At 37.8% G+C, this 72,089-nt stretch overlaps 2 protein-coding genes across 6 annotated transcripts; one reads left to right on the top strand and one right to left on the bottom strand.

Annotated features, from left to right (window-relative positions):
• The first annotated feature begins 17,571 nt into the window (after nt 1-17,571).
• On the top strand, nt 17,572-37,730 carry Ankrd34b (ankyrin repeat domain 34B). 5 transcript variants are annotated; one of them, XR_006848096.2, is made up of 5 exons: nt 17,572-17,858; nt 18,840-18,963; nt 20,716-20,797; nt 24,149-24,215; nt 37,638-37,730. XR_006848096.2 is itself a non-coding variant. In XM_046427840.2 (5 exons), exon 5 carries the CDS (start codon nt 31,171-31,173, stop codon nt 32,713-32,715), a length of 1,545 nt encoding a protein of 514 aa, XP_046283796.1. In that variant the 5' UTR covers nt 17,572-17,858; nt 18,840-18,957; nt 20,716-20,797; nt 24,149-24,215; nt 31,148-31,170; the 3' UTR covers nt 32,716-34,415. The 5 variants fall into 5 exon arrangements, 4 of the variants coding, with proteins under 4 accessions (XP_046283796.1, XP_046283780.1, XP_046283799.1 ...); XM_046427840.2 differs by lacking the exon at nt 37,638-37,730 and adding an exon at nt 31,148-34,415 and having other exon boundaries at nt 18,840-18,957; XM_046427824.2 differs by lacking the exon at nt 37,638-37,730 and adding an exon at nt 31,148-34,415.
• Nucleotides 37,731-39,909: 2,179 nt separating this feature from the next.
• On the bottom strand, nt 39,910-70,793 carry Fam151b (family with sequence similarity 151 member B). Its single transcript, XM_046427815.2, has 6 exons — nt 70,625-70,793; nt 64,345-64,470; nt 62,670-62,835; nt 58,963-59,180; nt 55,887-56,022; nt 39,910-44,024 (listed from the first exon to the last, which is right to left on the bottom strand). Exons 1-6 carry the CDS (start codon nt 70,647-70,649, stop codon nt 43,865-43,867), a joined length of 831 nt encoding a protein of 276 aa, XP_046283771.1. The 5' UTR covers nt 70,650-70,793; the 3' UTR covers nt 39,910-43,864.
• Nucleotides 70,794-72,089: the final 1,296 nt, after the last annotated feature.

Below are 72,089 nucleotides of genomic sequence, written 5' to 3'. Positions count from 1 at the left end.
AGGTGGAGGAGAGAAAGTCCAGAAGAGCAGTTTATTCAGAGCATGAAAGTGGAGAGCCACTTGGGAAAGGAGCAAGTAGAATGGCCTTGTGCTCCATCCCCAGAAAAACACACATGCAAGTTAAGTATCTAGTCAATTAAGGAAGTCCACAAAGACATTAAGGCTGGCCAAACACCTTCTTTGCCTTCACTCGCCAGCAGTGATTGAGTGCATGTTGTGATTCTATGACATGTTATACATCATTACTACAAATGCTACATCACAGATCAGCTGGCTTCTCCTTGAATTATTTTAGGATGCTGCCATGTTCCTGATCCTATCCACATCTACCTTCCTCTCCTGTCCTAATCTTCATAACCCTCTCCCCAACTCTAGCTTTTGTGGGGACTGTCAATCAGTCACCCAATGCTCATTGCCCATGCTGAAGATGGGTACTCCCTCAGAGAGCTGAGAATTTCACTACAATAAGGCAGATAAAGAAGATAAAGAAGTCTAAAGACATCCAAGGACTACATAAGTACTACAGGAGCTTGCATAAAGCATATGCCCTCATTCTTGGAATGGTCAGTGAATGCTGCACAGAGGAGTTAAGCTGGTCTTCTAAGGAGGTTTCAGAGTTAGAAAAATAGGGAAGAAAGGCCAGGAAAGAGAACAGGGTCAGCACAAACCAAGAGGAAAGAATGTGTCCAGTCCAATTCCAGGACTGGAAATGACTTGACCTGTGGCTCCAGTCACACTGGTTAACTCCCTAGTGAATGTTGGTCAGAATGGTAAACAGAATGGTAAACCATTAGGATGTAGTGAACATCTTCCTGTTCGTTGAGAACTAAGTTCAGCTGCTGACTTAATCTTGCATAAGATATTAAAAACTGCACAGAATATCTTTGGTGACTATAAACAATCTTCACTAGGATCAAAAGAACATTTAGATGTCAGTCAACAGAAAGGGGTTCTAATGGGAAAAAAAGGTGTTTTTCTACCCAAAGTCTTGACACATACATATTTTCCACAAAATCTACAGACACAGATTATATTATATTAGTATGAAGACCTCATAATCCATTTTAATATTTCAAGCTTAAAATGATTTTCTTTGAGTTGGAGGTAAAACTAAAATTTATGTTATTAATTTTCTATTTCTTAACTTTCCCAATCTACAAGAAATAACATCCCCAACTTAAACCCACAAATCGTCAAATTCTCCTACAGTGAACAGTTATCATCACCTAAACGTTACTTCCATGCAGATTAAAACAATTTCACCCTTTCACAGTGACTGAATGCATGTTGTGATTCTATGATGTGTTATACATCATTTACTACAAATGCTGCACCACTATGATGCAAAAACACCAAAGACTTTCAAAGTTTCAAAATTATTTTTTTAATATTGTATCTCAATCAGGTACTCACTTCTTCATTTTTTTCTCCTACCATGTTTAAGCAGGAGCGACAACCTCAATCTTATAGAAGCAGTTCCTGTTTGAACCCTTCTTTTTTTCAAAAGTGAGATCTGAACTTTCTCCATGAAGTCCTGTCTCAGTTTGGGCAGGATTTCATCTCATCTTCTCTGTCCTGTGAAACCTCCATTGCCTATATAGTCATCACCCTGTTTTGTAAACAATTTACTTTTCCCTGAAGATCCATACTCATCCAACAACATAAGTTGAAAAAAATAGAAAAAGAAGATCTCTATTGGGCATGCTATGATTTGGATAAGTGTTTCCCCCAAGACCCATTTGTTTATAAAGTCTTTTTCCTCAGAATGATGCTAGTGAGAGGTGGTATAACCTTTAAGAGATGGGACCTGGTGGGAGGTCTTCAAGTCAGTAGGGCATTCCCTTAAAGAGGATTGTGAAACCCTGGCCCCCTTCTTGCTCTCTACTATGTCCTGTCCATAAAGTGAGTGATTTTGCTCTGCCAACCACCTCCACCATGATGCACCACCTCCCCACAGGCCCAAAGTGACAGGGCCCTAGACTGTGGACCGAAACCTCTGAAACTGTGAGCCAAAATAATGTATTTATCTTTATAAGTTGATAATTTATAAGTGATCTGAGATATTTGTTGCTGTAATGGTGAGCTGACTAACAAAGGCATAAATCAAATGAAAACCCAAAATCAACTCTAAATGGCAATAGCATGCAGAAGGGATGAGTGATCCCAAGGCATATCAGTGCTTTCAATATGTCCCATCTGTCAATAATGTAACATTAACTCATGGTGATGCCCAAGAAAGCAATTTTATTTTAAAATCTCTATTTTAAAGCCTAAATGAATCAAATTTCCTCCTTCCAAATAATTTATTAGTTCTCTTGAGGAGTCCATGTAGCTACCATCTGTACAACACATAAAGTAAAAACCTCAAACTGAAGGACTGATTCTACCTGATGACCAGAGAGTGGAACTTACTGGTGGCATGTCCGTTGGCAACCTGATCCTACTTGGCATGTCAACACCCAGACCAAAAATAGAGTGAGCCTAAGTTCCAGAAGTTACAGCTGGATTCATGAGAGTTTTTGAAAGGTGAGAAGTTTCAACAAACTTCAGGGGGGATAAAAAAAACAAACCAGGAAGTAAAGAAGGATATTCAAATTCTTGGGCTCCTTACCCATACATCCCTGGGGACGAGAAGAGAAGATCAAGTTTGGCTCTGGCTTGGAGACTCTCCTGTTCTTGTCCAACTCCATTGTCCAGTAGCTTCTCAACACCTGCTCACACTTCATGTGTGGCCATTCTCTGACCTAATTCTGTGACACCCCGGTCTCTTAACTGCATACTGCATAATCTCAGCTCTTAAAACTAAGCACCTGTCTTTGCCTCTCTCCTCCCTACCCTGCCTATCTTTCCTGCCAAATGACATGGTTCCCCACCATCAAGTCCAATGGACATCCCTACTCTCAGTAATTACAAATAGCTACACAATTTAGAGTAAATCATATTTTAGCCAGTCTGAACCTCAGTTCTCCTATTTGTAAAATGAGGTGTTTGGATGAAACAGTTTGTACCGTCTCTTTGAATTCCAAAATATTACTGCCTTGTCAGACTCTTGGAGAAGGTGACCTGCCCCTGATTAGTCTTTCGTCCACAGAAAAGGTGAGTAACAATTGAATGCACTGAACAGACATGTTAAAGAACAATATTCTTTGTAAAACATATGCTTTCATGTCAGCTGGGCCCTTAAAGTAATTGTAGTTTTAAGATGAATCATTTCTGGCCTCTAATTGAACCAGGTCTAGAATAAAGTTTTCTTCTTGTATAATACCCTGTGTCTTATCCTCACAAAGAACATGAAACAGCCAAAGTTTCTGCAGATAATGAAACCAACACTGGTGAGCTGATGCAGAAAAAGAAGTTACTAAAACAATACAAGGGTGTCTCAAAACATTTCAGAAAGCCTGAAGAATTAGCCTTGGAAATAGGAAATCAGGTGTGCACAGCACAGCCAGGCTCTTACCAGAGGCTCAGTCAGCAGAGAGTGTTGGCCCCAACATCATTAGCCCTGGACACTTGTTACCATCCATGAAGTCTCAATTACATCCAGCCATCTCTGGCTTTCTTATCATTCCTGAAGATCCAGAGTCCTGGGAAAGAGTATCTGATTGACAGAGCTCCTCAGATGTCCACACACAAGATTCAGGGATCTGTAGAAGGATTATCTGCTCCTCTCCAGCTTCCAGAGCCAAAAAGTGAAGGCAGAAAGGTGTGAACCCTTCCTCACCCATCTTCAGGGTAATGGCCAATGCTACTGTATTGGCTAACAAGAGGATGAACAAGACTAAGACTAACAAGAGAAAAGCATGGCAGATTTACTTAATCAAAGTTTTGCATGACATGGGAGCCTGCAGAAATAAACACCCATGGTAAAAGGTCTGTTTTTGTGCCTAATTTTGATGAAGAATGGACCAGCCACATAAAAAATGTAATTAGATAAGAGAAAAGATCTACTAGGGATTCACTGAAGAAAAACTAAGAGGGGCTGTATGTTTAGATTCTTCCTGGCCTTTCTTTGTAGCTTTTCTGCCTCCCAGGTATGAGGAAAGACTATTCTGAAATGAGGGTCTTCAAGGGAGAAAGGAGAGAGAAGACTTTCTGGATTTTATGGCTTGATTTTTTTGGAAGAGGGTTCTAGTCTCTTTGATATTCTTTAGAGAAGAGGAATCCTGTTTTCTATGACTTTGAGGGAGAGAGAGGGCTGGAGAAGGTCAGAGAGACATTCACCACTGAGGCCTTCCAATATCCTTTAGTTCAAAGTACTCAGCACGCCAAATTGCTGTACTTTGAGGTACATTCTTCTGAGCTCCTACAGAAGAAAGATTCTGGATCGGTGAAAAACAATCTTGGATTTGCCAGAATAGAAAGGGTATTTGGATGCTGGACACACAAAAAAGCAACAACAACAAATATTCACCTCACAGTTTTCTCACTTACGATTACAAATTGCACACATCACGAAGGCATGTGTACAGGGTTTGATTATGCTATGAGCAACTTTAAATCTTATTAATTATTGCAGTATTACCTCATCTCTTCATTGATTTATATGAATCAGTAGTTGCCTCTGTTAATGAAAACATATTCATCAAAGTAGTGACTAATTTATTGGGCTGGCTTTTCATATTTGCATGGCACCTCTGCCTGGCAAAAATGAGTATCTAGAGTGAATAATGAATCACCAGAAGAAGAAGAAGAAAAAAACACATCTTGTTCTGAGTACAGACTGTCACTGATTTTTAAAGTGAATATAATACCTGGTATTTAGTCCTGGTTCAGAGTTCTTCCCAAAGCTGATATGATGTTTTTCCAAGATGTTCTGTTGCAGTTTTATAGGTCAGAGAGGTGTGTCTGAGTTACCTGGAATTCTTCTTATAAATGGTCTAAGGCTGAAAGGCTGCATCCGGTAATGGCAGAGTCTGGAGGGCAGGGCATCATGTGGCAAGAGACAGGGAGGCTGACTTACCTGGAAGTTAGAAGACATGTCTGAAGAGACACAAGAGCCAAGACTTCTCAGTCTCTCCCCAGAATCTACCTGCTACTTCTCACAAGCTGTTCTCCCACCCAGAAACAAAAGCGGCAACTTATGGCACTCAAGGCCCAGGTATTAGTAGAGTTTTGTCGAGGAGCTCAGGAGTCAAGACAGACCTTCTGAGAGAATGTTCAGCTCAGAAGGGGGATTGGCTGATGAACTGCAGGGGCATAGAAGACCCCCCCCCCCTTTTTAAGACAGCCAGGGACCAACCAAAGAAAACCTTCCCAAAGAGAAATAATCATCCTGCAACCCAGAGTCATCTGTCCTAGACCCCACATTCCTCCTCACCTCAGTGTACCCAGTGGCTTTGACTCCCAGCTCCATAGGCAGAACAAAAACAACAATAGACAATGTATAAACTAATGATGTGGCCATGTTTCAATAAAATTTTATTAATGGACACTGAGATTTGAATTTTGTATAATTTTCATGTGTTATCTTCTGATTTTTCAAATCATTTAAAAACGTAAATGCATTCTGAGTGCATGGGCCATGCAAAAGCAGACCAGAGCTGAACTTGGCCCATGGACTATGTTTGTCCATCTCTGCCAAAGAGCACAATTCTGGCAGAGAAGAATTGAATTTGGTGCATTTTTTTAAAAAAAATTTCCTGTACATAGTCAGTGTATTTTGCATTCATAAGCACCTACTGTGTGCCCAGTGCTGGGCCAGATGGCAAAGACAAATATGACCTGGTTTTGGGGATGTGGATCCACATGACTATAATACTGGACTGGCAGTGATAAGTACCCTAGGAAAGCTACAAACTGCAATTGCAGCTCCTGGTTGAGGGGATGGGGAATGCTTCATGACAAGGTGGCATCTGGAAAGTGAGAAATGGGTCAATTGCCTTATGCACCTAGAAATTATGAGCATCCAATCTGGCTGTGGTCCAGGATGAATTCCCCAGGGAGTCATGGACAGGCTGGGATGTCCTGGTCAGGCTGTGCAAGGGCCTTCCGGAGCTAGCATGGCTGGGTGACCAAGAACTAATAAGGATAATTCAAATGGATACTATCAAAAATATATCAGTTTTTTAAGATTCTAAATTTCAAGCCAGTAAAAAGCAATTTTTGAAGTTATTTGAATCTTTTTATGTTTCTAATTTACCAAAGAATCCACCTGGCTAACTGTTCTGGAAATGAATTGAGTTCAAGGAATCCTAGGAGGGGAAAGTGCCACCGTGTACTCCAGCAAACAGTGTGTCCCCAGGGGCCCTAGTTTACAAACGGAGCCATTGTATGAAAGCAAGCATAAAACAATCATTTCAAACATGCACTAGAACTCTGAGCTTCTATCAATCACACTATGCCCTTCCTGAATCCTTATTAAACAAGAAACCCCCATTTTGTGCTTCAGGAGAAAATTACTAAACATTACACTGCCCTTTCCCTTTGGCTTTGAAATGGAAGTCTTTTTGGAAATCATGAATAGGAAAATAATAAATTACTCATCCCAACATAAAATAGGCAGAAAAAAAAATGAACTCGTATTGCAAGGATGAGAACTGAATTCTCCTTCAGTTGGTTAGAAAAATGCCACGTTGCTCACCCAACAAAAAATACAGAATGAATCTCTCTGAGTGCCTCATATGAAAAAGATACCATCCTGGGACCTAGGATGCTCAGAAATGGAAGTGACATTAATCTGCATGCAGTGATCACCTCCCTCAAGTTGATGCACACGCTGTCTGATGGGAGATGAGCAGTCCAGTTGCTGGCACCCAGATGAGCTGCACTGGGAGGAGGCTCAGGCAGAGCGCTGCAGTCCTGCCTTCCTACTCAGGCATTCACCGGCTGCTCCTCTCTCTGCCAGCTTCATCCATCACCTTTCTCCTTTGCCTGGTCATTGGATTAGTAGATAAGAAACCCAAATGCAGGCTGAGTGCTAATCAGTAATGAACGTGTACAAACTACAGTGCACAAAATCAACTAAATTTATCATTATTTTTTTCTTTCTTTCTTTTTTATCTATCTATTTATTTGTGTGTGTGTGTGTGTGTGTGTGTGTGTGTGGTGCTGGGGATTGAACCAGCACCACACAAACACACACAAATAGGCAAGCACTCTACCAACTGAGCTGTATTCCCAGCCCTTATCATTAGTTTTTGAAAAGTATTACATTTATATGGTTCAAATTTCAACTATTCTAAGTAGATATCAATTAAAAACAAAATAAGACTCCCTCCTGTCCCCCAGCCTCTCAGTTCCCCTCTTTCAACATAGCCAATGTTACTAAAATTTCCAGATCTTTTTTCAGAAATATTCCATGCATATTATAGATTTCTAAAGATACTATTTTAAATTATGAAAATAGTTACATTAGTGGAAGTAAAGAGCTAGAAAGAAGAGATCCAAAATGCAAAAAGCTCAAATAAAAATAGAAGTTTCTTCTAGCATGCATAAGGTCTTGTGTTTATCCCTAACACCATAAACAAAAGAAAATAAATAGGAATTTCTTTCTCATTTAACAATCCAGAGTAGGTGTTCCAGGTCATTGGGTGGCTCTGTACTACAAAGTCAGTCAGGAATCTAATATTCCTGACAGCTGTGCCATCGTCATCTACCAGGTAGTTCCCATCACTGCCACTCCTGCGGGGGAAGAGCAAGTAGTCAGGGACCTTCTCTTGTGCACTTCACTTCCACTCTCTGTTGACAAAAGCTTAGTCACCTGGCCACAGCAGTTTCAAGGGAAGCTGGGAAATACAGCCATATCCCAGCTACAACTCTGCTACCACTCTTGTGGGTGTGCCTTGTCACTCTAAGGAGCTGGGTTGCTTAGTCCCTGGCCCCTTTTCTACAGGTCACCCACAATACTTTTCCACGCTGCTGTCATGTGTCTCTGCCAAATGAAGGCATCTGACCTTCCCTAAATCCTCTAAGTACAGCTAATATCAGATTGCAATGCTTTACTGTAATGTTTACCTCAAAGGAGGATTACCATGCAGAATAACCATGCGTAATGGTAGGCCATACTAAATGCCTATCCAGTGAATATTCTGCCCTTTATTGATTTATCTAAAAATACTTTCATAGTGCTATGTTCTGTGTGTTTTATAAACATGAGCTCATTACATTCATGATAACCCTCTGATGTAGGCACTATTATGGTCCAATGTTCATATTGCAAATGAGGAAAACAGAGCCAAGAGAGGTTAAATTGTCCAGGGCCACTGGTAGAAACATGCAGTCCTGACTTTTTGTACTCACAGAATCCTGATTTCACTGAGCTCAGTAAATGACTCTTGCTTCCTTTAAAGGCAGAGATAGTCACATGACCCAGTTCAGGCCAATGACTGTGAATAGAAGTCAGAGGTCAGGAAGGAACCAAAGAAATCTATTTTTTTTTCCTGATCAAATAAGAGAAATATGGGGCTGAGGTTGTGGCTCAGTGGTAGAGTACTCGCCTAGAATGCATGAGGCACTGGGTTCGATCCTCAGCACCATGTAAATATAAAATAAAGATATTATGTCCACCTAAAACTAAAAAATAAATATTTTTTTAAAAATAAGAGAAATACAGTTGTTACACATTGTTTGCCTTTTGACCCTTACCCTTCATGCCTATAATATGGATATGATGTCTAGAAGATAGACAGCTATTTTGTGATCATGAGAACAAAACTATGAACTAACAATGACTGAAAGGGAGAGAAAGAGAAAGAGTTAGCCTTAGATTCTTTCTTATGTAGTGTGTGTGTGTGTGTGTGTGTGTGTGTGTAGTCCCATTTGGTTAAAACACTGAAATATGTCCAAAGCTACCTTAACTGATATTTAAATATGGACTCTGGTCCTTATCATCCTGAAGTCCATAGGTCAATTGTCCTTTTTTAGGAGTACCCATACTGGCCTCTCCTTCATTAGGCCTGCCTTGTCCTCTTGTCCAAGACTTATTCTTTCTGCATCAGGCCCAATGCCAACTTTTCCTAATGCACAGCAGACTAGCTTTTCATGACCTTGAACATCTGCATTCCAGAAAAGGAGTTTGGATATAGCCATGTAAATCTGAGAATGCAATCCCGAAACTGGATAACCCCATCTCACAAATGCTTCTGAAGTTACATTCACTAAGCCCTTTATAAAGACCAAGAAAAGAATCAGAGACATTTTCTAAACTTTGAGAAATTACAGCCTTATTATAAAGTCAAATAGGACAATTTGTTGAGAGACCAAAGAATGAGCCTCTCATCTCTGAAGGACAGTTTTCAATTAAAAAAAGAGCCAAATTAGGGCTGGGGTTGTGGCTCAGTGAGAGAGTGCCCACCTAGCATGCATGAGGCACTGGGTTCGATCTTCAGCACCACATAAAAATAAAATAAAGATACTGTGTCCACCTAAAACTGAAAAATAAAAAAGAGCCAAATTAATACACACCTGCTGTGCAATATTGACAGACAAAATCCCAGTTCCTATCGCAGAGAAGATGGTCTAGCATAGTGATTATGGACTAAGAACCAAGAATCGAACAAAAAATTTATATTCCATTGCTATTTGGGAGACTCCCAAAGACTATTCTGAAGCCAATCTTTTCTGTCACTTTTCCTTTGTTCTCATAGTGAGGGTGCCCTGGGCAGCATAGGAGAGAGGTGCATACAGCTGGGATTCCCTGTGACTGAGCACAGCCAAGTTTAAGGGTTGTGGATTTTAAGCATAGAACTCTTGAAAGGAAGCATTAGCCCTCACTACTGATCTTTCTAACATATTAGAAGCATTTATTTTCTTCTTAGAGCAGGGAAGCAATTATCTCCCAAAGATGAATCAGAAAAAAGAAAACTATAAAAAAAAAATCCATCCCCACTTTAAGCTGTTAGGATTCAGAGAACATCAGGGAAAGGTTGAACTAGAACGTTGAACAGTGAGGGGAAAGGGGGACCTCAAGAGAAGCATGAAAAGAAACCAGAGGAAGAAAATTATTAATATAAGAAGCAAAACATGCTCTGCATTGCTCAGTGTGACTAAAGTTCAGTGTTCAACACTTACCTACAGCGTTTCTTGTCCTAAGGAGAACCCCCTCCAAAAATAGATCATAGTCACTGTACCGAAATCTTTTCTTAAGTGAAAAAGGCCTTCAAAAGTGTATTTGCATCTCCAGAGCCAAAGCAAAATATTTTCCTGTATTTTAAAGCTAATAGGACCAGGGGCCAGGGCCTGATGATCAGGGGCCAGGCTCCACTGGGATGGAGCTCCACATTGCCTGCCACAGATCCAGGTGGAGCCACCTCCACAATACCCTATGGTCCCAAAGCAGGAGAAGCCAGAGCTTTGGAGGCCAAGCCAAATTTGAGGCCCACCACAAGCAAAGTCCTGTAGCCTGAGTGATCCATTCAATTCTCTAGGACAGATCTGGAAATGCTGAGGAAAAGCTGAGAACCTGTCATTAGAGATGGGAAGAATAAGGGTTGCTTTTCTGAATTTGGGTCACTAGGCTTTTTTTTTTTAATCATTTTATTGATTTCCTGAAAGAAAGAAAAAGCTTTCTAAATAAAAATAAGTTTCTCAGGAGACCAAAGCAGGAGGACCAAAAGTTCAAAGCCAGCCTCAACAACATAGCAAGGCTGTAAGCAACTTAGTGAGACCTGTCTCAATATAAAAAATAAAATAAAAAGATCTGGGAATGTGGCTTAGTGATTAAGCACCCCTGGATTCAATCTCTGGTACAACAAACAAACAAGCAAACAAACAAAAAAATGTTTCTTAATTATTTAGAGTGGGGTTGGAGGTAGGTGACAGGGAAATGTATTGGGGTGGAACCCCCACCACCCGCCACACACACACACACACACACACACACACACACACACGAACCAGTTAGAATGTGTGTTTCTAAATTCCAGATGTTTGTTACTGAAAAATGAAGGAAGGAAGTTTGGTTTCTTTACCTGTAAGGTGAGGATAATAAGAGCTGTGAGGACTGAAAGGAATATTGCTTGTCAAATGCTTACCTGTACTAAATACATAGTGAGCACTGAATATCATTAGTTTTTCTTACTTTTTATTTTGAAATAATTTGAGGCTTAAGAAAGGTTCTAAGAATAGTAAGAATTCTTACATGCTTGGTCCAGATTCTCCCATCATTCCCATCTTACCTCTCTCTCTCTAGCTATCGCTAATTTTAAAATTAGCAGTTAAGCTGTTATTGACCAAATACCTGTGCATGTATTGTGAAGTCAAACAATTGCTGTATGTCAGGATTTGGACAGAAAACCATTAGCCTTTGACTGACATCCCCACCACGGTGTCACTCCCAAATGAAGCCACTTAAACACTTAAACTCCATGATTATGCCTACACTCGATTCTTCCTGTGAAGACTCCATATTCTTGATAGTGTGCTTATACTAGTTATTGTTTTAGGTGTTACCCGTTTAGGGCTTTTTTTTTTTTTTTTTTTTTTACTTTTTGCAATGACGATGAGAAAATTAGCTCACTTTGCAACAAGCCAAACACCTCCTAAGTTAGGGACAGAGGAAGAGAGCATATTCTTCCAGACGTTCCCTTTTCCACAGTTATTTTTATGGAAATATTTAGGCACTTAAGCAAGCCCTTCACATCTGAAAACATGTTGTTCATCTCGGGGAAATTTTCTTGGATCCTTTTTTTCCCTATTTTTTCTGATTTGGGGGATTGAACTCAGGGGGTACTCTACTGCTAAGTCCCAGTCCTTTCTATTTTTTATTTTGAAACAGGTTCTTACTAAATTCTGGCCTTGAATTTGCAATTCTCCAGAGGAAGAAAATTATTAATATAAGAAGCAAAACATGCTCTGCATTGCTCAGTGTGACTAAAGCTCAGTGTTCAACACTTACCTACAGCGCTTCTTGTCCTAAGGAGAACCCCCTTAGGGGTGAGATTACAGGCCTGTGCCACTGCACCCAACTTTGGATTGGTTTCTTGATAATTTTTTTCCTATGTTTTCCCCTGTCCTTTCTTTTTTTTTTTTTTTTTTATTTAGGCTGGAATATTCCACATTTGGTAAACACTTTTTTTTTTTATTTTTTATTTTTTTATTGTTGGTTGTTCAAAACATTACATAGTTCTTGATATATCATCTTTCACACTTTGCTTCAAGTGGGTTATGAACTCCCATTTTTACCCCATATACAGATTGCAGAATCACATCAGTTACACATCCATTGATTTACATATTGCCATACTAGTGACTGTTCTGTTCTGCTGCCTTTCCTATCCTCTACTATCCCCCCTCCCCTCCCCTCCCCTCCCCTCCCCTCTTCTCTCTCTACCCCCTCTACTGACCTTCATTTCTCCCCCTTGTATTATTTTTCCCTTTCCCCTCATTTCCTCTTGTATGTTCTTTTGTATAACCCTGAGGGTCTCCTTCCATTTCCATGCAATTTCCCCTTCTCTCTCCCTTTCCCTCCCACCTCTCATCCCTGTTTAATGTTGATCTTCTTCTCCTGCTCTTCGTCGCTACTCTGTTCTTAGTTACTCTCCTTATATCAAAGAAGACATTTGGCATTTGTTTTTTAGGGATTGGCTAGCTTCACTTAGCATAATCTGCTCTAGTGCCATCCATTTCCCTGCAAATTCTATGATTTTGTCATTTTTTAATGCAGAGTAATACTCCATTGTGTATAAATGCCACATTTTTTTAATCCATTCGTCTATTGAAGGGCATCTGGGTTGGTTCCACAGTCTTGCAATTGTGAATTGAGCTGCTATGAACATCGATGTAGCAGTGTCCCTGTAGCATGCTCTTTTTAGGTCTTTAGGGAATAGACCAAGAAGGGGAATAGCTGGGTCAAATGGTGGTTCCATTCCCAGCTTTCCAAGAAATCTCCATACTGCTTTCCAGATTGGCTGCACCAATTTGCAGTCCCACCAGCAATGTACAAGTGTACCCTTTTCCCCACATCCTCGCCAGCACTTGTTGTTGTTTGACTTCATAATGGCTGCCAATCTTACTGGAGTGAGATGGTATCTTAGGGTGGTTTTGATTTGCATTTCTCTGACTGCTAGAGATGGTGAGCATTTTTTCATGTACTTGTTGATTGATTGTATATCCTCCTCTGAGAAGTGTCTGTTCAGGTCCTTGGCCCATTTGTTGATTGGGTTGTTTGTTATCTTATTGTCTAATTTTTGGAGTTCTTTGTATACTCTGGATATTAGGGCTCTATCTGAAGTGTGAGGAGTGAAGATTTGTTCCCAGGATGTAGGCTCTCTATTTACCTCTCTTATTGTTTCTTTTGATGAGAAAAAACTTTTTAGTTTGAGTAAGTCCCATTTGTTGATTCTAGTTATTAACTTTTGTGCTATGGGTGTCCTATTGAGGAATTTGGAGCCCGACCCCACCGACTGTAGATCGTAGCCAACTTTTTCTTCTATCAGACGGCGCGTCTCTGATTTGATATCAAGCTCCTTGATCCATTTTGAATTCACTTTTGTGCATGGTGAGAGAAAGGGATTCAGTTTCATTTTGTTGCATATGGATTTCCAGTTTTCCCAGCACCATTTGTTGAAGATGCTATCCTTCCTCCATTGCATGCTTTTAGCCCCTTTATCAAATATAAGATAGTTGTAGTTTTGTGGATTGGTTTCTGTGTCCTCTATTCTGTACCATCGGTCCACCCGCCTGTTTTGGTACCAGTACCATGCTGTTTTTGTTACTATTGCTCTGTAGTGTAGTTTGAAGTCTGGTATCGCTATACCGCCTGATTCACACTTCCTGCTTAGCATTGTTTTTGCTATTCTGGGTCTTTTATTTTTCCATATGAATTTCATGATTGCTTTCTCTATTTCTACAAGAAATGCCGTTGGGATTTTGATTGGCATTGCATTAAACCTATAGAGAACTTTTGGTAATATCGCCATTTTGATGATGTTAGTTCTGCCTATCCCCTGTCCTTTCTTTCTGAAACTCCTACTGGTCAGATGTTGGACATTTTACATTCATCCTCCATGCCTTTTTTGTTTGTTTGTTTCCTCTCTCCCTTTCTCTGACTGTCCTCTCCCTCCCCATTTTTTTTCTTTAGAGATGACTATATTTTCTCAGAGATGACTTTATTTTTATTATGTAACCTTTCTCTTGAGATTATCAACTTCATATTTTCATATCTGCTCTTTAAAATTTCAAAAGCCTTTTCTTGTTTCTGATTGTTTCTTTTCATAATACCTTTTCTTGTTTTATATTGCATCTATTATATTAGTGAAGGGTTTTATGTTTTCTTCTTCCTACATTGTCTATTTCCCCCAAATTTTGATATTTCTGTTTATTTATTTGGTTTAATTTTTCACATTTGAAACTTTCTCAAGTCAGAAAATCCTAGATGGTCAGCTCATGTTTAAGAGAATTAGAAACTATAAAGATATTTGGGAACTCTGAATATATATGAGAGATTTCTGGACCATGAACTTTATTGGTGGTTAATCTGAGGGCCATTTGGAGGGAGCATCTGGCAGAGAGGTCTGTCTTCAAACTCTCTGGGAATGCAGCAAGAGGGTAGATAAATAATTCTCCTAACATTTATATTACTCCTGTTTCCGTCAGGATGATACATCCACCCCAGCTTAGAAGGACAGGCTTTGGCATCCCATCCACCCTACCTTACCTCTCCTGCTATAGGAAGTCAGTCCTCACAATCCCATCATCAATCCTGAAATAGATTCATCCCCAGAAATGGAGGATGGAAAGGGACATGATGGTATGTGGGGCACATTCCACACCACAAAGCCTTGCCCACAATGAAGCATATGTTGTGTTGAACCCTGCCTTCCTGCTGTTAACAACTAACAAGTCTTAGTCTATTAGTGTTGCTACAGCAAAATACCATAGACTGGGTAATTTACAAGTAGTAGGACTTTATTTCTCATAGATCTGGAGGCTGGGAAGACTAAGAGGTTCAATGTATATCGAGAGCTACTCTCTGTTTCAAGATGATGATGCCTTGTTGCAATATCCTGGCAGGGGCCCGGGGGATAGTGAACACTGTTTCCTCATGTGGCAAAAGGACAGACAAGCATGAACTGACTACTTCAAGCCCTTTTAAAGGGCCCTAATCTCATTCTTTTTTTTAATATTTATTTTTTAGTTTTAGTTGGACACAATACCTTTATTTCACTTATTTATTTTTATGTGGTGCTGAGGATTGAACCCAGGGTCTGGAACATGTGAGGATGCTCTACTGCTAATCTTATTTTTAAGGGCTCCATCCTCATGAATTAACTCTTAAACACACTGTCTCGTAATATTATTACATTAGCAATTAAGTTTCAGTATATGAATTTGGCAGATGTATTCAGACCATACCACTCCACAAAGCAGAGTCTGCTTTCCCTAATGTTTCCCTCAGCATTGGTCCCCAGCCCAAGCAACCCAACTCTCATTCTCTACATGAAAGCCCTTGTCTCAGACATGGTAGTGGTGGCAGGTTGGTGGTGGCCAGACATGGTGTTCCAACATCAGCTCCCTCTCCTACCAGCCTTAACACAGACCAGGTCACCAGGGAAAATCCTCTGATGGATTTTTTATCTCAGGGCTTTGTTTTTGTAGACATGATTAAATTAAGACTCTTGGGGCTGGGGTTATAATTCAGTGGTGGAATACTTTCCTAGCATGTGTGAGACACTGGGTTTGATTCTCAGCACTGCATATAAATAAATAAAACAAAGGTCCATTGACAACTAAAAATTTTTGAAAAAAATAATCTTGAGATGGCAGATTATTCAAGTGAACCTAGTATAATCACAAAGTTCCCTATAAGTAAGGCAGGGGAATCAGATGCTTCCATGTGACAATGGAAACAGAGATGGGAGGAGAAAAAGGAGAGAGATTTGAGCTTGGAGGAAGGAGCCACCGGCCAAGGAATGCAGGGAAGCTTCTAAAAGCTGGAAAAGTCAAGGAAGCAGATTGTCCCCTAGAGCACACAAAAGTAAGGTACCCTGCAGGCAACTTGATTTTAGCCACATAAAACCCAGTTTGGACTGTAAAAAAAAAAAAAATTGTATTGTTTTAGGCCACTACATTTGCAGTGATTTGTTTGTGGTAATAAATAACAAAAGGAAGGCTGGGACTATGGCAGAGCACTTGACTAGCACATGTGAGGCACTGGATTCAATCCTTAGCACCACAGAAAAAAATATAAACAAAATAAAAGCATGCCATTCATTTACAACTGCAATTTTTTTTAAATAAATAGCAATAGGAAACTAATAACATAGGAATGAAAATTGGATTACTTTAAAAAGTTGTTTGGCAATATCTACAGAGCTGAACATATGCCTACTTCGTGACTCACAATTCCACTCCTAGGTATGTACCCAACAGAAATAGGTACATATGTTCACCCAAGGACATCTAGTATCATGTTTATAGCGATATTGTAATGTCTCAAACATGAATATTACCCAAATGTCTATCAGGAGTAAAATAAGTTGAGCTGTATACACATCATGGAATACTATATAGCAAAAAGAATGAACAAACCACAACCACACACAGTAGTCATCTCTAAAATTTAATATTGTGGTAAAAAAGTCAAACAACAGGGTGACAGGGTGACAAGGTGATTCAAGTGCCAAACAAGCAAAACTAATGTATGCTGTTTGAAACCACTACTCCCCACAAGGGGGAGATATAAAGAGATCTTCTGGGGAGCTGGTGGGTGTTCTGTTTCTTAATCTGGATTATTCAATTTGTGCAAAATCACTGAATTTGGGAAATGTGCACCTTTAAATATGTACACTACATATACATAGATAAAAAGCTTTAAAAATAGACAATGGGAAGAGACCTAAGACTTCCAGAAAATTTGCCCAGTCCTTTCTGGGAACCTCCAAACAAACCAGGGCAAAGGGCAACCCAGATCCAGGACTTCCAACTCCTTAGGGCCCACCTCTAGGGTAAAATGTCCCATGAACTTGCTTCTAAAGACTCTGAATGTCAGAAAACAGTGAATCTTTTCTCTGTCAGACTCTCCAAGATAAGCACAGAGTTAAAACCATTTCCTTGGTATGGTATAGCTCAATGAGAGGTAGATCACTTGGCTCATGTGCAAAAGGCCCTGTGTTTGATCCCCAGCACAACAACAACAAAAACTGTTGTTTTAATTTCATCTTTCTTGATCTTTCAGCGGAGTTTAATATATGAACTGTATTTTTGTTGAATGTCATATTAAGCCTTAATAGCAGTGTAATACAGTTATGAATTCATAAAAATAAAAACAAGAATGATTGTTCCCACTAACACTCCAACCAGAAGTGAGGCTGGGGGCATTGCCTAAGTGACCAGGATAGAGCAGAGTCCCGCGAGGGCAGATTCACTGACCAGCCGCGTGGATACGAGCTGGGCAGAAAAAGGGGTGCAGAAGCCGACCAAAGATCCTAGGGGCGTTGGGGACCCTACCACCCTAGCTCTAGGACGAGTCAAGTCTTTGGGGCCAAAGCGCAGTGGCCAGAGGAGGGGCGGGGGCCGGGCTTATGAGAACAGAAGGCGGAGCTTCGGAGAACAACCTCTGGCCCCCGGGACTGGACTGGCACGCCGCCCCCACCTGCAGCGCATCCCCGAGTCGGCGCGTCACTCCCAGCGGAAGCGCCGCACAGCCCCGGCGTCTGGAGAAGTGCGCGCCTCCCGGCTCCCACTCCACGCTTCTCAGCCCGCCGCCCGCCTCTCTCTGCCAACCAGGGGCGGGGACGGGGAGGCACCAACTAGCATCTGAGATTGGCGCCGCCAAAGACCAAAGATCATTACCCAGTTCCGACGGCAGACAGGGTTGGGCAGCTCGGTCCGGCTTTGCGCCCTGGGGCCACCAGTTCGGAGGGTCAGAGCTGCCCGAGGGAAGCGACGGGCGCCGCTGCCAACTCGACAGAGAGTCTCAGGTCAGTGTGCGGCGCCGTCTCCGCCGACTGCACTTGGGGAAACTTTGGGTTGCCGTGCCAGCTGCTGGGAGGAGGGCACCGAGGGCGCAGCCCGAGACCCCGAGGCCGCGTGGCCTTCGTGCGCCCCGCCCTCGAGCTCAGGCTCTGGATCCCGCACCTCACGCGCATCCTGACACTGCAGTGCCCCGAGCCGAGAAAGAGACCCGGCCGACCAAGAGGCAACGGGCTTCACGGGCCTCCGCAGCGCCACTGCCCCGCCACCCCGGGGCGCGCTCAGCCCGAGCTTACCCTCTCGCCTCCTGCAATCCACGCCGGTTCTCGGCTCCGGCTTTGCGGCGGCTGGGGCTTGGACCCCGCGGGATGCGGGTTCCGCCTCCTTCTTCGCCTCACGGCGCTGGGGGAATGAACCCGAGCCGCGGAGCTGCTGGGTGTCGGCGCCGCAGTGGGAGCGGCGCGCGCTCGGCCGCAGGAGCGCGCGGGTCGGAGGGTCCAGCTCGAGCGCGTCTCCGCAGGTGCCTGGGGCCGCTGGGCAGCAGGAGGTGCAGGCTGGGCGCAGAGGGTGGGTTGTGGCTTGAGGAGCCCTTTGCAGCCTCTGGTTCGAGCAACCGGAGTCAGACAGGGGTGGGCAGCTGGGACCCGTGGCTCTCCAGCGCGCACATCCTTGGCACCAAGGATGTGCGCGCTGGAGACCCCCTTCGCCCAGAGCCAGGATGCAGAGGTGCGCCTTCCCTGGGATAAGGGCAATGGCTGTCCCCTCGGGCGCGCCATTTCCCAAGGGTGGGCTGCATCCTCCCAGAGGGCTGGAGGTGCGGAAACCACTCTTCAGGGGCCCTGGGCAGAATCCCCTTTCGTGGATGGCAATAGCTTCAGCCCGCCAGCCGCTGCCCTGGCTCACAGAGGAGGTGAAGAAACGTGCGCCCCGCCCCCATCCGTGCCCCAACGCTGTCGCCCCAGTCACCTTCCTTTGCCCTTCTCTGACAGCACTTTGGGCTTGCTCCCTCCCGTTCTTGGAAAAGACTGAAGAGACGCCATCGGGGATCCAGAGACAGCATCCTCAATAGCTCGGAAATCTAGTCATCTTGGTTCCCTGAGATTGGAGGTGCAGGTTTGTCCTCCACCCACCCCTCTGTTACCTCTGTGTGTGTGTGTGTGTGTGTGTGTGTGTGTGTGTGTGTGGAGGGGGAATCTATTCAGAGATGTAGGGGTGTATATATCCCAAGGATTTTTCGTAAAGGCCCTGGGGACAGCCCCAAGGTAATAGAAGATAACCTAGCCCTTTGTGGGTATGTGTAGGGAACAGTACTAGCTACTCCTTCCCTTAGGCATTTTGTCAATAATTCTTAGAAACTGGTGCCGTGGAAGAGCACTCTTTTTGGCCAGTCCCTTACATTTCCTGGGACAATCTCAGATGCATCTTGCTGGGTAGGAGAGGCATGCTTTTCTTGTGGCTGGCAGGCTTTCTGTACTCCAAGTTGGCCTGGGCATCCTGGCCTTAGGCTCCCCACAGGACCAGGTTTTTTTCAGACTTGTCTGGGAAGAGCAAGGCAGCAAACCTCCAACCCCCCGGGGGCCTGTTCTAACTCAAGGCTGTACTCTGAAACCCAAAGGCTCCCTTAACTCCTTTCTGGGCTAACCATCTCTACCCTTCACTCCCGCAGAGGAGTTGAGCATCAAACCACTTGAAGATCTGTAAGAGTTAGAGGTAGGGGTTGATAGCATATAGGAATGAAGAGACTGCCCCACATTTTCTCGAAGTGGGCAGCAAGCACCTGGTATTGAATATCTGGGAATAGAGCCTGGAATCTTATTTTTAACAGATTCTCCCTGTGATGTTTATGCCCACAAAAGGTGAGAACCCATTGGTAGAGGAAATTTGGCCTCATTGTCCGACCCTACCAGCACAGAGGATTCACATGTAGAGGACCTGTATTTGCTGATGTATGTTTAGAAACTGTCATTTATTGAATTCTTCAGCAACAAGTATATTTGAGTCTTTTAAAATTCTTAGAACTGTCTACTGTGACATAGGTATTATCCTCATTTTAGGGGTGAGAAATGACTTCCCAAAGGTTGGTAGCTTGAAGAGAGACAGCCCAGGTTCTTGACACACACACCTTGCTGCCTCTTCTGCATAAAGGCAGGACTCAGGTTGGTGGGAAGGACTGAATTTGAGCTTCAAACCTATTTGTGAAGTTTCACTCCCTCTCTCCCCCACCATAGCCAGACAACTAACTTTATGGTGGGAGAATGGATCCAATTAGAAGCTATAGTAAAAGGCACCAAGGAAAACAACTTTTTTGACCTAATGAAAGGAAAACTGAGGGAAATATTGGGAGAGAAAGCCATAGGAAAGGCCTCGCTCGTCATCTCCAAGACAGCTTTTAAGGCACCTCAGCCAAAACGGCACTGTCACGTTAGACACTGCATGAGTCAGGTTCTCCAGACAGAACCCTGCTCTGCAGCAAACTGGTCATCCAAGAGACAAAGAGATGCTAAGAAAGGACACAGAAACTTGTACTTAACCTCTGACAGGCAGGTGGATAAGACGAAGGACCTTGGGAGAATTCGCTTTTCTTTTCTTCCTCAACCTTCTGCCTGGCTGAACCAGGTAAGGGCCTGCTGACAGTTCTTGCAGGGCAGGCTCCATCCTACAAACAGACACCCACCAGTTTGCTATGCATAAAATCCACTCCAGGCGCTTTTACAAACTCGTAATTGGTGAAATATGATAAACTGAACAAACACTGTAGAGACTTCTTAACAAGGAATTAAAAAACTAGACTCCAAATGAGAAAGATGCTTGCAGCAAATCATTGGTGTTTATGTGCCTCTGAATAGCTTTGATTTCCTTTGGTAGGAACTGACAGCTGGCTGCCAGGAGACTCATCCAGGGATAGAAGAGAAAAAGTGAAGTAAGAAATTTGGAATAATGTTTTCAGGTAACTTTCTATTTCCATTTGGAGTGGGTGTGTAGAATGGTGAGTATAGTTATGGTTTGAACTGCTTCATTTATCCACAGATATTTTTAATAGGACTCATAATTTTAAAATGCAATCATTTTCTTTCTTCCTGGCTTCCAGTCTCCTGGTAGCAGGGCAGGCAGAGAACTGGAGATCTCAACATTCAGCCTACAGATTCTCAATTTATCCACATTTTCAGCTTGCTGCCTTCAAGTTCAGAGCCTTTCTGATCAGTTTGCTCAGGTTATCAATCTTTGTTTTCTTGCAGTTAGTTGTCTGCTACTTGGGACAGGGTGAAATAGCTGGAGGTCCAGGTACTCTGTCTGCAGATTTTCAACTGTCCTCTCATCTTCAGTCCTGTGCCTCCCTGCCACTTTCTGCAATGCTTGGAATTTCTGAGTGCTCAACTTCATGGGCCCTGTTTATGGGTGGGCTCCCTTCTCTTTGGGCCTCCTCCCCTGGCTCTTTATTTTGCAGCTATCTACCATTCCACCAGCTCAGCTCTCTTCCAGAGCTTATTTGAAATTACTTATCTGATGATTCGTCCCCTCTAATTTTCTTTGTTCTTGAGAATATATATGTATATATATATATATATATATATATATATATATATCTTTTTAAAAAATTAACCAAGTAGTTCTAATTTTGATGGGATCTTGGGTGTAGAGAGAGATACTGAAAGATTGTGATAAAATGCCATGATGAATTGTAATTGATGTTAAAGACATTCTAACTTTAAAATAAAAATGTTTGTGCAACTGTTTAATCATTAAGGTCTTATAATAATATAGGATTTAGAAATTATAAAGAAAATGTACTTAAAGGATATGTTCCTTCCATTTCTCACTGATTATATTCCACTTATGTTTACAAAATATTATTTACAGATTCTGAAAAAGCATTTTCAGTATTTTATCTGTTACGTAAATAGGCTGCAGGTTAGAGATGTGATAAAAATAAAAGGAGTCAGAATTATGAGACAATGTTTGTGTATGTGCTGCTGAAGATTGAACCCAGGACCTCGCCTGTGCTAGAAAAGTTTTCTATCACTGAGCTACATCTCCAGATCCCTGAAATAAAAAATTTTAAGAAGGATGTAGTGAGTTGGAAGGCACAAGAAAGTCTTCTAGCATTGTTTAATTTCATGTTTCATCCACATGGAATATTATGATTGTCATTCCATAGGGGAATGTCATGAGCAGCGCTAGTAATAATTATTCAGAGGTGGATTATCTTTAAATATAAGCATATATTCGGTCACACCAATCACCAAAAATAAACAATTAATGCAAAACTCATTGGGTGTGCTGGAGTACCCCACCTAGCATTCAAAGCACATTAATTAAACACTATAAGCAAATCACACAATTCTAGGGCAACCATGAGCCCCCAAATACCTCCAATGCCACGCGACTTCTCTTAGTCAAAGAGCAGACGTTGTCCTTGTCTGGTGGTTCTCTCCAGCCGATGGCTAGACGTCAGGAAAAGTGGAGTCAGTCCAGGGATGGACAGCAAGGTGGCCAGTCTCACTGATTTCTTGGAGCAAAACTCTTCAATGTGGCAGGACCAGCAATTTAAATATAGTTTCATGTTGGTGGTGTACCTTGATGATTGGTTATGCCCAGTGAAAGTCAACGTCCATTGGTTATGTCCAGTGAGGTAATATAATTGCAACTGGGCATGTTCTTTGCACATTCTTATGGAGCTGTACTCCCTATCATATGTAACCAGTCATTGCTAAGAATGCCTATGGCTAGTGCCCCTTATAGCTCTTTATCAATTGCAAGCAGACATTTCTAAGCAGTTTAATGGCTGCTCTTCCTAATGGCCAACAACTTAGTTAGTCCCAGCATGTCCCAGCATGTCTATGGCAGATTCACCTTACAAGGAAGAACCCAACACTCTGATAGACTGAGCCTTTACCAGGACATATAGCTCAGAAGTAGGTGTGTCAGGATTGAAACCTGGGCCTGCGAGTCTGAACTTCTTCCAGTTGTAGTGTTTTCTGTGTGGAAAGTAAAACTGAACTGGGGGATTGTTTAAACACTACATATAATGAAGAAGTTGACTGAATTTTAATGTCTCAGCTCTGGGTGCTCAGTCAGACAGGAGAAAAGAACATTCTAGGCAAGAGAAATGGTCTTAACCAAAAGTAAATTTAGCTCTATGAAAAATAAGTCAGACTTAAATATCAGAAATATCAGCACTTTGGATGTACAAATAGATAAGGAAAGGTTAAAAAAAAAACACTTGAAAGAGGATGAAGGCCTAAAAATAGGAGATTATTCCAGTAAGATACTGATTACAAAATGTGACCCTAGGGACTCAAATATGTACTATACATTTAAAGAATAAAATATCTATGGCTTTTTTTCTCTGAAAAATTTAATGTTCAGAATTGTCCTACTAAATGTTAAAAAGTAAGCAAACCAAGTGACTTTAAAAGTCATTATAGCCAGCTGCAGTGATATGGATCTATAGTCCAAATTACTTGGGAGATTGAGGCAGAAGGATCGCTTGAGCCCAGGAGTTCAGGGCCAGCCTGGACAATATAGCGAGGCCTGTCTCTTAGAAAGAAAAACAAAAGTCGTCATAACGAAGAAAGAGTAAACCTCATGGAGTTGTTTTTGCTAGCCAGTCCTCCAGCCCTTGAGGGAGAGGATCTACCATTGTATTTATGACAGATAACTTAGGCAGCCAGTTGATACCATTGATTTGCTTCTTTAAGATCTGCAGCCCACAGCATCCCGCTTTCCACAGGACTGAGGTGGACACTGCCCCACTCAGGGATTCAGGTTGCCAGTATTGCCAGCTCCCTTTCTCCTGGAACCTCTTGACACCAACCTTAGTGAAAGAAAAGTTCTGACGGGAAGTGTTCAGATTTAGTGTTGTGGACAAAGACCTTTAGTTGAGGATGGGTGAAAAGTCCAAAGACTTCCCAAATAGGTTCTTATGAGAGTTTAAAACAACAAAAATCCAAAGCAAGATTTCCCAAATAGAAAGTATATTGCCCTATATGAAAGTATAATATTAAAATATGGTACCTGGCAACTTGTTCATATTTCAGTGTTTCTTAAATGCTACTTTTTTCCCCAAGATTTTTAAAAATGACCATTTACTGCATCTATTATTACTAGGTGATTTATTACTAGGTGATTTATTACTAGTTACTAGTTACTAGGTGATTTCTATTTTTGATGTTATGTACCAAATCTCTTCTCTAAATTTCTTTGCTGTATTAAATGCATTTATAAATGAAAAATACTAAAGGAAGTATCTTTTATGACGGCTCTCTCACCGTGGCTCTTTTCAAATGTTTTGCTTTAGAATAGATCTTTTGAGTTGGAACCCAAGCTACTAGTGGATTCTAAATTCCTTTGTTCCTGAGTCGCAGGTATGTTCATCTCTGGAATAGTTCTTGCAGAATGTGACAATGAGGACGTAAAATCAAAATGTTTACTTTTGTTGTGTTTACATATATATTTATTGAGTAGTTGTTCTTTGTTTGCATAACGAATGATACCAAAGTGGAGAGGAACAAGTTTATTCTTCAGAATGCTTCCTTTCAGGAGCTTAGTCATGGCAACTGCAATGGAAAGTTTGTGCAAAACTACTATTGTTAACACCATGAATTATGTTGCAAAAAGAAGACCTCGTATGACTCTGTAAATTTTGCATGTATGCTGTGCTTTTTTCTGTATGCATGTTTTATTTTACAATAAATAGATAAGAGTGGCATTATATGGAAGAGTATATGAAATAGGTACCGTTTAAATAATAATAATAAAATGACACCCCTATACATAGCACCAAGATTCAGAAATAGAACATGATCATTTTCTCTTAACTTTTATGTTTATCATTCCTTTTTGCTTTCATTTTTATTTCCTACTTATAAATGATCTGTAAGTAAAATAATTGTATCTTAAAAAAAAAAACTGGGCAACAAGCACACAATTATACATATCAGGAAAGAGCAATATTTGCCGATATATGATGGCAGCTCTCAGAAGATAAATTGGTCAGTCTCTGCATCTCGGTCTGGCTCAGCGTCCATGTGTGCTTACAAGAGCTCCTGTAGGCAAGGTCAAGAGTGAGTGGGTCCTGGGAAGCGTGGGGCTCACCATTACAGGGCCGCTGGCAGTGCACAGTGGTATCTAAAGGGAATGAATGGGCTGTTCAGTCATTCTCCTCTGAAGCCCACCAGAGATGAAATGAGCACCATGATTGCCACAGAAGACAAGTATAGAAGAGAGAGGAGAGACGTGGTTGGGGCACAGCAAGCAAAGACAAGAACTGAGAGCAGGCTCCCCCTGGGATGTGGTCCTCTGCTAACAGATGGAGAAATGGCCAAGTGATCTTCGAGAGGGTATCTTTGGTACTCATTATCCCAACATTTCCCTTCAGCATTTTCCTGGGGGGGGGGTGCCTTTCCTCCCTGGAGATGTCTAGCCCTTGGTGTCTCATGCTCTCCTTTTTCCTTGTTTCACTATTTCATCTTTGTCAATTACATCCTCCAGTAAATTTTTGAGAGTTTGTCCTAGTTCTTGTCCAGTGGCTTAGCTAAATATAGAATTTGAAACAGGTTCATTTTCCTTCAGAATTTCAAAGCTATTCCTCCATTGTTTTTCATCGTTATTATTGGTAGATCTGAAACTATAGTAATTCTGGATCCTTAAGTATGAAACTTATCACCACATTCCCTGAACCCTACCTCTAAACCTGTGGAATCTTCTCTGTTTTAGAAATTTACAACCAGGTGTTATAAGTACGGTTGGCTTTCATTTATTGTGGGATGCTCTAATTGGGCCCTTTCAATTTGGTTATTCATGTTCCTTGGACCTAGAAATTTTTCTTGATCTCGTTGATTTCTCCCCTGTGCTCCTACCTCTGCCCTCCAGTATTTTTTCCTTTATGCAACTTCCATTATTTGAATGTTGAAGTTTCTGGTCTGGTCCTCTAATTGTCTTCCCCACTCTATTCATTTTGTTTGACTACTTTAAAGATTTTTTTTCTTTGACTTGTTTTTCATCTTAGATTTACACAGAGCTTTCATGCAATCAGCTATCAATAATTTTAAAAAATTTCCGATTAAAAAAATTTCTAATGAACATTTAAAAATTTTTTCTAATCAGTTATATATGACAGCAGAATGCATTTCATTTCATTGTGCACAAATGGAGCACAACTTTTCATTTCTCTGGTTGTATATGATGTAGAGTTGCACCATTTGTGCAGTCATACATGTACCTAGGGTAATGATGTCCTTATCATTCTACCATTTTTCCTACCCCCATGCCCCCTCCCTCCATTATGGATCAGAATCCACTTATCAGAGAGAAAATTTAGCCTTTGATTTTTTGGTGATTGGCTTATTTAGCATGATGTTCTCCAACTCCATCCATTTACCTGAAAATGCCATAATTTTATTCTCTTTTAATGCCAAGTAATATTCCATTGTGTATATATACCACAGTTCCTTTATCCATTCATCTATTGAAGGGCATCTAGGTTGCTTCCACAGTTTAGCCATTGTGACTTGTGCTGCTAAAAACACTGAAGTGGCCGTGTTACTAAAGTACACTGTTTTTAAGTCTAGGGTGTAGACTGAGGAGAGGGATAGCTGGGTCAAATGGTGGCTCCATTCCAAGTTTTCTAAGGAATCTCCATACAGCTTTCCAGATTGATTGCTACCAGCAATGAATGAATGTGCCTTTTCCCCCATGTCCTCGTCAACACTTATTGTTGCTTGTATTCTTGAAAACTGCCATTCTGACTGCCATGAAATGAAATAATCTTAGAGTAGTTTTGATTTGCATTTCTCTAATTGCTAGAAATGTTGAACATTTTTTCATATATTTGTTGATTGATTGTATTTCTTCTTCGGAGAAGTGTCTGTTCAGCTCCTTAGTGCATTTATTGATTGGGTTGTCTGTATTTTTTGGTATTTTTTTGAGCTCTTTATAAATCCTGGAGATCAGTGCTCTCTATCTGATGTGTGTGTGGTAAAAATTTGCTCTCTCATTCTGTAGGCTCTCTCTTCACCTCATTGATTGTTTCTTTTGCTGAGAAGAAGCTTTTTAGTTTGAATCCATCCCATTTATTGATTCTTGATTTTATTTCTTGCACTTTAGGAATCTGATTAAGGAAGTCAGGACCTAATCTGACATGATGAAGATTTGAGCCTACTTTTTCCTCTGTTAGGTGCAGGATCTCTGGTCTAATTCCTAGGTCCTTGATCCACTTTGAGTTTTGTGCGTGGTGAGAGATAGGGGTTTAATTTCATTTTGCTGCGTTTAGACTTCCAGTTTTCCCAGCACCATTTATTGAATAAGCTATCTTTTCTCCAATGTATATTTTCAGTGCCTTTGTCTAGTAAGAGATACTTTAGAGATCTTATCAGCCTTCTCATCCAGCTTTTCTGTTGAATTTCCCAGATCTGTATCATGTTTTTGCCTTTTGAGAACTTTTTTTATGGAATCTCAATATTCTTTTTTTTTCATATGATTTTATTCTTGTAATGTAGTTACAATATCTTGTTCATGTGAGGATAATGAGTTTTGAAATTTTCATTTTCCTAACATCTGTTTCCTCCAAGTTGCTTATTTCTTTTACTGTGATGCCTGTCTTCTGTTTTTTTTCGAGCACACAGGTGAGGCTTGTCATGTGTAAGCTTCACTGTGGGATTATCTGGTGGCATGTAGGGGAACCTGCCTAGATGTTTTCTCTTAGCAGATCCAGCTCTTGAGAGGAGAGTATAGCAGGGGTAAGGGATGGCTTCCAGCCTTCTTGGAACTGAGCTGGGGAGTCCCCCAGGCAGTGGTCAATAAGTAAAATCCTTATTCCCGGTTTTCTGTTGTTGTTCTCAAATATGCCTAGTGTCTCCAACCCAGAAATCTGTTTCACCATTTCAGCACACTTCTGTGTAAAGAAAGAACCAAATGAAGGGAAGAGAAGGGAGAGGTGTCCCAATAGTAACAGGTTTATTAGGAACAAACCTACGGAGGGGATCCAGTGGAGACTGAGACCTGTCTTCCGACTTCTGCTTTCAGCCTGGGATCATTATAAGGACATGAGAGAGTGGGAGAAATTTTGCATTTAGGCTGTTGCTAGGGGGTTGTCAGGAAAGGATTGCTTGTGGTCTCACCTCCATTATTGAAGTGGTCATTGTTTCAGGTGGAACCAAGATGACAGAGTATTGTCTGGGGGTTTAGTCGGAGTAACTGGGAGGTGACTCTTGTTCGAAGATGAAGGATATGTTTCAAAATGGTAATACCTGTGTCAAGTTCTCCCTAACATTCTGGACATCCAGAATGGGAGAGCAGCACTGGTCTACTGCAAGTGACATAGAGTTGTGGGAACCACCTAAGGCAGTGCTTCCTGTGCACACAAATCACGTGGGATCTAGTGAAGAGGTAAGGGCTGATGCGGTAGCTCCGGGCTTGAGTCTGAGGTCTGCTATCTAGTAAGGTTTTTGCTGCTGGTCTGAGGTGAGATCAAACTTCCAGCAGCAAGGACCCAAGACTTCTCTAACAGCTTTTCACCTGGCCCTCCTTACTTTCCATGAATTCTTCATCACTATCATCACCCCAGTTCTAAAGCTTCTGGCTGCTGCCTTCAGGATTCTGTGGTGTGTGTGGAGTTGGTTCTCAGTTTTATCTTTATCGTTGCTGACACAAGGCCCAGCTTTCTCAGGTTGATAGAGTCAGTTGCTACTGGCTTACCAGCTTACTAGCTTCCAAAATGTCACTGTCCCCTTCTTTCATTTTCCCTCTATCTTTTGGGGGTGGGGGGCGTAATTCTTTCATTTTGTGGTGCGGTGGGGGTTGGTCAGAAAGAAGCAAAATTGTGTGTGTTCTGCCATATTAACCCTAACTCTAACCATCTGCTAAAGTATTTCCCTCAATTTGGTTATATCTGTGTAAATAGAGTTTGTTTTGTAATTCATAACTACTGTAGTATGCCTCTGGGTCTTTGCATACAGTGTTCTCTAATTCTCTTTCTCTTTTGTCTGCCTGCCGAATTCTTTATTATTATTATTATTATTTTTATTTTCTTTGCAGTGTTGGGGATTGCTAGGCAAGCACTCTACCACCCAGCTGCACCCACAGCCCTATCTGACACAGTCTTCAAGACCCAGATCCAGGGCTGGCTTCTGTGAAGCCCCCTTTGTTTCAGAGTTGTTATAGCTGTTGTGTTGTCATGATTCTTCCCGTAGCCAGCTGTTTATACAGTAATCCAGCTATGCAGTATTTTCCAAAGATTGTGAACTCCTCAGGGTAGGCTTGTGTCTTTGCATCTCAGTACCCAGTACAATTAAGAGCTTATGGATACCTAACAATTGAATTAATTTCTGTGCATGTCTATATTTTTCTTTTTTAAAATTTTCTGCTCTCTCTGTCTTTTCTTTATATTAAGAGGCTATTATATCACATGTTCAAGGCCAACCTGGGCAACTGAGCAAGACTTCATCTCAAAACAAAATAAAAAGTTTGGGAAATAGGGCACTTGCCTAACATGTGCAAGGCTCTTGGTTCAATCCTTCAATTCCCAGTCCTGGGTGGGGAAGAAAAGTCAATGATTAGTATAAATATAAGTTCTCAGTTTCTAAAAACTACCCTATTAATTTAGATTTAAATATTATATAGACGTCCATTTTACATCTAAATATCAATAAAAGACAAAATTTCCCTTAGCCTTAATGAAGGCAAAATAATTACCCCTGACTAAAGTGATCTATTGAAGGAGTTTGAATTTAAAATATTTAAATAAATTAAATGTAAATCTTTTTTAGTTTCAATTTTTTTTTTTTAAGTCTACCAAGCTTCCAGGGCTCCTTTCAAATTTCTTGCCTATAAGACCTTTTTAGAGCAAATGAACTACCGTTAAAATTTAACCCAAACTTTGGATTGTGCAGAGGGGAGTGAGGGGAGGGGCAGGGGAATGGGGATGGGAAAGATGGTGGAATGAGGTGGACATTATTACCCTATATACATGTAATGATTACACTTCTGGTCTGATTCTGCATCATGTTCAGCCACAGGAAGGAGAAGTTGTGCTCCATTTGTGTACAATGTGTCAAAATGCATTCTATTGTCATGAATAACTAATTAGAACAAAAAAAAAATTTAACCCAGAAATTGTTAATAACACCATAGTCTAGTCAGCATATAATTTAAATAATGGAATCAATAAAAATGTACAATCACGCTCACCATTGCTAGCTTAGTGTGAATTTCAGACATCATGTCAGCTCTCAAAGTTTTGTAGACCAAATAATTTTTCATCACCTAACAAAACATAAAAATGCCTTTCAAATTGAAAATCTAGTATCACTTGCATTATTTAAGAGCATGTTTAAGTAATTTAATATTAGAGCTTTTACATTAAGCTACTATAAACATGCTATATTTTAGTTGATTCAATTGCAATTATACAGAACGTTGGCATTTTTACTTAAATTTACTTTTTACTATTATTCATTTAAAAATATTTTTCACTGCCAGGCACTGTGGCGCATGCTTGTAATTCTAGTGCCTCATGAGGCAAAGGCAGAAGGATTGCAAGTTCAAAGCCAGCCTTAGGAACAGTGAGGCGCTAAGCAACTCGGTGAGATCCTGTCTGTAAATAAAACACAAAATAAAGACTGGGGTTGTGGCTCATTGGTAGAGTGCTTGCCTAGCATGCACGAGGCACTGGGTTCGATTCTCGCACCACATAAATGTAAAATAAAGATATTGTGTCCACTTAAAACTTAAGAATAAATATTTTAATAAATAAAAAATAAAATACAAAATAGGGCTGGGATGTATGTGGCTCAGTGGTTGAGTGCCCCTGAGATTAATCCTCAGTACCAAAAAATTATATATATATATATGTTGTTTTTTTTTCCACAGGCCTGGGCTGTAGCTTAGTGGTAGAGTGCTTGCCTAGTATGTGTGAGACTCTGGATTCGATCCTCAGCACCACAGAAATAAAGCTATTGTGTCCATTTACAACTAAAAATAATTTTAAAAATATTTTTCACAGGTAAAAAAAATAAGTGGATTATTATTTAAAGTGAGCTTCAGGGAATAACATGTTGGCATTCCATCATAAATATTCAAGGATGATTTCAAAAATACATTTTAGTTTGTAATTCCGTAAAGGTCATTTCTTTTCTAAAATTTACTTTGCAATTCATGATTTTTCTCTGCATCTGTTAATAGCATAATCCAATGTATATCCCCTTTATACCTATTTCAGAAATTGTGAGTGACAAAATGAATGTAAATTGGGACGTTGATTCCCGCTAATCTTTTGGTCTTCATCTTCTTTGATAACCAGCTATTGATTTCTGACTTTTGAAGATGGATGAAGGTATAGAAATTTCAAGTGATGGAAATTCCTTGATCAAAGCAGTCCATCAGAGCCGACTTCGCCTCACAAGACTTTTGCTAGAAGGTGGTGCCTACATCAATGAGAGCAATGACCGCGGGGAAACACCTTTAATGATTGCTTGTAAGACCAAACATGTCGATCACCAGAGTGTCAGTAAAGCCAAAATGGTGAAGTACCTGTTAGAAAACAGTGCTGATCCCAATATACAGGACAAATCTGGGAAAACTGCCTTGATGCACGCTTGCTTAGAAAAAGCTGGTCCAGAAGTTGTTTCTTTGCTCCTAAAGAGTGGGGCTGACCTCAGCTTGCAAGACCATTCTGGTTACTCAGCTCTTGTTTATGCAATAAATGCAGAAGACAGGGAGACCCTGAAAGTTCTCCTTAGTGCTTGCAAGGCAAAGGGGAAAGAGGTCATCATTATAACCACTGCAAAATCACCCTCTGGGAGGTACACTACCAAACAGTACCTAAACGTGCCTCCTGCAGACATCGATGGGTGTCATTCCCCAGCCACCTGCACCACTCCTTCTGAGATAGACATCAAAACAGCCTCATCGCAACTTTCACATTTTTCTGAAACTGAACTGACGCTTTTTGGCTTTAAAGACCGGGAGGCCTGCGGAAGCAGTGATGATATCTGGGAACCAAGCTCCCCTGTGAGGAAGCCTGCAGTGTCCCCTAATGGGCCCAAGCTATCCCAGGGTCCAGCCTGGATCAAAAGTACCCCGTTATTAAAGCACCAGAACAGAGTGGCCTCCTTGCAAGAGGAGCTCCTGGATATGACACCAGAGGAAGAATTCTCCTCCAAAACCAATGGGCTGGCACTTTCTAAGCGATTCATCACAAGGCACCAAAGCATTGATGTAAAAGATACTGCACATTTGCTCAGAACCTTTGATCAGGCTGGTTCGAGGAAGATGTCATATGATGAAATAAATTATCAATCTCTGTTTCCAGATGGAAATCAGCCATGCGTTGAAATTCCTGTTGACCAGGACCCAGACCCTAACCAGACGATATTTACCTCCACCTTGAGAAGCATAGTTCAAAAAAGAAACTCAGGGGCAAATCACTACAGCTCTGATTCCCAGCTCTCCGAAGGCCTTATTCCACCAACTTTAGAAGATGGCAAAGCATTTACAGGAAAAAAGAAGATCCTCTCGCCATCTCCTTCACTGTTGTCAGGCTCCAAAGAATTGTCAGAGACCATCCCCTCAGGGCCCCTGAGCAGGAGAAATCATGCAGTTTTAGAAAGGCGGGGTTCTGGAGCTTTCCCTTTAGATCACAATATTATGCAGACCAGGCCTGGGTTTCTGCCACCCTTAAATGTAAATCCTCACCCTCCCAACTCAGATGTCAATGTCAACAATAGGATTTGCAGCCTTCTTTCTTGTGGTCAAAAAGTGCTTATGCCAACAGTTCCTATTTTCCCTAAAGAATTAAAAAGTAAAAAAATGTTGTTAAGGAGACAGTCTTTGCAAACAGAACAAATTAAGCAACTGGTAAATTTTTAAGAGAAGGCTACAAAACACATTGTCTTCAGATGTCTGTGTCAGAGAAATACACACCTAGAAAAGAAAATGTCCATCCTTTTAAGTCTTGTAATTGGTTAGCCCATTGTGGTTAGGTAGACTAAAATATTATATGTTTTGAATTAAGCACTGTGAACACATGCATATTGTATAGCTTCTGCTAAGGGAATTCTCTCAAACAAAATGAAAGCTATTTTTCTCAAAGCTTCCAATATTTATCAGCCTTCATGTGGTCCAGGTTTTCCATTTAAACAAAAATGAGCAAAGAAAGGTCACAATATTTTGAAGATTTTAAAAAAATTTTTCAGAGATGTTTTTATTAGGAAACAATGTTTTCAAGTCATAATTATTTACCATTTCATGTCAACAAATAAGGTGGTGATTTTCCACAATGCAAAAAGCATAAAAGAAAACGACAGCTCTAAAATGTTCTAACTTCAATCAACCCAAGCTACAAAGAAAGAAAGATCAAATTCTGAAAAAAAAAATGTTGACTGCAGGTAGGTTAAGAGTTAATTTAAAAATTTAAAAGGTCAAAACACTATAGTTAAAATAGGCCACCCGTATTCGTCGTGTCAGCTAAATCAGTATCAAACTGGCAGGGTCAGGGATTTTACAAGCTACTAATAACCTATGCCAAGTTTTTTGTGTGCTTTTTATTTTGCTTTGGTTGTTTTTAAACAACCTTATATACACTGCTGTCTTATGGTATTATTCTTGTACCACATCTTTTAATTCCTGTTATTTTTGGAAGTAGCGTCTACAGGTTTCCAATAACAAGATAATACAGAATTCAAAAAGCATTCTTCCTAAATTACATCAAAATATACTTGTCTTCCAAAAAGAAAAAAAAACAACCAACAAGAAAAAAAAAAAGGTTGACATTTATCACAAACAGAAAATAATGCTTGCTTCATTTTAAAAAAGAAAGGCCAATTATTAGATTAGTTTAGGTAAACTTAAAATTAAGAAAGCCAGTAGAAACTTAATGACAAAATGTGTTAAATATTTGGTCAATATTAAGCAATATCTTTTAATTTCAATATGCAGTTATTAGACATTCATATAATAAAGATACATAAGGATAACCTCAGTGTGACATTCTAATCACGTAGTATTTTAGGACCTGTGCATAACTTCTAAAAAGATAAATGCTACTATTATAAAATATTTAAAAATGATTACATTATCTACATAACTTTAAAGTATGGTGTTTATACAAAGATTACTTACTTCTTTCTAGCAATTCTAAAACAGAATAAACCAAACTATACAAAACCTGAGTGTACTAACCAGAATATTGTCATATACAATATTATTTTTTTGCATTCTGTAATGGGGGAGATCTTAACAATTGGCATGATGCTCTTCTTGGTAATTTGACAAAAGCAAGTTGTAATGTACATAGTGATTATTTATGTCTCGTGGCTTTTATTTTAAAAAGTAATGGGAGGTTTTTCATTTGATGTTTTGAAAAAAATAATATTCATCACATTAGAAATATTTTTTTATTCAGAATTTAAAATTGCACCAGAGGTTCTTAAGTAGGTAAATGTTTTTTGTGAGTTAATGTCAAGAAAAATGCTTGTGTTCAAGTTGTAAGGATACAGTTTAAATGAATATGTAAATAGATTAGTTCATAAACAAAATGGTATCAATAAAAATTTAAAATATCATCTTGATTATTGCTGATTTTTATTTATTTCTTAAATACTAATAATAAATATTTCTACAAATTTCAATGGAAACAGCCACATATGTTACTTTGAAGAAATACAAAATCAAGAAAAACCTGATATTCTCATTCCAACATGACAAAATTTTTATGGGATTAAAAATTTGGGGCCATATTTGGAAGAATTTTTCACCTTATAGCCATCTTCAGAACATTGTAGGTGCTGAGATTTTTGGAGTACAATTGTAAAGTGATCCCATGGGACTTTTCACTCCATAAAGTGGAATATATACTGTGGGTACCAATGTGCAGATATTTGCAGTGTGTGCGTGTGTACGTGTGTGTAAGATCTATTTCAAATTATATTTTTAACTTTATGTAAGTATGATTTCATGTGAAATTCTGATGGTACTTCATTAACAAGTTTTACAGGTACCATTTTCAGTCTCTTGGGACTGGTACTTCCAAGAATGTAGCTGACACTAATAGTAAGAATTGTTCAGTAGAGGACATCGGGCAGTCCCAGTTACTGAGACAAGTGTTGACAATGTGCATCCAATTTGATTCCCATATGGCTTACTTGAGAGAGAGAGAATGAACTGGTGAGGGTGATGAGAAGTATATTCCTCAGGTTTTTAAATTTTTTTATTTCCTGATGCTTTGACATCCTAGGGTCTTGTTGATACTCTTACCTGAATAATAATAAAACTTTTTTTTTTAACGGGTCTTGCTGTGTGTTACCCAGGCTGACTTCAAATTCCTGGGCTGAAGCAATACTCCTACTTCAGCCTCCCAAGTAGCTGGGACTATAGGCACATCACTGTGCCCAACTCAAAACCTACATTATAAAACAAGAAGGGTCTAGCCCAATGAGAAGTCATAATTCTTAATAGATTAACATTTGAGTTTATATAGCCTTCTTTGGTGCCAGAACTCCTTATATTGTGTACCTTCTTTGAATGTCTATAATTTCTTCCTTCCTTCCTTCCTTCCTTCCTTCCTTCCTTCCTTCCTTCCTTTCTTTCTTTTGTTGTAGATGGATACAATACCTTTATTTATTTATTTCTATGTGGTGCTAAGGATTGAACCCAGTGCCTCACATGTGCTGAATAAGCGCTCACTGGAGCTACAACCCCAGCCCATTTCTACAGTTTGTTTGTTTGGTTGTTTTTTGCTGTACTAGAAATAGAACCCAAAGGTGTTCTACCACTCAGCTGTATTCTCAATCTTTTTTTTTTTTTTTTAAGTTTTGAGACAGGGTCTCACTAAATTGCTGAGGCTAGCTTATGATCTCCTGCCTCAGCCTCCCGAGTTGCTAGGATTACAAACATGTGCCTCGGATACAGAATGTCTTCAATTCTTAAAAGGTAGGAAAAGAAAAAACAAACAAACAAACTGAAAAGAATAGTTAATGTTGCAATTAACAACATTAACCAAAATAAAAATTTTAAAGAACCTTAATTGGCTAGAACACTGGAACAAAACCAATAGGCTAAAAGCTTAACAGTCATGGATCTCATATGTTTAGGTTTTGAAAATCAGTTGCATAAGATTAAGATGATCGACAATTAATAAGGGAAAAATATGACACTTATTTAATTCCTAGCTTAATATAATTCAAGTATGATGGGATTGCCAACAGGGATAAGACTATGTTATTAAAAGATTAATCAGTGCCTTCTACTGATTCTGCACTCATAGGTCATATCTGAAACAGTGGTTTTAATTCTAGATACCAAATATTAAACCAAAGTATATACATAAGAAAATGAAAAAGATGGTAAAGGCACCTTTTTTTTTTTTGTTTTGTTTTTGTTTTTTGTTTAGTACTAGAGATTTAATCCAGGGCACTTTACAACTGAGGTTACTACAGAGCCACCTCCCCAGCCATATATATATATATGGCTGGGGAGAGAGAGAGAGAGAGAGAGAGAGAGAGAATCACTAAGTTGTTTAGGGACACCTTAAATTGCTGAGGCTGACCTTGAGCTTCTGATCCTCCTGTCTCAGCCTCTGAAGTTGCTAGGATCATGGGTGTGCACCATCACCTACCCTGAAAATGTTTTAAATAGGTTGAATAATTAGTGTTGTTTAGCCTATAGATAAAAGGACTCAATTGAAGTGAGCGAGTTGGTCTACAATACTCTAAGGACTGGTGATTGACTTAGTCCAGAATCCTCCAGATAAAAACAAACTAGGACCAGAAAATGAAGTTACAGAAACATTTCAGTTCCCTTGCAGCTACTAAAAACTCTCTTTCTATGGAGAAGCCTGTTCTAGAAAGATGTGAACTGCCATTTCTGGAAATAAGCAGAGAGGATGTTGATCAGACATTTGACAAAAGAGATTCTCCTTTCAACCAGAAGGTTCTTTGAGATAGCCTTTTCTTATTAATAGCATTATGTAAAGTCGGGACAAGTTGAAAACTAATTGTCAAAAATAGATTTTGGGATTTCAATCACCCACAAGACTTTTTAGCCATATTTTTGTGTTTATTAAGTGTTGATAATAGTGGCACAAATTTTGATTGCCAGGCAAAATATTTCAATTCAAAGGGGCTTCCTGTCAATTTGAAAAGAAATTTCCTTTGGCATCCAAGGGAAAAACACTTCCACCAAAGGACATAACGATGTTCCACTACTCACTCTGGATTCCTTTCAAAATGGGGTCATAGTGTTAGTTGGAGTGATTCTCAGAACTATAAAATCAGAGATAGAAGGAATGTGATGGAATCTGAGGCACACACAGGGGCACCTTATATTATCATGTCCTGTGGTAAACGTGAACTATCACAACCCCATTAAGACATCATCCTCAAGTCCTCAGAACCCGCAGGGTTGGGGCACACCACCACAAACTTTTTCAACTATCAGTCCCTGCACAAAACTGTCAGCAGCAGAAGAAGTCCAACTCTGTCTGGGGCAGTCATGGAAGAATCCTTGAAGGAGCCCCAGCTTGGAAGCAGAGCTCAACAGGTTCTGTGAAGAGCACAAGCCCTCTACTCTAACACAGAGGTTGGTTGGTTTGCTGTTTCTTTTTTATTTTTTTACTGTATGGGGACGTTTTTGGGCATCATGCATGCTAGGCAAGTCTACCACTGAGCTACACCTACATGTCGAAAGCATTTGTTGTTGTTTTAATTGGCCCTTGAATTGACAAAAGTAGCAACAGACTTTCACAAACAAAATTTCAGTTAAATTTCCAAAACTGTTATTCTTTCATTCCACAGAAGGGATTAAGAAGAAAGGGACAATGACTAGCCTTATTGAAGCTTTTGCAGCACCAGTCAGACGGATCCAGGACAGTTCAGTCACCAGGTGAGTCCGACTGGTACTTCTAGCAAGACAGGAACACAGGCAACATCCTTAAGAGGACAGGAGGCTGGGAGCCCCTCTAGCCTGCCTGCTTTCTTTCCCTCCAATCATGGGACCATGTGGGTAGCTTTATTAAGATTACTGTGTTAATCAACTTTTCAGTGCTGTGACCAAAAGACCTGACAAGAACAACTTAGAAGATGAAAAATTTATTTTGGTCCATGGTTTAGAGGTTCAGTCCATGGTCACATGATTCCATTGCTCTGGGCCCAAGATGAGGCAGAACATCAAGATGAAAGGGCATGGTGCAGGAAAGCTGCCCAGTTTATGACAGCCAAGAAGCGGAGACAGCTTTAAAGTACAAGAAGCCAGACATAGTATAGTCCCCAAGTCCATGCCCCCATGACCTACTTCCTCAGCCATGCCCTATCAGCCTACAGTATCACCTATTAATCCATTCAAATAATTAATTCATCAAATGGATCAATCACTAAATTAATCTAATAATGTCACCTCTGAATGTCCCTGCATCTACTCATCCATGAGCTTTGGGGGACACCTCATGTCCAAACCGCAATAATTATGAAATAATTTAAATATGTAGTAAAGTAAAAATTACTTAGGTGGGGAGAAGTATATACACAGTGGGGAGAGCAGGGAAGATGGTCTTTAAAAAACTGATAGGATTAATATTTTTAGAAAAATCTTTCTTAAAATGGAAGATAAGTTCAGAATCAGGCAGATGGAGTTTTCACTCCCCCTCTCCCCAAAGTTGATATGAAGTAGAAAAATCTGTGAGCTACTGAGAAATAAAGCCACACCTGGCCTCTTTTCTATTTGGGTCAGTGGTATCACCTGATCTTCTGACATCCAACCTAAAAACGCTAGACCCCTCCCTCTCCCCATACTCATTTGACTAGTTTTAAACTTTGTAGAATTCTTCCTTTTTAGCCTTTTCTCTGTTGAGCTTCTCCATCCCCCTCTGCTTCCATTATAATTCTGCCCTTCATCTTCTCTCACTTTGAGAATCCGGAGTCTCCTAATTTGTCTCTCTCCTCCTCTGTCACTCTGATCACTTTTCTAACACTCAAAATTGATTATAACCTTTCTCTACTTAAAAGGTGCAGGGCCGGGCGTGGGGGGAATGGGGGGGATGGGGTTGTGGCTCAGCAGTAGAACGTTCACCTAGCATGTGTGAGGCCCTGGGTTCAATCCTCAGCACCACATAAAAATAAATAAAGGTATTGTGTCCAACTAAAAAATAAATATTAAAAAAAAGGTGCAATGCCTCCCACTGCCTAAGACAAAAGATACAAAGTTTAGTACAGAAAAGGAATGTAGGCCCTGCCTCAGAGTCTAGTATCCCACAGGTAATTTTTAAAAATGTCTATGTCAGATCAGTATCTTCCCCACTGGCTGGTGTGCCCCCTCCGACTGCAAGGCTCTTCCTATGAGTGAACCCAATTCATCTTTCAACACACAGCCCAAGTGTGCCCTCCCTGCTGTCTCCTTCAGGCTCTCACCACACCCAGATCTATCTGAGGAGTTTTAGCAAGTGTGCAACTCATCATTCACCTCTCTCTCTCTCTCTCTCTCTCTCTCTCTCTCTCTCTCTCTGTCTCTCCCCATTAGAACATAAGCTCCTTAGGGTAGGAACCTCAGCACATCAGACAGAGAGATTTGATGCCTGTTTCCTTCCTTCCTCAGAGTTCCTACTGAGCTGGGAGGATTCATGGGATTCTCATTAAAAAAATAAAACAGGTGACTGGTGCCCAGACCAAAGGATGATGGGTATAAAGAGGGGAGAGAAGTAATTACAGCAAGTAGAAGGCTGACATTGATTGGGCCACTGGAACACTATACCCTGAGCTCCTGCTGCTGAGGTCCCCAGAGCTCCCTAGGATCCCTCCCTACTACTTGAAGACCTCATTATCAGCTATTCTTGGCTCCACTTATTCATCATCCTCTCATTTTCTATAGAAAGAATTTCTTTACACTACTGTCATTTTTTTTGCATTGATTCATGACTGTATGACTATAAGTAGGTTATAAGCTCCTACTAGGTAGACTTACATCTTAGTTAATGAAGTTAGAGAGCATTTTTCTATATATTCACTAGATATCCAATTAAATATGGGTGTGTGTGTGTGCAAAGAACCAAAATCTTAGCAAATAAGCAAATAAACAAACTGTTCCAAATTACTTTTAATAATTTCCCACTGGATAAATTAGTACATATTTGAATAATTAGCAATTCTATCACTCTTACAGGGCCAAAATCAACTGTGCTTTTCTTTAATTTTTTATTAGTTCATTATATTCATACATAACAGTGGAATTCATTTTGACATATTCATAAATGCATATAACATCATTTGTTCTATTTTAATACCTTGCTCACTCACCCCCTCCCCTGATTCCCTTTCTCTGCTCTATTGGTCTTCCTTCTATTATTCATTATTTTTAAATTGGTGTGTAATAGTTCTACAAAATTAATTGTGATATACTCATATATGCTCTTATGGTTTAGATATTTTAGATGTTCCCCAAAAGCTCACATATGAGACAATGCAAAATGATTCAGTTATGAGAGTCTTATCCTAATTAGTGCATTAGTACCTAGTAGGGATTAACTGGGTGGTAAATATCTGCAAGTAGGGTATGGCCGGAGGAGGCGGGTCATTGAGGGCGTGCCTTTGGGGTGTATATTCTGTCCCTGAAGACAGGAGCTTGTGTTGAGAGCCACAGCCAAAGGGGCCCCAGCAAACTTTCAGACTGCCAGCTGATGATTGGCTCACAGCAGCCCCAGCAGCTTCTAGCTGATTGGGTCCTCTGCGGTGATGCTCATTTGGCTGTTTCCCCACCCGGAGCTGCTCATTGGGGGACTTTTTTGGCTCTGCCCACACGACCCAGCCAATCGGCCTCAAGAGCAGGAGGAGTGGGGGAGGTTGAGAGGCTTGTGGGAAGCCGGTGGTGGCAGTTGGGCTCTGAAGGTTTTTCCTGAGGAGCTGTTTTGTTTGTTTTGTTTGGCATGTGTGGTTCTAAAAATAAAGTTAGTTTCTTTTGACAAGTGGCTCCTGAATTGTGCCCAGCCAGACTGCTGCAAGCTTGCTCTGATTCCTGATGTCATGTTCCTAGCTGCTTTCCTCCCCTATACTCTTCCGCCATGATATTCTGCCTCACCTCGGGTTCCAAAGAAAAAAAGTCGGCAGGCGATGGTCTAAGACTTCTGAAATTGTGAGTCCTAAAGTAGACTTTTTCTCCTCTAATTATTCTTGTCAGGTCTTTTGGTCACATCAGGGAAATAACTGACTAAAATCATGCACATAGCATAAGTTAGTCATTCTGAATTTTTGAACAACTGAATGAATCTCTTATCAGAGTTAGGGTTAGGGTTGCTCTGCCAGTCTTGGGCAATAGCATTTGGAGTCTTTGGGATCTCAATATGTTAGACTGGAGACTAGAGAAGGGACAAGTAGTTAATACTTAACCATTTACCTATTTTTGTGTTTGAACTTCTTTCTAAAATTTTTCTATAAATATAAATACATACAATTTTACATAAATAGTATGATACCATAATGTTCTTTTACAACCTGCCAATATAGATCGTAACATCTTTCCACATGAAATTCATATATATAATTTACATACAGTAAAATGTACAATTCAATAATTTTTTGACTACATACACATTGAAATAACCACAAGAACAAGATACAGAACATTTTCACCAACCCCAAAACATTCCCATATGCCTCATCTTAGAAAATAACCTACCCATGCCCATGGCTAACCACTGTTCTGACTTCTATCCCAATATACTAGTTTGGGCTCTTCTTGAACTTCATATAAATGGATGCTTATACTATGTGGCTCATGTAAACTGTTCCTTTTGCATGTTTTTAATATTTACCCTTTTGTTTTACGTATCAGTAGTTCAAACATTTTTAGTAATTTTGCCATTTAGCAATCTTCTAATTGATGGAAAGTTGGTTGTTTCTAGTTTATTTTTGGCTAAGAATATAGTTGTTATGAACATTCTTTTTTTAAAATTTTTTTTAGTTGTAGATTGACACAATATTTTTATGTGGTGCTGAGGACAGAACCCAATGTCTCACATGTGCAAGGCAAGCACTGTACCATTGAGGTAGAGCCCCAACCCCATGAAAATTCTTGTGGAGATCTTTTTATGCACACATATTAGCTCTTTCCTCTTGAATTTATGCTACAGTGAGAATGGCTGGGCCCTGGGTATAGATACTGTCTTTATAAGAAGCTGCCAAACTGCTTTCCTTTCTTTCCTACAATGCACCATTGGTCCTCATTAACATTCTTAGCCTTTCTGCAAGGCAGGGTGTCACACGCCTATAATCCCAGCAGCTCCCTAGGCTGAGGTGGGAGGATAGCAAGTTCAAAGCCAGCCTCAGCAACATGGTGAAGCCAGCAGCAACTTTGAGAGACCCCATCTCAAAATAAAATAATAATAAAAGGTGGCTGGGGATGTGGCTCAGTGGTTAATGCCCTGGGTTCAATCTCTGGTACAATTAAAAAAAAAATTAGCCCTTCTCATTGGTATATATTGGTATTCCATTGTGGTTTAAATTTGCCTTTACTGGATGAATAATGCGATTGTGAACCTTTTCATATTCTTTTGGCCATTTGACTATCTTCTTTTGTGAAGCATCTTTTCAAGTCTTTTCTCATTTCTAATTAGTTTTTTTGGCTTTTTCTTATGAGTTTACAGGAATTTTTCATATATTTTAAATATAAGCCCTGTCAGGTATGTGTCAATGGTGGTTTTTTGATGAGAAGTTTTAAAATTTGATAAAGTTCATTTATCATTTTTTTCTTTCCTGGTTTGTGCTTTCTGGTTATTAAAAACAAAAGCCAAAAAAAAAAATCTTTTGCCTACTCCAAAGTCACAAAAATATTCTTATTCTCTTTTAAATGCTTTATAGTTTTAGCTTTCACATTTAGGCCTAAGATCTCAAATTACTCATGTATGGTGTGAAGTAGGGATTCAAGGTTATTTTTCCCATATGGATTGTCATTCAAAATTTACTTTAACAGAATACATTTTATAACTCCCTTAGGTGTTTTTTGTCCCTAAGAACACCTTTACATCTTAATCTAAGTGCCATTCTGCTTATAGATTTCTCAATATAAAGGAATTATAATATTAATATTTAAAAATATTATCAAGGGTAAGATAATAAAGTAGCAATTCCTTCTGGACAAATAAATTTTATTTCAAATTTCATCAAAATGCAGTTTATTTATTAAGTCAAGTCTTTGTACAAAAGTAATTAATGTATGTCATTGTAGAAAACAAAATTTTTACTGTAATTAAAAAAATTTTATTACAATTGTAAAAATTTTAATATGAAATTGCACCTTTCACTTTTAGCAAACAACCACAGAAAATGAAATTTTAGGTATTATATGACAAATAGCACTGTGCTCAACTAGAGATGAATATTAAAGTAGAAATACTGTAACTATTTAAGTATATGTCTACAGTGTTTTGTGTTGTATCTTTTAGAACCAGCTATCTATAATGTACATAATCATAAGTTGTCTTTTTTTGTTTAAAGAAACTATCTGTAGGGCATTAACTGTGTGATAGGCATTGAGTTAGATGTCTGTGTAATGTCTCACTTAATCCTCACAACTTTCTGAGAGAATGCTCAATTTACTCCCCACTTTATGGATGAGGAAGGTGAGAGTTGATGTCATTAACATTGCCCAAAGTCTGTGGCTAGTAAAGGACAAAAATGGGGCTGTAAAGAAAATCTGTCTGCATTCAAAACCAAAACTATTTTTTTCTCTATAGAAAACTAATTGATTTTCTGGGAGAAAAAAATAATTGATTAACAAAAGGCAAATTATACCTTAGGGCATTCTTTGGAAAACATTTGGTAAATTATTATTATACTAAGCCCACTGAAGTCTCTTCTTATCAAATCTTTTATATAAATGAAGCATTACAAGGACATATGTCTAACAGAGTAAGCATATAATAAGCACTTTTTGATTAGAAAAACTGAGCACAAGCCTATTATCATGATATGGCAATTAATTCAGACCAAAGCAGAGGATTACGAAACCAAAACAGAAAATAATTTAGAAGATGTTCTTCTTAGAGAGTAAATTTGATTCCAATGGCCTGTTTAAATTCATGGTTTTGTGGTTCCAAAATGTCATAGAAAACTTGACTTTTATTAAAATGGTCTCGAATATAAAGTAAATCTTCAATGGAATAGTTATCATTTTTTCCAGCCCAAATTGTCAGACTGTACCTGTATTAAAATAAAACAGAACTATATTGTTAAAATGAAAATAAGAAACATAAATGAGCAATTCCCATAAGCCTAAAAATATTCCCATTTGTCTCTGAATCAAAAGCACACAGATGAAAAAATTAATTAGCAATGGTGTAATTAATATTTTTCTATTTCATTCCTTCATCAAAGAGACTAAAGACAAAAAAATTCACACTAATGTTGTCTAAATTATATCACCTCTCTATGTGAATTAAATGGCTTTGGAAACTCACACTGATGGTAATGAAAATGGGTCTAATTTGGGGAAAAGGAACTGAAGAGACTGTGTTGCTAATCAAGGAATCCATCCCCCCACATACAAATTCCAGCTATAACCTGGTCAGAGTGCAAAGCACAACTGGAAAAGAGCATAAATGTTACTGACATTCCCAACACTCATAGTCACCATAGTCAACCCATTCATTATCCCTTTTGGGGGTTTGTATGTGATGTGAGAATGCCAAGAGATGTCATTAAGAATAACAGAACACTGGACTGGGATTGTGGCTCAGCAGTAGAGCGCTAGTCTAGCACAGGCAGGACCCAGGTTCGATCCTCAGCACCACATAAAAATAAAGGCATTGTGTTGTGTCCATCTACACCTAAAAAATAAATGTTTTTTTTTTTTTTTTTTAAAGAATAACAGAACAGTGGCTGGGGTCCTGGCTCAGTGGTAAAGCACTAGCCTAGTACATAAGGGGCCTTGGGTTTGATCCTCAACACCACTTATAAATAATAAAATAAAGGTTTTGTGTCCACCTACAAGTAAAAGCATATTTTAAAAAACAATAACAGAATAAGTTTATATCACTTTCTGAGGAGTTAAAAAACAACATATGCAAATTTGTATGGATATATGAATATGCTCAGAATCTAAATGTTATTTACACTCCACATTTTCATTTCTTCCAGTGATAATACCACTATTGCATTAGAGTCTAGGGAAATGCAAAGCTGTTAAGCTCATATTTATTTTCTCATAAACATGTCAGAATTAAGGGAAAAATCTTTAAAGCATTTCTTCTACTAATGATAAGAAATAACTGCCTGAGGCATCTGGTCTTAAATTGACACATTCCTGCCCTTAAGAATAGTAACATCATTTTGGAAATATAATAACAAAAGAAAGTACTTTGGATTTTGTTGCATAGCAGCATCATATAACAAATCAAAAAGAATTTTAAACTACATCAAATAACTCAGAATAGAAAAAAATGAAAATTCGTTTTGAAACCTGCATTATTATTATTTATTTTTTTGGCCAAAATGGAATCTACTAATTTATGGGCACCATGGTGACAAACCTTATAAAAAGACACAGATATGGTCATTTAGGTTAAAAGAAGAGCTTTCCAGTGTTATTTTTCTTCATTTAATATTCCTCTATTGTATTTAAACTGAAATGGGAGAAATAAAATTGCTGAATATTAAATTGTACTCATTTGAATCAAGTCATAGGCTTCATTTATTAAACCTTTTTTATTGTGAAAAAACATGCATGGTACATAAAACATAAATGTAGATTTTAACAAATCATTATAAAATGAATGCCAGTGTAGCCGAAATAAAAAGCAAGAAATAGCACATGGCCATCACCTAAGAAGGCACCTGTGCATCCCTGCTCCATCTCAGCCTCCAAGTGTATAAAGTAGGTCTCTTGCTTTAAAAGGAGGGGAAAATAAGAATAAATTCATATTTTACTCTGATGTGCATGAAGAAAATAATAACTGTGGTTAACAAGAAGCTAACAACGATGGTTAGCGAGATTGGGCAGGAGGATTAGGTAGATGGAGAGAGGATTTTCATAGTGTAACCATTTGTTTATTTGGTTTTTGAACCCATGCATTACATATTTAAATAATTATATTAAAAATAATTCAGAAAGACAACAAAAAGGCACAAAAGAAACAGCATGTAATTGTGTGAAAGAAGCTAGTAGTTTTACTCAATATCAATTTTCCTTTTTATATCCACAGTACTAGATGACTTAACTAGTGAATTCTACCAGATGTTTTAGGAAGAATTAACATCAATTCTTCTCAAATCCTTACCAGAAAATTAAAGAGGAAAGAATACTTCCAAATTCATTTTAGGAGGCCAACACTACCCTAATATCAAAGCTAGAAAATGATACTACAAGAAAAGAATATTACAGGCTGATAACCTAAAGAATATGAATGAAAAATTCTCAAAAAAATATAGGCAGACTGAATCCAACAGCACTTTCAAACCATCATATATCACCATCATCTTTATCCCTGTGATGCAAGACAGTTTAAAACATGCCACTCAATAAATGTGGCATGGCACATTAATAGAATGAATGATAATAATCATATAATTGTTCCAATAGGTGTAGAAAAAAGATCTAACAAAATTTAAAATCCTTTCATGATTAAAACTCAACAAGTTAGGTGTACAGAAGGAAAATTCCTAAACATAATAAAGCCCATATATGATATGCACATAACTAACATCATACTCAATATTGAAAAGCTAAAAGTATTTCCTCTAAGAATAAGAACAAGACAAGGATGCCCATTTTCACCAGTTCTCAACATACTGCTGGAAGTCCTAATCAAATCTATTATGGAAAAAAGAAGAAGAAGGAGAAGGAGAAGGAGAGGAAGAGGAAGAGGAGGAAGGAGGAGAAGGAGGAGGGGGAGGGGGAGGGAAGGGGAAGGAGGAGGAGGAGGAGGAGGAGGAGGGGAGGGGGAGGGGGAGGAAATTAAAAATTCACCAAATTGGAAAAGAAGAAATAAAATTGTCTGTGTTTTCAGATGAAATTATCTTATACATATAAAATGTTAAAAGATGCTGGGAACAGTGACACAAGCCTGTAATCCCAGCAGCTCAGGAGGCTGAAGCAGGAAGACTGTGAGTTCAAAGCCAGCCCCAGCAAAAGCGGGGCGCTAAGCAACTCAGTGAGACCCTGTCTCTAAATAAAATACAAAATACAGCTGGGATGTGGCTCAGTGGTCGAGTGCCCCTGAGTTCAATCCCCAGTACCCACTTCAAATCCCTAAAAGACTCCCCAAAAAAGCTGTTAGAAGTAATAAATTCAATAAAGTTATAGGATATAAAAATCAACATATAAAAATCAGTTGCATTTATTTAATTATTATTATTATTATTGTTATTATTATTATTTTAGTTGTAGTTGGACACAATACCTTTATTTCATTTATTTATTTTCATGTGGTGCTGAGGATCGAACCCAGGGTTTCACACACATGAGAGGAGCACTCGACAGCTCCGCTGAGCCACAACCCCTGCCCTCACTTGCATTTCTATATACCAACAACACACTGGCCAAAAAAGAAATTAAAAGAGACATTCTGATTACAAGAGTATCAAAAAGAATAAATTACTTAAGAATAAATTTAACAAAGGAGGTGAAATATCTGTAGACCAAAACCTACAAAGCATTAATGAATGATATTAAAGATGGCACAAATAAATAGAAAGATAACTTGTGTTCAGGGATTAGAAGAATTAATATTGTTAAAATGTCTATACTACTCAAAGCAGCCAATAAAATCCCTATCAAAATACCAATGGCATTTTTCATAAGAACAGATCAATCCTAAAATTCATGTGGAACCATGGAAGATTCAAATAGCCAAAGCAATCGTGAGCAAAAAGAATAAAATTGGAGGCACCTGACTCCTAATTTAAAATGACATTAAAAATACTTGAATATGAATGAAAAATCCTCAAAAATACAGGCAGACTCCTAAAATTACATTATAAAAATTACAAAAAAAATTTTAAATTACATTACAAAAAAATCTACAGTAATCAAAATAGTACAGCATTAGCATAAAAACAGACACACACACACATCAATGGAACAGAACCAAGCCCAGAAATAAATCCACAGATTTACAGTAAACTGATCTTCAACAAAGTCTATAAAGTATGAATATAGACATTATCTGGTTACAAGACAATGAAGCTGGAAATTAACAAAATGAAAAAATTCTACCACTGAGGTGCCTAAAAAATTTCCTTCTAAATACCTTTGAGACAAAAGAGAAAAAGTTACAACTACAGATTATTTATAAATGAATAAGATGAAAAGCTACATAACAGTGATAGAATACAGCTGAAGAAATGGAGAGAGGGAAAAAAAAGCAGTCTTAAATGCTTATGTTGATAAATATAAATAATGACTATAAATATATTATCAAATATAAAAATGAATATCAGTAAGCTAAGAATCCAAATGAAGAAAAGAAACTACAGAAAGTAGAATCTCAATTAAGATTAAAAAGCAGAAAATAATAAGTCAGAAGCCATAAAAATAAATAAATCCAAAAGTTGATTCTTAAAAACAAAATAAACTGGGGCTGGGGTTGTGGCTCAGAGGTAGAGATTTTGCATACCATGCGTGAGGCACCGGGTTCAATCCTCAGCACCACATAAAAATAAAATAAATATATTGTGTCCACCTATAACTAAAAAATAAATATTAAAAAAAATAAAAATAAACTAAAAAAGAAAAAAAAATTCACATAATCCAATCAAGACACTAGTGGAAAAGCTCAAATAAACAAATTAAGGGAATTATCTTAAAGACTTAGAAGTGGAGAGTAATAAACTGTACTTCAGTCAACCATATCTAAACAAATTTAAAAACCTGGATGAAACGAACAATTTTCTAGGAAAATATAATTTGTGAAAATTGGTTTCCAAAGAGATAGAAAACAGAAAAAAATAATTTACCAAGAAGAAAATAGACTCGGGCCTGGTGGAACATGCCTGTAATCCCAGTTACTTAGAAGACTGAGGCAGGAGGATTACAAATTTAAGGCTAGACTAGGTAATTCAGTAAGAACCTGTTTCAAAAAGTTAGAAAGGGCTGGGGATACAGCTCAGTGTTTAGCATGCCCAAGGCCCTGGGTTCAATCCCCAGTACCACAAAGGGGGTTAAAATAGAAAAGTCATTTAGTTAAGCTTTCCCCAAACCATTTTACTATTGAATTTACCAAAACAAAGGTTCAGGCCATTTCATTATTATTTTAATACATCCAAAAGGAAAGATCCCTCGTTTATTTATGAAATGTGCATGACACTCATGCCTAAAACTTCCTAAAGACATATAAAGACATAAACCTTCAATTCTCTTGATGTTAATTCAAATTATTCTTCAAAAAAAAAAAAAATAACAGGGTTTTTCACTTTTGAACCAATAGGCTGAGTCTAAATCTCTAGTAGAAGAGGAAAGCAAGCAAAACTAACCAGTATGTTTTTTTTGTTTTGTTTTGTTTAGTTTTTATTTATTTATTTATTTATTTTTTGGTACTGAGGATTGAACCCAGGGGTGCTTAACCACTGAGCCACATTCCCAGCCTTTTTTTTTTTTAATGTAATTTCTTTAGAGACAGGGTCTCACTAAGTTGCTTAGAGCCTCCCTAAGTTTCTGACACTGACTTTGAACTTACGATCTTCCTGCTTCAGACTTCCAAGCCACTAGGACTATAGGCATACACCACTGCATCCGGCTGCCAGTGTGTTGTTTAGAGCACAGGTTAAGCTGTTTTAACATGGAAACTTCAAAATACAGTGACTCAGACATGACAGACTTTGTATTTCTCTCCCAAATTGTCCAACGGCAGGAATGAGGACTCAGGTGGTTGGGGGTCTCTGTTTCCATGGTCATCTAGAGCTCAGGTTCTAATCCACTCTATCTTCTTCCTCTACTAACGCCAAGAGTGTTCTCATACACGAAAGTGAAGGCTGCCATTTACCATCTTATTCACATTCTAACCCACAAATGTTGAAAGAAAAAGGAAAAAAAAATGTTGGGAACAGATATGATGTTTGCTGGCCAAAATGTGGTCCCATAAGCACACCTAGTGAGTTGAGATCAGAAAACAGACTCTGGCTAGATGGCCAAGATTCTAATAAAAGCTTATATGGGTCTCAATTGCTTCTGGAACATTTGCAAGTAATCAGAAATTCAGAGAGGTTTTTATTCTTTCAGCCTTCTGGTTTGCTGATAATTCAGCATGTGAGATTTTGTTGATATTATTGTCATTCTCCTTATGTTTTTGATATTTTCCAGGAAAAGGTGTAAGACTGGGAATTAAACCTCTGCCATGATCCTGCTTGAACTATAAGTCCCCATTATACACATAAAATAATATGAATAGTCTAAGAGTCAAAAGAAGTTGAAGGGCTGAAATTGTGGTTCAGTGGTAGAGCACTTGCCTAACGTATATAAAGCAATGGCCTCAACCCTGAGCAACACATTAAAAAAAAAAACATAAAATAAAAATATTGTGTCCATCTACAACTAAAAAAAATTTTTAAAGATGGTTGTATATTTGTTTGCTTATTTAAGATTAAAAAAAAACTTTAACAAACTTCAACTTCTCAGCAGAGCAACTGTTCTTGAACAGGTATGTTGTCAAGAATTGGAACTTCTCCATGCTTCGTGGCTTCTACAGCAGGATGAGTTCACCAGCTGCTTAAGCAAGAAGCAAAAACTGACTGGCAGTTCATTGTTATAGTTCCCTGACAAAGAATGAATGCTGTCCTACTTCAATGGCTTTCTCAACATCACAAGATTCATTCATGTACTATGCATTATTGACTGTTTCAAGATAAAGATCTTGTTTAAAGGTGAATGAAACATTGCTGCGCATCTTCTGGGAAGTGTTCTTTTTCTAGAAGCCACTCCTCTTTTATTTTAGTCAGCATTTTTTGCAGCTGTGACTAAACAACCCAACTAGCACAATTGTAGAGGTCAAAGTTTTTTTCAGGGCTCACATTTCAGAGGTCTCATTCCATGGACAGCTGACTCCATTCCTTGGGGCTCAGGGTGAGGCAGAACATCATGGCAGAAGAGTATGGCAAAGGGAAGCAGCTCACATGATGATCAGGCAGCAGAAACAGAGGCTTCACTTGCCAGATACAAATATATTCCTCCAACCCACACCCCCAATGCCTTACCTCCTCCAACCACACCCCACCTGCCTTCAGTTACCACTCAATTAACCAGCAGGTGGTTAATTCACTGAGCAGGTTTAGGCTTTTGTAACCCAATCATTTCCTCTCTGAATCTTCTTGCATTGCCTCATGCATGAGCATTTGGGGTACACACACATCCAAGCCATAACATCTTTGTAGTATACTATTTGTATTGTATTGTACAAATAATGTACTGTATATATTTATATTGTATTTGTCATGTATCATGTAGTAATGACATTAGAGCATGCCACAAAATGATTTATGCAGCACCTGACACCAGAATAATCTAAATAACCTCTAAAACTCTTTGTTTAACATTGCTGCTTGTAACTATTTAAAAACCAGAACATTATCTCCAGAAGGCACTGATTTCTAAGTCTCTATGATTAAAGAATGCCTATGAGCTTTTGGTTTTTCCCTTTAACACGAGTTTAGTAAATCCCTGTGAAGTGTGATAGGCACTGTTCTAAATGCTGAGGATTCATGGTTATCAAGATAAACAAGGCTGATGTTTTTATGTAAGCTCCAAAACATCAGATAATAAGAGATAATTATTAGGAACAAAATTAAAACACCTACATCAACCATGAAGATAATTCTACCCTTCAGTATTCTGGCAGAATCTTATTCAAATTTTGTTGCTTGAATCACTAATGATTGAATAAATATCTCAGTGATTTTGCCCTAATTTTAAAAAAATGAATTTACTATTTCTTCCTATCTCAAACAGTATAAGCCCTTCCAGGACTCTAAGAATGACAAAAATGTTTTATAGTTTTTTCTATAGGATAATTAGAAAAACAATCAAACTACAAAAGTAGAAACTTAGTAGAATGAAAATGATCCTATACTCCATAGAAAGATTAACTAGGTAAGCCTAAAAAACAATTGTACTAGCCATAACAAAATTCCAAAGGTATATTTGGACCATCAATTTCTAAGCGCCAGTAGTTATAAGCCATTTATCCCACTGGTGACAGAAAGTTCCCAAAAGGCTTTTTTTTTTTTTTTTGCAAGTATGACATCATGATCAGAATTGCATCTTGGAAAACATTCAATTTTAGAATGGGTTGGTGGCAGTGTGGAAACAGATTAAAAAGGGACAAGACTAGAGACATGGGGACCAGTTAATGATAAGAGATGATGGTAGGAAGGGTGGCAAAGCAGAATCTGTGGAAATTGGCAACCACCTGGAAGAATAGCATGAGGAGAAAGTGGTATGGACAGTCTCTGCACACCCCAGACTGTTAGGTTATAGTCTGTTGCTTCCGACAATGGAGATCAGTGTGTGGGGAAAAGAACTCGGACATTTTGCATTTATCTTTGTATTTCTTGTATTTTTTATTCAAAGGACATGTATTCCTACTGTATTTTTTGAGGGGGTATTTAATTTAAGGAAACCAGTAGCTGTATGACAATAACTAGATACAACCTCCGAATTTTCAAATGTTTTCTTTCTTAGTAGTCTAACTCTATAGGTCAGACATCATTTAAATAAATGCTCATAGAAGAACTGAAAAAAATTAATTGTACTAATTTTGTGTTGGCCTTTTATGCTGGCTACTATGAAAAACATCCATACATATAACTAAATTTTTCAATAAAACATTTAGAGGCTGGATATGTAGTTTAGCAGTACAGTGCTTGCCTCGCATGTGTGAAGCACTGTGTTTGATCTCCAACAACACACATACACACACACACACACACGCATTATATTCCAGTATACATATTAACTTCAAATATTTGCTACTATGAGGTTAAAGAAAATGTATTATAATGCTAACTTACATTAAGTATTAATATACAAACATATTTGTCTTTGTACCTTAATAAGATGGTATTGAAATGAATTCTAAATTATTTTTTCATTAGTAGTGATTATTTAGTGTTCTTTTAGCTACACATTTTTTATCTAGTTCCTTTAGCATATATTTAGGCGATAAATTGAATGAGAAAGGAAAATTATCTGTATTATATCACTAAAAAGAGGCTTAAAGCTCCCCATAGAGACTGCCAAGTGCTAGGCAATTTTTTTTATATGAAAAAAACTAGATGAAAGCACTTTCATACAGGGAAGTTTTATAACACACACACTCTTAGTGGTTGAGACAATATATGAATAAAAATGCATACTTAAAACAATTAGCACTTCATAAACTAAAACAAATAATAAAATACAATTTATTATTTGGCATCCTATTCACTAGGATACTCTCAATAATTACTTGTTAAGTACAGTGCTACAATAATTAACTTTTCTAATGACAACCCTAAGATATAACGAAAATCCTAAAATGCTTTCTAAATCATTTTTAGAAGATTTTATTTATACATATTTATACATTGGCCTGTATTAATCGATATTCTGAATAGTGGTAATTCATTGTTTATATTAGAATTTGTTACTTATAAACTTTCTCCAACCAGTCACACCTCACCCTTATTGTGAAAATAGGGGTCAAGGATTAATGAATTTTAAATAAACTTTTAAAATGCATTATATAAATTCAGAATAAGGGGTGAAGATAATTTAGGTGTTCCTAAATATATGTTTCAACAACACCTTTTTTTTTTTTTGCAACATCTTTTGAAAAATAAGATACTTTATTGTGGAAAAAAAAGCCTGCTTTAAAAAATTACTTTTACCTTTGCTGTAATATTAATTTAAATAGCTTTTTGTTTTGACCTACTTACATGTGAAAAACTATAGAAAAAATAAATTATTTCTGCATAAACCAGTACTTTCCAGTTTGAAAGATCTAACACTAGATATTTAAGAAATACTTTCTGCTTAATGGGGAAAAACTCTTAGATTTCTTAGATCAACTGCCACATTGAACAGCTCAGGAATATCTAGTTAGCAGCTAATAATTTTCATCATGTCCACAGAATACTCTGTGTTAATTCAGCTTTTACAGGCCCATGTGGATTATGTTTAAAAGATCTATTTTTAATTGAGGTCTGTTGGGTTATCAGATGTCTCTGTAAGTTGAAAGTTCCATAGGACTGAACATGACTATTTGAAAAGCACTGTGACACACTGTTAAAAGACAATATAAAATGTACAGAAATGGAATTCAGCCTGGGCTGAATTTTCTCACAAATGTGGTGTACTTTTATACATGTACTTTTATACATCCTGTTTTCCCATAGTCTTCTGGTGCTTGTGTGCTTGATTATTGAGTACTATGTTTTCATGAAAATATAGTTCATCTATATTGTAAATGTTTCTCAGATGGAGGCATGAGAATATATTCTCAAGGGCTCTAGAGTTCTGAGAATTTACAATTTTTCATTTAACTGAATGCTTTAATTTCAATAATAATCTTTAAAAGTTAATACAGTATGCTACTTGATTTCCATGCAGTTCTCCAACATTAATGAAAACAAAACCAGAGACAGAGTTAATAAATAAATGATGGGTTTGCAATAAGAGAATGTCTAATAGCATCACAGGATACTGCAAGAGTGGATGTCTCCCTGTAGTTCAATAAATCTCTTTCCTGCTTAAGTTAGCCAGAATTTGTTTCAGTTGTTTGAAACAAAGAACCTAACTAGGACATTGTCTGGTACCATCTAATGTTTCTCTTTAAACATAATGCTAGCAGCCATTGATTCAAATGATTCTAAATTCATCTAAAAATACTTTTATACATCCTGTTTTCCCATGCATATGGAATCAAACTACACCTAACTTTGGTACCTTATTCACTTAAAAATTATTTTAGAGAACATTCCATATTAAACATAGCATCTAATGCACTATCTGTAATGAGTATATAATACTGCATCATATGGGTGTACCATAATTTATTCAACTGGTTTCTGACTGATAGGAATTTAGGATGTCTCAAGTCTTTTTCACAACTAAAATACTTCAAGAATATCTTAGTACCTATGTTTGTGTGCTTATGTGAACTTCCACTAATAAGATAAGTCCTCACTGATGAAATTCATAGCTCTCTGCCAATTTCTCTTAAGGAAACTACTGGCCAATTTACACTGTTTCTAGTAATCTATGTCAGTTTCTGCTACTCTGTCCAATCTAATGAATTTATTAATCTAGATCTTTCTCTGGATGATTTGTAAAAACTATGTGTTAGAATTCTTTACACTTCTCTGACATATATAAAAAGGATTCTTTTACCAGAAACTTCCCATTTTTATGTATTCAAATGTATCGAAATTTCCTTTATAGTTTCTGTACTAAGGAGAAAAATATATTTGCTATATTTAAATACCATCCCAGGTTTATTTATGCATTTACTATTTGATGTTCAAGTCTTTAGTTCAACTGGAATTTATTTTGGAGAAGGAAAAAGGAAGCTGTCAGTATTGTTTTACCTGCACAGTTAAATGGCCATTCTAACATCAGTTATTAAACTTTTGTCCCAGTGATTTGCAATGCCAGCTTTTTCCTATACATGATAGATTTGGGTTTATTTTTAAACTTTCTATTGACCAGTCTATTAAAAACATAGTACCAAAACTGTTAAAATATATCTAACTTTATAATACATTTTAGTAGTTAATATGTGGTCCAACTAATTTTATATGAAAAAGATTTCTGAAATTATGATGAAATTCAAAGAGAAACTATTTAATCTACTCATAAAATTTTGTGAATTTATAACATAATAAAAAGATGAAAACATTTACTAAACTTTTCTGTGGAATAGGATGTTAAATAAATGAAGGCTCATCATGGAGTTTCAGCTAATGCAGGAGTCTGTGCACTTAAATACTATTTTCATTCTCTCGGTCTCTTTCTCTCACACTGTCTTTCTATAGTCAATTTTCATGCCCTTTCTGTCTTACATGCATACTCTATATTGCTAAACTAATAATACTTACCTGTTTGATTTCTTTAACAGCCAGAGTAACTGAGAACAAGATTGCCTAACTAATGCTGCTCGGACAGGGAATGTCACAGGCTGATTTAGTTCTTTGCATATATATTCCATCTCCTTCACCATTGTCCAACTATACCCTGAAAGGAAAAGAAATTTAAGTTTTTGATTGGAATCTTGTGAGTTGATTAATAAAAAACTAAATTACCTATTAATAGGTAAATCCATAGATAATCTATAGGTAAACTCATAGATAATTCATAAAAATTTCCATTTGGAGTTGGAGTGAATTAAAAAACATATAACACAAGAAAAAAAAATTTTTCCCTGCAGTGCTGGGGATTGAACCCTGGTCCCAGTGCATGCCAGGCAAACACTTTACTACCTACTGAGCTATATCCCCAGCCCAAGGAAATGTTTTAAGTGGGAAATGTAGATAAAAATCATGCCATAAATACCCTAGAGCAAATTCAACAGAAAAAAATTAAAACATTAAGAAGATTTTACTGTGGCTGGGGGTACAGCTCAGTGATAGAGCATGAGCTTAGCATGTACAAGGCCCTGGAGTCAACCCCAGCACCAAAAAACAAAACAAAAACCCAAGAAGGTTTTACTAATCTCTCAAGTGTTAAAAAAAAAAAAAAGCAAAATTTTAAAATTAATTAATTAATTAATTAATTAGTTCTAATCAGTTATACATGACAGCAGAATACTCTTCAATTCAGTGTACACTAATGGAGCATAATTTTTCACTTCTCTGGTTGTACACAGGATCACACCATTCATGCAATCATACATGTACCTAGGGTAATGATGTCTGTCTCATTCTACCAACTTTCCTATCCCCATGCCTGCTCTGCTCCCCTCCCTCCCCTTTGGCCAATCCAAAGTTCCTCCACTAACCCCATCTCCATTATGGATTAGCATCCACTTATCAGAGAAAACATTCGGCCTTTGGTTTTTCGGAATTGGCCTACTTCACTTAGCATGATATTCTCTAACTCTAACCATTTACCTGCAAATGCCATAATTTTATTCTCTAAAAAACACAAATTTGACACTATTTTTACTTACTTTAAAGGTTCTAAGGCTTTTCTCTTAGATATATCTATATCATTGATATTCATTAATATTCTCTACAAACTGAGATTTTCTAGTTGTATTTTCTTTCTCAAAATAAGGTGGTAGGTATTTTCTAGCTGTTAAAGTGATAATTCAAATCCATTTTATTTTTGGCTATTCCAAATTATTTGTACATTTTAACTAAAGTAGAAATAGTGCCAGGCACAGTGCCTGTAATCCCAGTAGCTCAGGAGGCTGAGGCAGGAGGATCATGCATTCAAAGCCAGTCTGCACAACTTAACAAGGCCCTAAGCAACTTAGCAAGACCCTGTATCTAAAATATTTTAAAAGAAGGGGCTGGGGATGTGGCTCAGTGGTTAAGCGCCCCTGGGTTCAATCTCTGGTACCAAAAAAAAAAAAAAAAGAAAGAAAGAAAAAGAAAAAGAAAAGAAATATTGGAAAATTTGATCATGTTAGGACATGTTAACATACTTGCCTGTTTATAAACAACATCAGAAAAATATTTTTAAAAATTACCCTCAACTCAAAAGTAGGTTGTAAAAAGTACTGTAAGTTAAATTCAGTATAGAAATCCTAAGTCAATATGTTGGTTTGGCAGTTAAATTCCTGATAAATAGAAATGTTTTTAGAAAATAATATTTTATCATTAGAAGAAGAGACTGCTAACAGAAGCTATGCCTTTGTGATTATAAACCTATGACCTCTCTTTTTTAAAAAACTATGCAACATAAGAAGTAAGGGAGGATAAAGCCCGAGTTGGCAATGATGAGAAGCTAGGAAGGGAAAAGTAGCCTGGAGACATCCAGAGACCCACATGTGGCTGAATTCAGTTCAGCCTGAGGCTAAGACTAGAGTTAGACTAAACAGTGAAATGGAGTTTAGAACCAGTACAGCAGTATCAGATAGTTTCTAGTTTATCATCCTCAAACATTTTAAATTATAGGCTATATACTTTAATTAATCTAATAAAGATTAAATTATTAGAAAATTAAAGTGGAATTAGGTTAAAGTATATGATTTTTTCTCTTGATTATACCAATTGTTGGTTATTAGCTAAATGTTACTACTCACTGTAACATTTAGTAGTTACTCTAAATTTGTAATGGATGTAAAACTTTACATCTGGGGCTGGGGTTGTAACTCAGTGGTAGATCACTTGTCTAGTATGTGCAAAACCCTCGATTCCATTCTCAGCATAGTGGAAAAGGAAAAAGCACGTGAATAGAAACTGAACACCCTGAAATCCACAGGACAATCTTGATAATTTCTAATGTCTTTTTAGTTGATGATTTTATATTTACCATGTGGGTAAGATGGCCCAGAGAGTTTCTTACTGGCTGATTACCTAGAAATCACTACATAGGATGTGTGAAGAAATAGATAAACCCAATAGTGTAATAAGTTACAACCAGGAACAAACTGAATGTGAGGTCCACCTGTAGAAAGACAAGAATAAAAAGAAGGGATCCAGCCTACAGAATGTCTTCTGGCTTCCCACTCTCCTGTCAGCCACAAAGAACATAATAAGGGCCATGTCCAATGACTTGGGAGCAGAACTTGTGCTCTTTTGGTTTCATATCATTTGAAACATTTGAAATTTTTAACCACTTTTTGTTTCATATCATTTGAAAAGCTTTTGACATCTGACATATAGAGTTTGCTCTAAGGAAGATGGGGGTGTCTAAAACAGTTAACAAGTTGAAAGAGACCAACTCGGGACTTGTTCAAAGAATTTAAAGAGGCAACTTTGGTTATTCTGGACTTTGCAAATAAATATTTGCCACGGAAGTTCTGTGATAAGATACTACCATACACACAGTATCTATCTAAAATAACAGAAGGGTCATACACATACCTGTTGGGTCAGGTCTTTCTCTCCATTAAGCTCTTACATTTTATGGGATGATTTTTTTTTTTACTTTATATTAAAGATGTTATTTTTATAATTGAAGGATATTTTAATTTGACCAACAAAAATAAATTATTAGCATTATCACCTTCATTGACCTTCTCAGGATGCCATCCTGTTGTCCAACCCAAGGAAAATGTCACATCTGGAAAGAAGGATGTCACGGTGTCTATAAATGGTTTTGCATCTACTACTTTGTTACTTCCATTTGGACCAGGGAGAATATCAGCATTAATCCATACGGGACACTTTAGGTGCCTCTTCACATTTTCTAAGAGTATCATGGATGGTTTCACAGCTGCCAGACTAAAAACATAGTTTGGTATCAATGAGAAATATTTCTAGAGAAAAAAGAAGTTCTTTTAGACTAATGGTTTTAAAGTTCTTGAATTTGTAATAAAAATGTAATACAATAATACCTGAATTAAATAAAATAAAAGATCACACACACACAGAAGAGAAAGATAAGGTATCTCAAAATGTTGATTTATACTTATTATTCATGAAAGGAACTTAAAGGTTCTATCAGTACATAAATAATTCCACTACTTATGGACCAAATAGGGGTTCAAAGCTCTCCATATTAGAATCACTAAGTGTGAAACAATATAAGACATAAATATTCACTCATCAGACAATGTATAAATAAGACAATAAATGTGAAATGTACTCATAACCTACACATACACAGTCATGAAATACCAAGTGTGTCCAGGCACTATATCTCCAGTACCAGATCAAGACCTTAAAGGAAAAAAAGAAATATTTTTTTTTCCCTTATGTATTCTTTGGGTGAATTTGGAGACATAAACACATTTCTAAAAATAACTAGTAAGCAAAAAAATTATATTTCCTTAAAGCGTTTATGAGTTCCACATTTATTTTTCTTTTACTGTAAGCACCTATTCTATAAACTAGAGACAAGGATATTTTAGTTAAATTGAAAGGCTGCTTCTTTTTTTTTTTTTCTTTTCTCCCTACATCTACTGTAGCTGACACCTATGTACTTTAAAACAATAAGGTTTTAATGAGCCAACATCACTTTTACTTTTTAAAATTATACACATAATCTACTAGAAAACCTCACTACTTCTAATTCTATCTTCTGACCTTTAAGATTAAACCTTTAGAAATGCTCATTTCCAAGAAAGTTAACTGCTGCTTGTCAAGGTGGGTGCCGGAGAGAAAACTCAGCAACACTCTCCACACTTCTACCTCGTCTTAGGGGAGGACACTTCCATCTGTGCTTCTATCTTTCTTCTCTCCACTCCTTTTGTGCCTCCTACCTTAAGAGGAAAAATTAATATTTTCAGTAAGTTGGGAAATAAACCAGAGAAGCCAGGCTCTAGCATTTAGCTTCTGGTCTCTCACTCCTCTTCTCCCACATAACAGCAGAGTGAAAGAGATTCAAGTCTTCTCACTCTTCTGCTCCTGAAATGAAGGCCCTAGATTTTAATGGCTCAAGAAGCCCTAATGTTTGGCTTTGTAGATTCTAATTTAAATGCTCTCATTTCTCTGCTTTAAATTCTTCCTGTCTTGTACTGTATCAATGCCATGCTAAAACCACAAATCTAAAATTCATATGAAACAACAGAAGACCCAGAATAGCCAAAGTAATGCTGAGCAAAAAGAATAAAGCTAGAGGCACCATAAGACCCAACTTCAAAACATACTACTAAGGTGGGCTGAGGATGTGGCGCAGTGGTAGAGTGCTTGCCTGGTATGTGTGAGGCCCTAGGTTTGATCCTCAGCACTGCAAAAACAAAAACAGAAAACAACAACAACAAAACATACCACATCGCTATAGAAATCAAAATAGCATGGTACTGAATATCTTATCCTACTTTCCTACGAGTTTCATATAGACATTGGGGATGACAAAACATAAACTATACTTGATATTATAATAAGTAACTTCAAATTACATTTTAAAGGAAAATAATTCTTTGCTTAAACTCTGGAGTTGGCTAAAACTCCAAATAAAATTTAAAAACTACCATATGTTTTATTATTTTTATACTAAAACATGTAACCTAGAAGCATAAAATAAGAACTACTAAACATTGACTAAAATATCATTCAGCTCCTCTCACACAGGTAGTGCAGCAATCTGGTTAGGGGCATGAACTCTCCAATCGGGGTGACAGCTTTTTTTACCAACAATGTGACCTCTGGCAGGCTACTTATCCCTTCGGTCTCCATTGCCTCATCTGGAAAATGAGAATAGCAGCAACGATCTACCTCTTAGGATTGTTACGAGGATTAAATGAAAAATACATGTAATGCTCTTAGAACAGTGTCTGATGCATAATAAGTGTTCTTATAACCATTAATTTGCATTCATTCCCCTTCAAATGTTATGGAAAAAATCCCTGTAAAATTTCAGTTTTCAGAGGCCCAGTTCTTTTGTGGTAGCTGCTAGCATTTAAGAATAAACAGTGGGGGACTGGGATGTAGCCCAGTTGGTAGAGTGCTTGCCTTGCGCGCACAAGGCCCTGGGTTCAATCCCCAGCACCCCACCCCCACATACACACACAAAGGAATAAACAGGGGCTGGGGTTGTAGCTTAGTGGTAGACTGCTTGTCTAGTGGGTTTGTGTCTCAGCACCACATAAAAATAAAGAAATAAATATAATAAAGGTTTTATGTCCATCTAAAACTTAAAAAAAAATTAAAGAATAAATAGGCTAATATATAGGGAGCCAAAGAATAGATCACAGTCAATAATCCAAGGGGCAAGAGTAGATATACAAAAAAATTGAGCACATGAAAAGGCAAGGCATTCTAAAACTTTAAACTGCCAAGTATCAACGATCAGATGCTTTATCATAGTGCATAGAATGCCTAGGATCTGGTGCTACTTCAGCTGCCAAAGCTTAGCTGTCATCCTTAGGTAAATCACCTAATCTCTCTGGGACTAAGTCTCTTTGTCCATAAAACAGAGCTGAACCAGTCATCACTCGAAAAGCCTGATGATTTTAAGATAGCTCTTTAACTCTTTAACCTAGTCAATTAAAACCCCTGTATGTCAAGATTCTGTATATTTATTTGTTTACCAACATAATAATGAGGCTTATTGGTATAGTCAGCCCTATAACAAATGGTTAGTCACTTTAAAAATCCCATAAAATCTCCAAATAATTATTTTTGGGGGCAGAGAGGATAACTCAATTTTAAAATATGACTCAGAGATGAGACAGGTTTACTGCCAACCCTGGATTTCAATAGCAGCAGCCTTCATAGGGCTTATGGTGCGCTTTTCTGGTGTCACAGTTTATTCCTGGTTTTACCTATAATTTTTACACACCAAAATACTTAAAAGCAAAATTTCCTATGATGTGCACATAGAAGAAATGACATTTAGCCTCATTCTTCATTATCAATGTCTCCAAAATAGTATTTTTAAGCAATTCTTTGGTTACTGAAAAGTTCCAAATTATTCCCTTTACAAATGTAACAACATAAATCAAACTGAATACACATTAAAAAAAAAAAAAACCTCTCCGAACCTTTCCTTCCAAGACTACTTATTAACAAAAGAACTTTAGATTTAGCATTCTGTTATCAGAATGATCATGCATGATAAATCCCCTTATAAAAATTAGCTTTAGCCTCAAAGAAACAATTATAGCAAACAGCTCAGTAGGTTTTAGGTCCACTCTGAAACATACTAGAGTCCATAAATCCATTTTCATTTTGGAAAAGATACAAAAGTAGATAGTCAGACATATGTGTGGCTATTAATTTTCCCCCCAAGTTACTCTATAACAGCCAGTAGCATGTTTGTACAAATACCTCTTGAAATCCAGCTTGATGCCTTTATTGCTCTTCACGACCTCAGTGAGCCACTCCTGTAGAGTATTATCACTGTTTGTTTCAGGGGGATGGGCCATGACTGGTTGTGCATGCTCTGATCCATTACTTGGAAGAATGACATCGGCCTCTATCATATGAGCATTACCTGTCCAAATAAAAGAACTTAATGCTGAAAAACTGCAGAACTGCAGGAGATGCCATGTCCCTCTTAAAGAAGATAAAAGGAAGGAAAGAAAACTAACACTGAGTAACTACTACATGTCAGGTACTGTACTTAATCCTTATTTGTTACAGATGAGCAAACATGCCAAGAAGCTAAATGAATTTACCTTAAACTATTGTTCTACTTTTGAATTTTTCCAAGTAAATAAAAGTATTGTGTCCATCTACAACTAAAAATATTTTTTAAAAAAACCACACAAGATGACTATCTTTAAAAAACTTTTTTAGTTATAGATGGACACAATAACTTTATTTTTATTTGTATGCAGTGCTGAGGATTAAACCCAGTGCCTCACACACGCTAGGCAAGTGCTCTACGACTGAGCTACAATCCCAGTCCAAGATGGCTGTTTTTAAAAACGCACAGTAACAAACGTTGGCAAAGATGTGGAAAGATTAGAATCCTTATCTACACAACAGTAGGAATATAAAAGATATAGCCATTTTAAAAATGTATGGCAGTTCCTTAAAAAATCAAACATACTATGACTCAGCAATTCTACTCTATAGACACATAATGCAAGAAAACTGCAAATATATGTCCACAAAAAAATTGTACATGAATGTTCACAGCAGTAGTAAAAGTATCAAAAAATCAGAAACTGAAATATTTATCAACTGATGAATGGATAAACACACTGCTATATACATACAATGAAATGATACAATCATAAATAGACATGAAATAACAATAGACCTTAGAACATAAATGAACTTTAAAAATATGCTAAATAAAAGAAATTGGACACAGAAGTTCACATGTGAAGGAAGAGTACAGGAAGCTACCCTGAATTGTGATTCTGAGTTCAGGAAAAGTCTTCATAAAGCAACAGGCAATTTAATTGATACCAAAGGATGTTTAAGAGGCTAGCCAGGCAAAGTGTGGGAAGAGAGCATTCCAGAAAGAATGTATATGGCAGTCAGAGGAGGAGAAGAGCTGGGCCATGAGAGGACTGTAAGGCTGTTACAGACACAAACTAAGCATACTGGGACAGGAGAACTTGAAAAAACAGGCCAGTTTGCACAGGGCCTTCAGGCTACAGAGGCGGTTTGAAGGCTCAACAAACAGCATTTCATTTTCTGAAAAAATTCTGAGAAATAAGGTAGCCAAATTAGTAGATGGGGTTCAAAATATTACTTATATTACCTATAAAGCTAGGTCAGTGGGTACAGCTTAATTGAGAGATAATTTCTAACTTCCACCATCATCCCCAAATCCAATTTCTGGAACAGTCCTTTTGAAGAAAGTTCTAGCAAACACAAATGTCCAGACAGCTGTTTCTCACTGTTCAGGTGGAAGCAGAGAGAAGAATGCTCTCCTTTGTCCAATGAATTTGCTAGATTAGGACTAAAAAAATTTGGTTAGATATCAAAAAAAGGTATTGAATTAACGTACTCTTTAAAGCAAACATCAGAAACTGGACTGACTTACTTTTCAATGCCTCATTCATCTGTGCCTTGTGGTTAGCTGCATGATACCAGATGATCTCAGCGCCATCTTCTGTTGTAATCCGGTTATTTCTCAGAAAATATTCCAGTATATTTTCACTCCAAGATCCTAAAATGACAGTATTTACATGAAAAAGAATGTTTCTTTAATGGGTAAAATTTTAAAATGTTTTATTATGTATAATAAGATAGATCATATAGATACATGTTGATAGTAAAAATCTTGCTGAGGCAAATTAACATTATCAGTCACCTGATACAGTTACCTATTTTTAAAGTTTTTGTGGCAAGATAGCTAAAATCTCTATTCACTGAGCATAAATCACATATACACTCTAATATCACATATACCCACATGTTGAACATGAAATCTCTATATTTGTTCATCCAATGTATTTGCCACTTTGTATCCTCTGACCTACATCTCATCATTCCTCCTTTGAGTAACCACACTTTTATTCTCCATCTTTGTATATTTCAAATTTTAAATTTTAGATTCCACATATGAATGAAGTCACGAGTTTTTTTCTTTCTGTGTCTGGCTTATTTCACTTAGCATAATAATGTCCTTCAAGTTCATCCATGTTGTGGTGAATAGCAAATCTCATTCTTTTTAGAGCTGAATAATATTACATTGAATGTATGTGTGTGCGCGCACGCGCGTGTGCACGTGCACGTAGGCACATGTACCCAATGCATGCTCATGCATATGGACATAGCATATCTTCTTTATTTAAAATATTTATTTTTTTATAGTTGTAGTTGGACACATACCTTTATTTTATTTATTTATTTATATGTGGTGCTGAGGATTGAACCCAGGGCCTTGCATGTACAAGGCGAGTGCTCCACCACTGAGCCATAACCCCAGCCCATAGCATATCTTCTTGATTCATTTGTCTGCCTTTAGACATCCAAGTTATTTCCACAACTTGGGTATTGTAAATAATGTTCATAGAGATATCTTTAAGAGGTAGTGATTTTATTTTATTTGGGTATATGCCCAGAAAAGGGATGGCTGGGTGATAGGATAAAAAAATTAATAAAAATGAACAGAAGACTTATCCAGAGAGGATAACAAAGTAATTAGCCTGAGGAAAATACAAGATTAAAAAAACAAAGAATACTTATGATGTGACAGGTATATTACACATACGAGTAATATAACTAGTAGATATATAGGATGGTCTGAACACCAGAAGCATAAAAAATGTAGAAAAAAAAATAAAACCAGTAAAAAGCAGAAATTTAAGAGCAGAATATTTTACAATGTCCTCTAATGATTGTGACCCTAATTTATGTAAAGCGAAAGCTATAACTAAAACTTTTAAGTTTTGTGCAATTTAATTGTTTTCTCTACCTGAAGTCTTACTGTCTATTGACAATTTATAATTCAAATGACAAGCCAGGCATGGTAGTGCAGGTCTGTAATACCAGAGACTGGGTCCAGGAAAGAGGACCACAAGTTCAAGGTCAGCTTGAGCAAGTTAATGAGACCGTGTCTCAAAATAAAAAATAAAAAGGGCTGGGGATATGACTCAGTGGTTAAGCGCCCTTGGGTTCAAAACACCAAACAAACAAACAAGTAAATAAATAAAATAAAATTCAAATCTCATATTTTGCTACATATTTATCTTCAAATTATGATTCTCAGACCCTCATATTAAGTAAACTCGAATTAACAGTCATAGATTTATCTAGTAAGTACAAATATAAATAATTCTCATATCTATCAACTACTTTTGGCATACCAGATTTTTCATAATTATATATTTTAAAATGAAAGTTAACTGAGACTAAGGCAGGTGGTGGCAAAAAATACTTGTATCCAGGCTAACTCCATACTATGCCATTTTCTAATATAGAACTTTTTTGAAAGCTTTAAAAAGCAAAAAAAGAGGAAAAAAAAAACATGTGAGGCCCTGAGTTTGATCTCCCACACCATAAAAAGAGTTTCTCATAATATTAACATCCCTAATTATTGTTTTTTACACTTAAACATTGCTTACAAATTCCCTATGTGTAAGTTATTTGAACTCTAACAACAGTTACAAACCTTAAAAAGGCTATCAGAAACTATAAATAAAAATAATATTTTATCAGTGAACAGAGGAGCAAATAATTAAACTTCTAACTAATATGCATAGGGACCCAGCAACCACCCTAGATGATGGGCAATAGAATAAAGAAAGAAGGGTTAGCTGGAGAATTCACTATCCCCAGTCTCCAACACACCATGCATGGCCCTACTTAACATACAGGATAGAGTCAGAGACTTTTCGGACTTAGATGGCAGTGCATAGCTATCATTTTTAAAATATTTAAGCCAGGCATTATAGAAGGCCTATTATTGGTTCTAACAAATGTCCAACTATAGGATGATAATTAAATCATAGTATATTCTCATGATAGAATATGTGACTAATGTGGCTGTTACAAATAAAGTTTTTGAGACAGACCAAATGACTTAAAGAAATGGTTATTTAATGGAACCTAGTTGTTAGATAATGATTCATAATATTTCCGTAGCACCTTTCAACTAAAAACTGCATTTGAAGTTTTATAAAGACAATTTATAAATTAATAATAATGGGCAACAAAATAGCCAAATTGTATTGTTCTATTGTGTGCATGTACAAATATGTAACAACGAATCCCACTACTATGTACAATTACAATGACCGATGAAACATTTACAAATACTGTGACTGAAGAATCTAAAAACATTAGAATTAAAAAGTTCTTGGAGTAGGAAAGACAATGGAATGCAATGGTCATCATTACCCTATGTACACGTATGAAGACATGAAGGATGTGACTCTACTTTGCGTACAACCAGAGATATGAAAAATTGTGCTCTATATGTGTAATGTGAATTGTAATGCATTCTGTTGTCATATATAACAAATTAAAAATTTTTAAAAAGTTCTTGCCCTTTTAATGAGTGAAATTGCTATATTGTACTTAACCACAACTATGTACAGATGCTCCTTAACTTATGATAGGGTTATGTCCTAATAAATTCACTGTAAGTTGGAAATATCATAAATTAAAAAATGCACTGAATACACCTAACCTACTTAACATCCGAGCTTAGCTTACTCTACTAAGCATGCTTAGAAGACCTACACTTGGGCAAAATGACCAAACACAAAGCCCATTTTACTATAAAGTGTTGAATCTCATGTAATTTATCAAATACTATATGAACATGGAAAATGGAATGTTTTTGCACCAGTATATTTTTGCACCATATAAAGTCAAAAATATCATAAGTCAAATCATCCTAAGTCAGGGACTGTATGTATATTTTTAGAATTTAAGAAGCCTCTGATTACCTATGATCCAGGGTATTAGTTTTACTATCTTAAGCAGTCTATAACTCTGAAAATGGGGCCAAGAGAAAGGCAAAATCAGTTGCAGTTTTCTTAAGATTAAGACATTTTGGGGGGCAGTTAGGATTTATAGAAAAAAAAAATACAGAGTTCTCATTTGCCCTTATACTCATCCCAAATTCCCCTATTTTTAACACTCTCTGGGAGAAGAGTTAAATGTTCTTATCATAAATGATTAGTATGTGAGGTAATAAATTATTTTTTTAAAGCTTGCTGACCTCTGGACTAGACAATCATTAAAGTTACTTCTAGTTACTTCTAGTGTGTCTACCAGATTCACCATTAAAAATTATCTGCCATATAGTCACACAAAGACTTGCACACAAATGTTCACCACAGCATTATTCATATTATGGTTTGAATGCATCTTCCAAGGTTCATGTATTATAAACTTCATCCCCAAGGTAGTGGGGTTGAGAGGTAAGGCCTAATGGGACGTGTTTGGCTCATGGGGGCACCACCCTCATGAACGGATTAATGTCCTTATAATAGGAATAGGCTCACTCTGTCTTGTACTCCCTCACTGTATTTTTCTGTCTCCTGCTGCTCTTCAGCTATGCTCCTTCTGCCACGTTATGAAATAGCAAGAAAGCCCTTTAGCCCCTCCATCTTGGCTTTCTCAGCATCCAAAACTGTAAGCCAATACATTTTTGCTCATTACAAATTACCCAGTCTATGGTCTCTGTTATATAGCAGCACAAAACTAACTACAACAATTCATAATAGTCAAACAATATAACCAATCTAAATGTCCATCAACAAATAAATGGATAAAATAATGTCATATGCACATACAACAAAATACTATTTGACCCTGAAAAGGAATGAAATACTGATACATGCCACAATATGAACACAATTTGAAAAATCCTATGCAAAATGAAAGAAGTCATACAGACAAGATCACATCACTGTACATTTCCATTTATATGAAATGTCCAGAATAGATAATTATTTATTTATTTTTATGTGGTGCTTAGGCTCGAACCCAGCGCCTCGCACGTGCTAGGCTAGCGCTCTACCACTGAACCACAACCCCAGCCTCCAGAATAGATAAATAGGTAGGGACAGAAAGTAGATGTGCAGCTGTGGTTTGAGGTATAAAGGGGATTTTAATTCTTTTTTGGTGATGACAATAGTTTAAAATTGACTGTAGTGATAGTTGCACAAGTCTGTGAATACACTGCAAACCACTGAATTATACTGTTTTGAAGACTTTTAAAACTATATAATAAACTTACTTTCTCTAAGCTGCTAAGAACTAGTGCTATAAAATTAATTTGTATATAAAGAAAGTGGGAGAAAGACTATGCATATTACATATATGAACATATTATATATTTTACATGTGGTTTGTACACAGAACCTCTCAAAGGATATACAAGAAATGGTAACATGCCTGTGTGGAGAGGAACTGACTGATTGAGGGACTGCAGGGAACCCTGCACTAAAAATCCTATTGTGCCTTTTTAATTTTTTTACACTGAAAAGATATTATTTTTTAAAAAGTTAAGGGAAGAAAATGATTCACCTAGTGAAACAAACTGGTTAAGAATTAGCTAAGCCAAAAACTGGTCATGAGATTAGAATTCATTATTATTATTTAATGGCATGTGTCACAATCTGGAAATTTTCACCTGAGCACACATTTATTCCAACATTTTGCAAACCTTGCACTAATTCAGGAAAATCTCTATTTTTACAGCTTAATAATGAGAGTGGTTAATTTTTTGAGAGTGAGCCTAGTCTTGAGATTTGGACTTTCAAAATTAAACGTTCTATGAGGCTTAACATATGACCTAAAAAAGGTTCACATTCTTTGATTCAGTAATTCTTGTTACAAAAATCTTGCATAAGATTTTTAAAAATCAGAATTGAGGAAGAATAATAAAAAAGATGTTCATTACTGCACGAGTTCTAATTTTTTAAAAAAGGAAACGAGGAAATTGGTTAAGTAAATTACAGTATAATTTTTGATAAAACAATTCAGTCACTTAAAGTTATTTGTTTATAGAAATCTTTGTGACATGGTGATATTAGGAAAAATGCAGGATAAAAAATTTATATTTACTATGATCTTACTCTACTTTCTTAAAAGTCAGCATTGTGAGAAAATACCAAAAAGTTACTACTAGGGATGAGTCCGAATCCTGGTACTGGAAAGCTCTGACCTACTTCAATGTACTTTAAATGCCCCATAAAGATCACCTATTATATTTACATTCTGTAAAATATCTAAGCTGATGAAGGAATGCACCACCGAGGCTGTCTAATGCCACCACTCATGCTTATGTAAGAGAGACTGTAACCTTCTGGGGAATTCGACGTCCGCGGTTTAAAACACCTTTGGTTCCAGGGGTCAAACAACAGCATACACTAGTTAGTAGCTTGCAAAAGTCGTGCACCGAGAAGGTGGCAGGCCGTGCTCCATGCCTTCCCTGCATTGTCAACCCTCAACCAATTCCCAAAGCAGCAGCGCACTTGACCATGGGCTATTCCCTATTCTGTCTATTGAAATTATGGGCTGGGCAAGTGTCACGATCCCTTCAAACCAACCAAGATCTCCAAATAATAAACCAGCCGTTCTCAGGCGCCCTAAACGCTCTTTCTTTAACGCCCTCCAGGGAACCGTGGTTCTCTCCCAGCGGATGGTGGGCGCGCGCCCATCCCCGGCCGCCAGGAGCCGCTCAGTTCAAGGAAAACTAGGTGAGGAGAGCTAAGAGGACCTGAAACACTCCCCTGCCGCCAGACGAGCCTCTCAGAGAGGCCCAACTCCGGGCTCTGGCTCGGGGAGGCGGGCGGCGAGCTCGGGGCTCAGGGCCGCACTGCGCACTCGGACCGAACCCGCCCGTCCGGAAGCCTGCTTACCTGGGCCCCCGGCAGGCGCTGTCATGGTGACGGACGCCCTCCGTTTGCGCAGGCGCCGAGCGATTGGCAACCAGCCGACAATCGCCTGCGGTGTGGCAGGCGGACTCTAGAACCACGAGTTCGTAGCCCCTGGGCGCACCAGCGAGGCCGAGCCGGAAGGCGCGAGGAGCACCGCGCCTGCGCAGTTTCGCCTGCCCATGGCTGTGGCCCGGGCGTTGCGGATAGTGCTATCCTAGGGAAGACCACAGCGATGGGAAGCATTTGCTGGTGTGGGGCACGAATTTCCAAATAAGTTGGATATATTTTCTTTTTAATCTTAGTAACATTCTAGAAAGGGTATCGTTATTACTCCATAAAAAACTCCATAAAAAAGAGTGCTGTTGCACAAGGATATTTAGATGAAGCTTCAAGTTTTCTCTCCCCTTCTCCTTCAAACTCGAAAGACTCCCAACTCGGCTCTCTCTCTCACTGCCTTCCTAACCCGCCTGAAACTCCTTGTTTCTGAAGCCAGGCTAATGCAGGAAGAGCACCTTGGGACTCTGACTAACCTGGATGAGCAACCTGGCTTTATGGTTTTCGACTTCTGCAACTCTAATACAACTGAAGCTGCCAGCGGTAAAATTGAACTAACTTAACAGCGCTGACCTAGAACACGAATGGAGGCTGTCTTCACCCAACCCTGCAGACTTTAATATTTTTAAATCCTTCTATATTTGAGTTACAATTATTTTTATTTATCTTCAATCAGGCCTTCATATTTTCCCCAGGTGCATCAGAAAAGATTTCTACACTTAAGAAAACACTACGTTTTAATGACATCAATTTTGAAGTCATTACGTTAAAGTTTTAAAATTTTATGGAACAGATCAATAGATTAGAGGAAAGGGATTGGGAGGAGGAGAGGGTATTAGAAAGTACTGGGGAAGAAATCTTCCAAATTATGCCAGGTCCATGCATAAATCTACCAAAATGAATCTCGCTTTTATATGTAAATATAATACACGAATTAAAAGAATAATAGAAGAGAGATCGGTAGATAGAGTAAGCAGATCAGGGGAAGGGAGGAGGAAAGGGAAGGGGAAGGTAAAGGGATGAGATTGATTAAAATATGTTCATGCGCAAATATCATAATGAATTCTACTTTTACTTTTAATTATGCACCAATAAGAATAAGTAAAATAATAAAAATTTAAAGTTTCACTTAAATTTTTAACTTAAAAATAGATTTACTGAGATATACAAGTGATTTGCATCTGATTACATTTCTGTAATGACTAATAATTGTATATTTAAAGTGCATAATTCAGCAGATTCACAGTATTCATAGAGTTGTACAACCATCATGACAAGGAACTTGAGAACATTTCATCACCCCAAAGCAACAACTCTATCCCCCCACCCTCACCCTACACACATACTCCCTAAGCAACCACTTACCTACTTTCTATCCCTATGGATTTGCCTA

This window comes from Marmota monax, unplaced genomic scaffold, assembly GCF_021218885.2.
Source record: "Marmota monax isolate L192 unplaced genomic scaffold, Marmota_monax_Labrador192_F-V1.1 WCK01_AAM20220418_F8-fsc00018, whole genome shotgun sequence".
Taxonomy (NCBI): Eukaryota; Metazoa; Chordata; class Mammalia; order Rodentia; family Sciuridae; genus Marmota; species Marmota monax.
Note: the sequence above shows the minus strand (reverse complement) of the source record. Positions and strands in the feature narration are given on the sequence as shown.

Bases quoted from the DNA above. Each gene is read 5' to 3' on its own strand.
- Ankrd34b (XM_046427843.2), top strand. From the start codon at position 31,171: ATGGATGAAGGTATAGAAATTTCAAGTGATGGAAATTCCTTGATCAAA.
- Fam151b (XM_046427815.2), bottom strand. From the start codon at position 70,649: ATGACAGCGCCTGCCGGGGGCCCAG. The intron at 62,836-64,344 runs GTAAGTCAGTCC...TTATTTGGACAG, and splicing joins GATGAATGAGGCATTGAAAA to GTAATGCTCATATGATAGAG. The intron at 56,023-58,962 runs GTGATAATGCTA...TTTTCCTTTCAG, and splicing joins TCCTGAGAAGGTCAATGAAG to GGTATAGTTGGACAATGGTG.